The 72,089-nt window shown below is 38.6% G+C and overlaps 1 protein-coding gene across 1 annotated transcript; it reads right to left on the reverse strand.

Moving 5' to 3' along the window:
- Positions 1–3,213: 3,213 nt before the first annotated feature.
- BET1 (Bet1 golgi vesicular membrane trafficking protein) lies at positions 3,214–37,104 on the reverse strand. Its single transcript, XM_082662006.1, has 4 exons — positions 36,941–37,104; positions 32,483–32,607; positions 28,774–28,830; positions 3,214–4,394 (listed from the first exon to the last, which is right to left on the reverse strand). Exons 1-4 carry the CDS (start codon positions 36,957–36,959, stop codon positions 4,239–4,241), a joined length of 357 nt encoding a protein of 118 aa, XP_082518132.1. The 5' UTR covers positions 36,960–37,104; the 3' UTR covers positions 3,214–4,238.
- Between the last annotated feature and the right edge of the window lie 34,985 nt (positions 37,105–72,089).

Genomic DNA, 72,089 nt, shown 5'->3' on the forward strand with positions numbered 1-72,089 from the left:
TGTTTTCATAACTCTGTGTTCAGTGCTGTTACATTTGGTAGCTTGAAATCAAGTGTGGTGGAAATATTTATACCACAGAAATTAAAAATTACTATGAATCAATCCCCCCACCCCCAAGAGAGCTGGTTTACCAGTATATATCATTAAATATAAATATATAATGAAAAAAATGTGAAATTTGCTTGGAGTCAAAATCTAACATTCCAGTAGGGGAATGTTTTCGTTTTTTGTTTTCAGTGAAGGTTATAAAAGATTAATGTGATTCTTATCAAAATTCACTATGCTTTATTAAAATATTATCAAAGTATGTTGAAGTTCATCAGAAAGAATAAATTGAATAGATATGTGCTGGCTATTAATATGCTATGAAACTACAATAATTAAAATAGTGTGGTATTGGTGCAAGGATAAAGAAAGTGAATGGAACAAAATACATATACAAGAAAATGACCCTGTCATGTACTGTAACAACATATAAGGAGAAAAAAAAGGTGTTAATATTTACTGTGGGAATAACTGGTTGGCACTTAGTAAATTAAAAATAAAATCATTTGTGCCCCTCACCTCATACCATTAATCAATATTTCAAAATAGAAGGAAGTTAAAAATTTAACGATAGAAAAAGTAAAAAGGAAATGGAGTGTTTATAACTTTTTAGCAAGTAGAAAACTAAGCTCTCTCCCTCCAAAATTCTGCTTCCAGAAAGTTAAAAAATCTGTTGTTCTCACTCCAATAATTCAAGCCAGATACACTCAAAAGTCACAGGTTTAAAAAAAAATACCATCAGATGGCCAAGGATACAAAGAAACATAAATGAACTAAATTCCAGAAAATGATGACTCTTCCCAGAAAAGACCAACAGCTGCTTTTATCCTTGGCAGGATTTTGAGAGCGGGAGAAAGCAGCCAAAATTCTGTCTGGCTGGTGTGATTAAAATTCCCAAGTGCCCATCCACAGACCCACAAAAGCAACAGCCACCATTGAGTGCCAGGAACCCATTTGAAGTTCTTTATAAGGAATATCATTTTTTTAATCATAATAACCCTATGAGTGTATTACTGCTACCTATATACAATTTTTATTCCTGTTTTACAAATAAAGTAACTGAGGTGGAGAGGTCATCAGCCCAAAGTTATGATGTGAATGGTAGAGCCAGGATTTATGCTCAGGCAGTGTGACTGCACAGCTTTCAGTCTTAGCTACGATGCTATTCCACTTCCCAGTAAATATTGAGTCAAAGTTTATCCATCAATATGGCCTGATAAACATATTTGCTAACTGAATAAACCCAAATTATCAAGCACTTTTCCCACTTTTTCTACAAGGAAGCAAATTCAATACATACAATTAGAAATTTAAGAGCACTGAAAAATTAGGAAAACTAGTTTGGTAGAAACAGAAGCTTTTTATGGGTGCAGGTGCTAGGGTTTTCTGCTCCAGAATTCTGATGCTTCAAATGTTGCCCATTTGTTTTAGATTTGACAACGATTCTCTGGTCAAGAATTAATTTACATGCTGATTTAAATTCTATCACTATTATGTATAATTCTCCCTTTCCTCATTGTGGAAACCTATGCCTGGCATCCGTAAGGGATGGAGCAGGTAAGTTAAACTTTCTATTATTTGCAAATGTGTCAGCACACTTCCAAAGACCAACTCCTAGTGAAATGAAGTGACCAGGTATTTTTGCGGAAAAAACTTTGGACACTTGAGATTTTTCTAAAGCTGCTTTCCCATTTAAAATATAGGATTTATAGTGTGTTACCCACCACCCAACCACCTACAAATCTTACGCTGCTTGACTAAAAATTCAAAATAATGTGGATATTTTGTTCAGTTATTACAATCAACCTCCCCAACACCAATAGCAATAAAGTCCTTTTCAGATTTAGCAATGAGTTTGTAAAGGATTATGAAGAATTAGAACTTGTCCATATTTGATGTTTTCCCCAAATTTTATTTCTCGAAGTACTTTTTCCTAGGGGTCCCTAAGCAGAAGGAAGAAAGAGGTGCTGGCAGAAGGATCCCTGATAGGGCAGAGACAGACCTTTCCAGAGTTCCCTGCCTGCCAGGACTCTCAGCAAAGGCAGTAATGGGGAGGGGTGATATAAAATGCTGGTTAGGGACCTATTTTAGGCAGCTCTTAAAAAAGAATTGTAAAATATGAAATGCTGGAAAATGCAGTGATGAGAATCACTTTTACATAACCCCAAACCCCTTTTCCTGAAATCCTCCCGTCCTTGATAATAGCCAACATTGAAATAGTGTTTTAATACTTTACAAAGTACTTTCTTATAATAGCCAAACCTTAATCTTGAAATCCATCCTTCTCTTGCCATCATTGCTTTTCCTGAGGCTTTGATCTCACCTATTTCCATTGTTGATTCTCTTGTTTCCATCTTCTGGTCATTTTTTTTAGCCTTCTCTTCTTCCCTTTTCTGCAATTTTAATTATTGACAATGATTTTTGAGTTTTCTCTGAGCTCTGATGTTACATAGTTGGCAGAGGACACAGTTAAATAATTCTTGAAAAACAATCTCTAATTGTCTGATACAAATTTCCACTTGGAGGTCATATCCTTACCTCAAACTTACTGTCTTGCCCTTAAATTTACTCCCTTTTCTGACATGTCTGTTCATGATATGGAGAACTAACATTTATTGAGTCATTATCATGTGTCAAGCACTTTCCAATATATTCTCTTCCTCTCACAATAATCTTATGAAATAGATGATTAAATGAAGAAGCAGGCCCGCAAACACTGAGCAAGTGAAGGAATGGAGATTTGAACCCAGGTCATCTAACCCAAACCAGTGTCCCTCACCTCACACCTCAGGCCTGTCTCTTACATGCTGTCACTTAACCCTCTCAGCTCTAGAGTTTTAACCTGTCAGGTGGAGGCCCAAATGACAACAAGCGGAGCAAGAAAAGATAGGCCTAAATTTGATAGGTTAAGTAGGGATGAGCAAAAAAGGATCGCAAACTCAGGAAAATCAAAAATAGATTTTTAAATAAAAATTTAAAGAATTAAAGAGAATTTTGAAACCAGTCATGATTTATCGCATTTGTTTGCAGCAAGTTCTGAAATAATACAAATATGTTAAGCTTTCCTGAGTTTGTTCTGAGTTTTCAGAACCACTTCTCAGTCTATGGAGGAAAAAAAAAGAGAGAGACTTGAACAAAGAAGCAACAAAGTCAATTAATGTATTTCATTAAAAATTTTATTTTTGGAGCCCATAAATGGGCAAATTCCAAAATAGTAGCAATACGGAGTATTTCACATTTTAATATCTCTTTCTATTCAACAGTCCACTTTTGTATTTTGTTTTCTATAGACAAATACACTGGATTAAAGTAACAGTGCCCTTAACTGCAAGGTCAATGCCTGAGTATTTCCAATATTTATTCTGAGCACATAATAAAGCAGAGGCAATTACTTTTCTTGAACATTTTATTTCCATTCAGAGCTTAGCAATTACTTTAGCTTCACATTATTCTGTCATAAGTGATAACCAAATGGCCTAAGTAGCTAAAATCATAAAACTATTATAAGCCAAGTCAATGGTATATATATATAAAGTTAATAGAAAATGACAACTATACGGGTACACATTTGTTTTGAACCTTACTAGAAATATGCCAAAATAACAAGTTTTATTAAAGAATGAGGTCCTTGGGCAGAAACAGAAGAAGAGTCATATCATCAAAAATTATTAGGAAACCTGTAGGTAAAAAGAAATCAGCCTACAATTTTAACCAAATAAAGGAGAAAAGGAGAGTACGTCATCAGGGGTGATGACAGTTCAGGAAAATACATTTACCATCCATCACAAACTTTCTCACCACCTCAAAAGCTCAGCACAAGGCTCTCCAGGCATTGTTATTTTCCACTAAGTTTCTTTATGTGGAACATAAACCTACATTTATGGTAACAACAGGATATTATACTGCTATTTAACCTGACAGCAAAAACAGGAAAAAAACTTATTAGGGCCAGGCTGACCTCGGACCATCTCAATACCCCTGAAAATAGGGGCAAAAAATGAATCATTAAGAAACAGTATTCAAAGAGCACTGTATTATCTAATGTGATTTATAAAACAAGTAAAATTCAGTAATGTTCGATGGAAAATGCCATAGTGTTATTTGAAATTTAGGAATGTTCTGATGCTGATTTTTTACTGAAGTGGTACTCCAAGCCGTTAAGTTGGAACAAATTCCAAACTCAGTGACTTGCATCACCTCAGTTTAATAATCCAATAAATGACAAAAAAGACAAACAATGAAAACAGCATCATATAGCACAGCAGCTTTGTTTGGCTCCCTCTGGATAAAATCTTCAGTTTTCCCATGGTTTTACCTAGAAATCCAGTTGTAGAATCAAACTGTGAATCCTATGAGGAGAAAAGGAAAACAAAATATACTAGTTGAATTCTAATATTCTACACATGCATATTTAAGTAATTTAATATACTGTTATTAGAATACATTTTTAATGACATTTTCTATGTTTAATCAATTCAGGACTCTGTTTATAACTTAATCAGCTTGATTACTCCACGCAAAATAATTTTCTCAATAAATAAAAAGCTCTTTCATTATCCAATAAACATTCTTTCAGCTCGGGAGCAATTCAAAACCCCAAAGTATTTAGGTTTATTCCAATTATGTGGATTAAAAAATATTAATAAAGTAAGTAGTTTATCTACTATCACACAGGTTTTTTCCCACTTTTTGTTGGGGCATTGCTCTCCAAGGTCAAATGGTGGGCTGCTTCCCAGTACAGAATTCAACCAAAATTTAATATGGTTAGCAGTTAAATGTACCTTTACTTTTAAGATCCTTTTATTTACATAGTTGACTTAGAAGGTCAGCAGAGTCTATTAAAAGTTAAGAGAGTATCATGTAGAGGTGGTAAAATGTGGTACAGACTACAAATATGGATGGGGAAAGACGACCACCATGGGTGTGGAGGAAACGGAACCCTCTTGCACTGTTGACGGGAATGTACATTGATACAGCCACTATGGACAACAGTATGGCGGTTCCTTAAAAAACTAAAAGTTGAACTACCATAAGAACCAGCAATCACACTACTGGGCATATACCCTGAGAAACCCATAATTCAAAAAGAGTCATGGGGGACTTCCGGGAAGATGGCGGAAGAGTAAGACGCGGAGATCACCTTCCTCCCCACAGATACACCAGAAATACATCTACGCGTGGAACAACTCCTACGGAGCACCTACTGAACGCTGGCAGAAGACCTCAGACCGCCCAAAAGGCAAGGAACCCCCCACGTACCTGGTTAGGGCAAAAGAAAAAACTAAACAGAGACAAAAGGATAGGGACGGGTCCTGCACCAGCGGGAGAGAGCTGTGAAGGAGGAAAAGTGTCCACACACTAGGAAGCCCCTTCGCGGGTGGGGACTTCGGGAGGCGGAGTGGGGGAGCTTGGGAGCCGCGGAGGAGAGCACAGCAACAGGGGTGCGGAGGGCAAAGCAGAGAGATTCCAGTGCAGAGGATCGGCCGACCGGCACTCACCAGCCGAGAGGCTTGTCTGCTCGCCCGCTGGGGCGGGCGGGGCTGGGAGCTGAGGCTCCGGCTTCTGTTGGAGCGCCGGGAGAGGACTGAGGTTGGCGGCGTGAACACAGCCTGCAGGGGGTTAGTGCACCGCGGCTAGCCGGGAGGGAGTCCGGGGAAAAGTCTGGACCTGCCGAAGAGGCAAGAGACTTTTTCTTCGCTCTTTGTTTCCTGGTGCACGAGGAGAGGGGATTAAGAACGCTGCTTAAGAGAGCTCCAGAGACGGGCGCGAGCCGCGGCTAAAAGTGCGGAAAACAGAGACAGACATGAGATGCTAAGGCCGCTGCTGCCGCCACCAAGAAGCCTGTGTGCAAACACAGGTCACTATCCACACCCCCTTCCGGGGAGCCTGTGCAGCCCGCCACTGCCAGGGTCCCGGGATCCAGGGACAACTCCCCCAGGAGAACGCATGGTGCGCCTCAGGCTAGCAACCTCACGCTGGCCTCTGCCGCCACAGGCCTGCCCCATACTCCGTGACCCTCCCTACCCCCCGGCCTGGGTGAGCCAGAGCCTCCGAATCAGCGGCTCCTTTAACCCCGTCCTGTCTGAGCAAAGAACAGACGCCCTCCGGTGACCTACACGCACAGGCGGGGCCAAATCCAAAGCTGAGCCCCTGGGAACTGTGAGAACAAAGAAGAGAAAGGGAAATCTCTCCCAGCAGCCTCAGAAGCAGCGGATTAAAGCTCCACAATCAACTTGATGTACCCTGCATCTGTGGAATACATGAATAGACAACGAATCTTCCCAAATTAAGAAGCCCTGTGGATGAAAGGCTCTTCGTGCTGCAGCCAGGAGTCAGTGCTGTGCCTCTGAGGTGGGAGAGCCAACTTCAGGACACTGGTCCACAAGAGGCCTCCCAGCTGCACATAATATCAAACAGCGAAAATCTCCCAGAGATCTCCATCTCAACGCCAGCACCCAGCTTCACTCAACAACCAGCAAGCTACAGTGCTGGACACCCAATGCCGGACATCCTATGCCAAACAACTAGCAAGACGGGAACACAGCCCCACCCATGAGCAGAGAGGCTGACCAAAATCATAAGTCTACAGACACCCCAAAACACACCACCAGACGTGGACCTGCCCACCAGAAAAACAAGATCCAGCCTCATCCACGAGAACACAGGCACTAGTACCCTCCACCAGGAAGCCTACACAACCCACTGAACCAACCTTAGCCACTGGGGACAGACACCAAAAACAACAGGAACTACGAACCTGCAGCCTGCAAAAAGGAGACCCCAAACACAGTAAGATAAGCAAAATGAAAAGACAGAAAAACACACAGCAGATGAAGGAGCAAGATAAAAACCCACCAGACCTAACAAATGAAGAGGAAATAGGCAGTCTACCTGAAAAAGAATTCAGAATAATGATAGTAAAGATGATCCAAAATCTTGGAAATAAAATAGACAAAATGCAAGAATCCATTAACAAGGACCTAGAAGAACTAAACATTAAACAAACAATGATGAACATCACAATAAATGAAATGAAAAATACTCTAGATGGGATCAATAGCAGAATAACTGAGGCAGAAGAACGGATAAGTGACCTGGAAGATAAAATAGTGGAAATAACTACTGCAGACCAGAATAAAGAAAAAAGAATGAAAAGAACTGAGGACAGTCTCAGAGACCTCTGGGACAACATTAAACGCACCAACATTCGAATTATAGGGGTTCCAGAAGAAGAAGAGAAAAAGAAAGGGACTGAGAAAATACTTGAAGAGATTATAGTTGAAAACTTCCCTAATATGGGAAAGGAAATAGTTAATCAAGTCCAGGAAGCACACAGAGTCCCATACAGGATAAATCCAAGGAGAAATACGCCAAGACACATATTAATCAAACTGTCAAAAATTAAATACAAAGAAAACATATTAAAAGCAGCAAGGGAAAAACAACAAATAACACACAAGGGAATCCCCATAAGGTTAACAGCTGATCTTTCAGCAGAAACCCTGCAAGCCAGAAGGGAGTGGCAGGACATACTGAAAGTGTTGAAGGAGAAAAACCTGCAAGCAAGATTACTCTACCCAGCAAGGATCTCATTCAGATTTGATGGAGAAATTAAAACCTTTACAGACAAGCAAAAGCTGAGAGAGTTCAGCACCACCAAACCAGCTCTACAACAACTGCTAAAGGAACTTCTCTAGGCAAAAAACACAAAAGAAGGAAAAGACCTACAATAACGAATCCAAAACAATTAAGAAAATGGGAATGGGAACACACATATCGATATTACCGTAAATGTAAATGGACTAAATGCTCCCACCAAAAGACACAGATTGGCTGAATGGATACAAAAACAAGACGCATATATTTGCTGTCTACAAGAGACCCACTTCAGACCTAGAGACACATACAGACAAAGTAAGGGGATGGAAAAAGATATTCCATGCAAATGGAAACCAAAAGAAAGCTGGAGTAGCAATTCTCATATCACACAAAATAGACTTTAAAACAAAGACTATTAGAAGAGACAAAAAAGGACACTACATAATGATCAAGGGATCGATCCAAGAAGAAGATATAACAATTGTAAATATTTATGCACCCAACATAGGAGCACCTCAATACATAAGGCAAATACTAACAGCCATAAAAGGGGAAATTGACAGTAACACATTCATAGTAGGGGACTTTAACACCCCACTTTCACCAATGGACAGATCATCCAAAATGAAAATAAATAAGGAAATACAAGCTTTAAATGATACATTAAACGAGATGGACTTAATTGATATTTATAGGACATTCCATCCAAAAACAACAGAATACACATTTTTCTCTAGTGCTCATGGAACATTCTCCAGGATAGATCATATCTTGGGTCACAAATCAAGCCTTGGTAAATTGTATCAAGTATCTTTTCCGACCACAAAGCCATGAGTCTCGATATCAATTACAGGAAAAGATCTGTAAAAAATACAAACACATGGAGGCTAAACAATACACAATTTAATAACGAAGTGATCACTGAAGAAATCAAAGAGGAAATCAAAAAATACCTAGAAACAAATGACAATGGAGACACGTTGACTCAATATCTATGGGATGCAGCAAAAGCAGTTCTAAGAGGGAAGTTTATAGCAATACAATCCTACCTTAAGAAACAGGAAACATCTCAAATAAACAAACTAACCTTGCACCTAAAGCAATTAGAGAAAGAAGAACAAAAAAACCCCAAAGTTAGCAGAAGGAAAGAAATCATAAAAATCAGATCAGAAATAAATGAAAAGGAAATGAAGGAAAAGATAGCAAAGATCAATCAAACTAAAAGGTGGTTCTTTGAAAGGATAAATAAAATTGATAAACCATTAGCCAGACTCATCAAGAAAAAAAGGGAGAAGACTCAAATCAATAGAATTAGAAATGAAAAAGAAGAAGTAACAACTGACACTGCAGAAATACAAAAGATCATGAGAGATTACTACAAGCAACTCTATGCCAATAAAATGGACAACCTGGAAGAAATGGACAAATTCTTAGAAAGGCACAACCTGCCAAGACTGAATCAGGAAGAAATAGAAAATATGAACAGACCAATGACAAGCACTGAAATTGAAACTGTGATTAAAAATCTTCCAACAAGCAAAAGCCCAGGACCAGATGGCTTCACAGGCGAATTCTAGCAAACATTTAGAGAAGAGCTATCACCTATCCTTCTCAGACTCTTCCAAAATATAGCAGAGGGAGGAACACCCCCCAACTCATTCTACGAGGCCACTATCACCCTGATACCAAAACCAGACAAGGATGTCACAAAGAAAGAAAACTACAGGCCAATATCACTGATGAACATAGATGCAAAGATCCTCAACAAAATACTAGCAAACAGAATCCAACAGCACATTAAACGGATCATACACCATGATCAAGTGGGGTTTATTCCAGGTATGCAAGGATTCTTCAATATACGCAAATCAATCAACGTGATACACCATATTAACAAATTGAAGGAGAAAACCATATGATCATCTCAATAGATGCAGAGAAAGCTTTTGACAAAATTCAACACCCATTTATGATAAAAACCCTGCAGAAAGTAGGCATAGAGGGAACTTTCCTCAACATAATAAAGGCCATATATAACAAACCCACAGCCAACATCGTCCTCAATGGTGAAAAACTGAAAGCATTTCCACTAAGATCAGGAACAAGACAAGGTTGCCCACTCTCACCACTCTTATTCAACATAGTTTTGGAAGTTTTAGCCACAGCAATCAGAGAAGAAAAGGAAATAAAAGGAATCCAAATCGGAAAAGAAGAAGTAAAGCTGTCACTGTTTGCAGATGACATGATACTATACATAGAGAATCCTAAAGATGCTACCAGAAAACTACCAGAGATAATCAACGAATTGGTAAAGTTGCAGGATACAAAATTAATGCACAGAAATCTCTGGCATTCCTATACACTAATGATGAAAAATCTGAAAGTGAAATCAAGAAAACACTCCCATTTACCATTGCAACAAAAAGAATAAAATATCTAGGAATAAACCTACCTAAGGAGACAAAAGATCTGTATGCAGAAAATTATAAGACACTGATGAAAGAAATTAAAGATGATACAAATAGATGGAGAGATATACCATGTTCTTGGATTGGAAGAATCAACATTGTGAAAATGACTCTACTACCCAAAGCAATCTACAGATTCAATGCAATCCCTATCAAACTACCACTGGCATTTTTCACAGAACTAGAACAAAAAATTTCACAATTTGTATGGAAACACAAAAGACCCCGAATAGCCAAAGCAATCTTGAGAACGAAAAATGGAGCTGGAGGAATCAGGCTTCCTGACATCAGGCTATACTACAAAGCTACAGTAATCAAGACAGTAATGGTACTGGCACCAAAACAGAAATATAGATCAATGGAACAGGATAGAAAGCCCCGAGATAAACCCACGCACCTATGGTCACCTTATCTTTGACAAAGGAGGCAGGAATGTACAGTGGAGAAAGGACAGCCTCTTCAATAAGTGGTGCTGGGAAAACTGGACAGCTACATGTAAAACTATGAGATTAGATCACTCCCTAACACCATACACAAAAATAAGCTCAAAATGGATTAAAGACCTAAATGTAAGACCAGAAACTATCAAACTCTTAGAGGAAAACATAGGCAGGACACTCTATGACATAAATCACAGCAAGGTCCTTTTTGACCCACCTCCTAGAGAAATGGAAATAAAAACAAAAATAAACAAATGGGACCTAATGAAACTTCAAAGCTTTTGCGCAGCAAAGGAAACCATAAAGAAGACCATAAGACAACCCTCAGAATGGGAGAAAATATTTGCAAATGAAGCAACTGACAAAGGATTAATCTCCAAAATTTATAAGCAGCTCATGCAGCTTAATAACAAAAAAGCAAACAACCCAATCCAAAAATGGGCAGAAGACCTAAATAGACATTTCTCCAAAGAAGATATAGAGTGCCAACAAACACATGAAAGAATGCTCAACATCACTAATCATTAGAGAAATGCAAATCAAAACTACAATGAGATATCATCTCACACCAGTCAGAATGGCCATCATCAAAAAATCTACAAACAATAAATGCTGGTGAGGGTGTGGAGAAAAGGGAACCCTCTTGCACTGTTGGTGGGAATGTAAATTGATACAGCCACTGTGGAGAACAGTATAGAGGTTCCTTAAAAAGCTACAAATAGAACTACCATATGACCCAGCAATCCCACTACTGGGCATATACCCTGAGAAAACCATAATTCAAAAAGAGTCATGTACCAAAATGTTCACTGCAGCTCTATTTACAATAGCCCAGAGATGGAAACAACCTAAGTGTCCATCATCGGATGAATGTATAAAGAAGATGTGGCACATATATACAATGGAATATTACTCAGCCATAAAGAGAAACGAAATTGAGCTATTTGTAATGAGGTGGATAGACCTAGAGTCTGTCATACAGAGTGAAGTAAGTCAGAAAGAGAGAGACAAATGCCGTATGCTAACACATATATATGGAATTTAAGAAAAAAAATGTCATGAAAAACCTAGGGGCGAAACAGGAATAAAGACACAGACTTACTAGAGAATGGACTTGAGGCTATGGGGAGGGGGAAGGGTAAACCGTGACTAAGCGAGAAAGAGGCATGGACATATATACACTACCAAACGTAAGGTAGATAGCTAGTGGGAAGCAGCCGCATGGCACAGGGAGATCAGCTCGGTGCTTTGTGACCGCCTGGAGGGGTGGGATAGGGAGGGTGGGAGGGAGGGAGACGCAAGCGGGAAGAGATATGGGAACATATGTATATATATAACTGATTTTGTTGTGAAGCTGAAACTAACATACCATTGTAAAGCAATTATACTCCAATAAAGATGTTAAAAAAATTAAAATAAAAAAATTTAAAAAAAAAAGAGTCATGTACCACAATGTTCATTGCAGCTCTATTTACAATAGCCAGGACATGGAAACAACCTAAGTGCCCATCAACAGATGAATGGATAAAGAAGATGTGGCACATATATACCATGGATTATTACTAAGCCATAAAAAGAAATGAAATTGAGCTATTTGTAATGAGATGGATGGACCTAGAGTCTGTCATACAGAGTGAAGTAAGTCAGAAAGAGAAAGGCAAATACCGTATACTAACACACATATACGGGATTTAAGAAAAAAAAATGTCATGAAGAACCGAGGGGTAAGACAGGAATAAAGACACAGACCTACTAGGGAATGGACTTGAGGATATGGGGAGGGGGAAGGGTGAGCTGTGACAAAGTGAGAGAGTGGCATGGACATATATACACTACCAAACATAAAATAGATAGCTAGTGGGAAGCAGCCACATAGCACAGGGAGATCAGCTCAGTGCTCTGTGACCACCTAGAGGGGTGGGATAGGGAGGGTGGGAGGGAGACGCAAGAGGGAAGAGATATGGGAACATACGTGTATGTATAACTGATTCACTTTGTTATAAAGCAGAAACTAACACATCATTGTAAAGCAATTATACTCCAATAAAGATGTAAACAAAAAAGATGTGGCACATATATACAATGGAATATTAGCCATAAAAAACGAAACTGAGTTATTTGTAGTGAGATGGATGGACCTAGGGTCTGTCATACAGAGTGAAGTAAGTCAGAAAAACAAATACCCTATGCTAACACATATATATGTAATCTAAAAAAAAAAGAAAAAAAGGTTCTGAGGAACCTAGGGGCAGGACAGGAATAAAGACGTAGACATAGAGAATGGACTTGAGGACACAGGGAGGGGGAAGGATAAGCTGGGACGAAGTGAGAGAGTGGCATGGACATATATACACTACCAAATGTAAAATAGATAGTGGGAAGCAGCCACATAGCACAGGGAGATCAGCTCTATGCTTTGTGACCACCTAGAGATGTTGGATAGGGAGGGTGGAAGGGAGATGCAAAAGGGAGGAGATATGGGGATATATGTATACGTATAGCTGATTCACTTTTTTATACAGCAAAAACTAACACACCACTGTAAAGCAATTATACTCCAATAAAGATGTTAAAAAAAAAAAACAGCTAGAAAAGTCCTTAAGATGAGAGCTAGGATTGACGAGAAGATGGCGGAAGAGTAAGACGCGGAGATCACCTTCCTCCCCACAGATACACCAGAAATACATCTACACGTGGAACAACTCCTACACCAGAAATACATCTACACGTGGAACAACTCCTACAGAACACCTACTGAACGCTGGCAGAAGACCTCAGACCTCCCAAAAGGAAAAAAAACCCCACGTACCTTGGTAGGGAAAAAGAAAAAAGAATAAACAGAGACAAAAGGATAGGGACGGGACCTGCACCAGTGGGAGGGAGATGTGAAGGAGGAAAGGTTTCCACACACTAGGAAGCCCCTTCGCGGGCGGAGACTGTGGGGGGCAGAGGGGGAAAGCTTTGGAGCCATGGAGGAGAGCACAGCAACAGGGGTGCGGGGGGCAAAACAGAGAAATTCCCGCACAGAGGATTGGTGCCGACCAGCAATCACCAGCCCGATAGGCTTGTCTGCTCCCCCGCCGGAGTGGGCGTGGGTGGGAGCTGAGGCTCGGGCTTCGGTCGGAGTGCACAGAGAGGACTGTGGTTAGCGGCGTGAACACAGCCTGCAGGGGGTTAGTGCACCACGGCTGGCCAGGAGGGAGTCTGGGGAAAAGTCTGGACCTGCCGAAGAGGCAAGAGACTTTTTCTTCCCTCTTTGTTTCCTGGTGCGCGAGGGGAGGGGATTAAGAACGCTGCTTAAAGGAGCTCCAGAGACGGGTGCGAGACGCGGCTAAAAGCGCGAACCCCAGAGTCAGGCATGAGATGCTAAGGCTGCTGCTGCCACCACCAAGAAGCCTGTGTGCGAGCACAGGTCACTCTCCACACCTCCCTTCCGGGGAGCCTGTGCAGCCCGCCACTGACAGGGTCCTGTGATCCAGGGAAAACTACCCCGGGGAGAACACACGACGCGCCTCAGGCTGGTGCAACGACACGCTGGCCTCTGGCCTCTGCAGCCGCAGGCTCGCCCCGCACTCCGTGCCCCTCCCTACCGCTGGCCTGAGTGAGCCAGAGCCCCAGCATCAGCGGCTCCTTTAACCCCATCCTGTCTGAGCGAAGAACAGACGCCCTCCAGCGACCTACATGCAGAGGCGGAGCCAAATCCAAAGCTGAGCCCCTGGGAGCTGTGAGAACAAAGAAGAGAAAGGGAAATCTCTCCCAGCAACCTCAGAAGCAGCGGATTAAAGCTCCACAATCAACTTGATGTACCCTGCATCTGTGGAATACATGAATAGACAACGAATCATCCCAAATTAACCGTGTGGATGAAAGGCTCTTGGTGCTGCAGCCAGGAGTTAGTGCTGTGCCTCTGAGGTGGGAGAGCCAACTTCAGGACACTGGTCCACAAGAGACCTCCCAGCTCCACATAATATCAAACGGCGAAAATCTCCCAGAAATCTCCATCTCAACGCCAGCACCCAGCTTCACACATCGACCAGCAAGCTACAGTGCTGGACATCCTATGCCAAACAACTAGTAAGACAGGAACACAACCCCACCCATTAGCAGAGAGGCTGCCCAAAATCATAATAAGTCCACAGAAACCCCCAAACACACCACTAGATGTGGACCTGCCCAACAGAAAGACAAGATCCAGCCTCATCCACCAGAACACAGGCACTAGTCCCCTCCACCAGGAAGCCTACACAACCCACTGAACCAACCTTAGCCACTGGGGACAGACACCAAAAACAACAGGAACTACGAACCTGCAGCCTGCAAAAAGGAGACCCCAAACACAGTAAGATAAGCAAAATGAGAAGACAGAAAAACACACAGCAGATGAAGGAGTAAGATAAAAACCCACCAGACCTAACAAATGAAGAGGAAATAGGCAGTCTACCTGAAAAAGAATTCAGAAAAATGATAGTAAGGATGATCCAAAATCTTGGAAATAGAATAGACAAAATGCAAGAAACATTTAACAAGGATCTAGAAGAACTAAACATTAAACAAGCAATGATAAACAACACAATAAATGAAATAAAAAATACTCTAGATGGGATCAATAACAGAATAACTGAGGCGGAAGAACGGATAAGTGACCTGGAAGATAAAAGTGTGGAAATAACTACTGCAGAGCAGAATACAGAAAAAAGATGAAAAGAACTGAGGACAGTCTCAGAGACCTCTGGGACAACATTAAACGTGCCAACATTCGAATTATAGGGGTCCCGGAAGAAGAGGAGAAAAACAAAGGGACTGAGAAGATATTTGAAAAGATTGTAGTTGAAAACGTCCGTAATATGGGAAACGAAATAGTTAATCAAGTCCAGGAAGCACAGAGAGTCCCATACAGGATAAATCCAAGGAGAAACATGCCAAGACACATATTAATCAAACTGTCAAAAATTAAATACCAAAAAAACATATTAAAAGCAGCAAGGGAAAAACAACAAATAACATACAAGGGAATCCCCATAAGGTTAACAGCTGACATTTCAGCAGAAATTCTGCAAGCCAGAAGGGACTGGCAGGACATATTTAAAGTGATGAAGGAGAAAAACCTGCAACCAAGATTACTCTACCCAGCAACGATCTCATTCAGTTTTGATGGAGAAATTAAAACCTTTACAGACAAGCAAAAGCTAAGAGACTTCAGCACCACTAAACCAGCTTTACAAGAACTGCTAAAGGAACTTCTCTAGGCAAGAAACACAGGAGAAAGAAAAGACCGACAATAACGAACCCAAAACAATTGAGAAAATGGGAATAGGAACATACATATCGATAATTACCTTAAATGTAAATGGACTAAATGCTCCCAACAAAACACACAGATTAGCTGAACGGATACAAACACAAGACCCATATATGTGCTGTCTACAAGAGACCCACTTCAGACCTAGGGACACATACAGACAGAAAGTAAGGGGATGGAAAAAGATACTCCATGCAAAAGGAAAGCAAAAGAAAGCAGGAGTAGCAATACTCATATCAGACAAAATAGACTTTAAAATAGACTATTACAAGAGACAAAAAAGGACATTACATCATGATCAAGGGATCAATCCAAGAAGATACAACAATTGTAAATATTTATGCACCCAACATAGCAGCACCTCAATACATAAGGCAAATACTAACAGCCATAAAAGGGGAAATCGACAGTAACACATTCATAGTAGAGGACTGTAACACCCCACTTTCACAAATGGACATATCATCCAAAATGAAAGTAAATAAGGAAACACAAGCTTTAAATGATACATTAAACAAGATGGACTTAATTGATAGTTATAGGACATTCCATCCAGAAAAAACAGAATACACATTTTTCTCCAGTGCTCATGGAACATTCTCCCTTAGAATGGGAGGAAATATTTGCAAATTAATCAACTGACAAAGGATTTATTTCCAAAAGTTACAAGCAGCTCATGCAGCTCAATAACAAAAAAACAACCCAATCCAAAAATGGGCAGAAGCCCTAAATAGACATTTCTCCAAAGAAGATATACAGACTGCCAACAAACACATGAAAGAATACTCAACATCATTAATCATTAGAGAAATGCAAATCAAAACTACAATCAGATATCATCTCACACCAGTCAGAATGGCCATCATCAAAAAATCTAAAACAATAAATGCTGGAGAGGGTGTGGAGAAAAGGGAACACTCTTGCACTGCTGGTGGCGATGTGAATTGGTTCAGCCACTATGGAGAACAGTATGGAGGTTCCTTAAAAAACTACAAATAGAACTACCATATGACCCAGCAATCCCACTACTGGGCATATACCCTGAGAAAACCATAATTCAAAAAGAGTCATGTACCAAAATGTTCATTGCAGCTCTATTTACAATAGCCTGGAGATGAAAACAACCTAAGAGCCCATCATCGAATGAATGGATAAAGAAGATGTGGCACATATATACAATGGAATATTACTCAGCCATAAAAAGAAACGAAACTGAGCTATTTGTAATGAGGTGGATAGACCTAGAGTCTGTCCTACAGAGTGAAGTAAGTCAGAAAGAGAAAGACAAATACCGTATGCTAACACATATATATGGAACTTAAGGAAAAAAAAATGTCATGAACAACCTAGGGGTAAGACAGGAATAAAGACACAGACCTACTGCAGAACGGACTTGAGGATATGGGGAGGGGGAAGGGTGAGCTGTGACAAAGCGAGAGAGAGGCATGGGCATACATACACTAACAAACGTAAGGTAGATAGCTAGTGGGAAGCAGCCGCATAGCACGGGGATATCAGCTCGGTGCTTTGTGACCGCTTGGAGGGGTGGGATAGGGAGGGTGGGAAGGAGGGAGATGCAAGAGGGAAGAGATATGGGAACATATGTATATGTACAAGTGATTCATTTTGTTATAAAGCAGAAATTAACACACCATTGTAAAGCAATTATACCCCAATAAACAGGTTAAAAAAAAGAAAAATGTAAATGGACTAAATGCTCCCACCAAAAGACACAGATTGGCTGAATGGATACGAAAACAAGACCCATATATTTGCTGTCTACGAGACCCACTTTAGACCTAGAGACACATACAGACAGAAAGTAAGGGGATGGAAAAAGATATTCCATGCAAATGGAAACCAAAAGAAAGCTGGAGTAGCAATTCTCATATCACACAAAATAGACTTTAAAATAGAGACTATTAGAAGAGACAAAGAAGGACACTACATAACGATCAAGGGATCGATCCAAAAAGAAGATACAACAATTGTAAATATTTATGCACCCAACATAGCAGCACCTCAATATATAAGGCAAATACTAACAGCCATAAAAGGGGAAATCGACAGTAACACATTCATAGTAGGGGACTTTAACACCCCACTTTCACCAAAGGACAGATCATCCAAAATGAAAATAAAAAAGGAAACACAAGCTTTAAATGATACATTAAACAAGATGGACTTAATTGATAGTTATAGGACATTCCATCCAAAAACAACAGAATACACGTTTTTCTCTAGTGCTCATGGAGCATTCCCCAGGATAGATCATATCTTGGGTCACAAATCAAGCCTTGGTAAATTTAAGAAAACTGAAATTGTATCAAGTATCTTTTCCGACCACAAAGCCATGAGACCATATCAATTACAGGAAAAGATCTGTAAAAAATACAAACACATGGAGGCTAAACAATACACAACTTAATAACGAAGTGATCAGTGAAGAAATCAAAGAGGAAATAAAAAAATACCTAGAAACAAATGACAATGGAGACACGATGACCCAAAATCTATGGGATGCAGCAAAAGAGTTCTAAGAGGGAAGTTTATAGCTATACAATCTTACCTTAGGAAGCAGGAAACATCTCGAATGAACAACCTAACCTTGCACCTAAAGCAATCAGAGAAAGAAGAACCAAAAAAAAAACAAAATTAGCAGAAGGAAAGAAATCATAAAAATCAGATCAGAAATAAATGAAAAAGAAATGAAGGAAATGATAGCAAAGATCAATAAAACTAAAAGGTGGTTCTTCAAGAAGATAAACAAAATTGATAAACCATTAGCCAGACTCATCAAGAAAAAGACGGAGAAGACTCAAATCAATAGAATTAGAAATGAAAAAGGAGAAGTAGCAACTGACACTGCAGAAATACAAAAGATCACGAGAGATTACTACAAGCAACTCTATGCCGATAAAATGGACAACGTGGAAGAAATGGATAAATTCTTAGAAAGGCACAACCTGCCAAGACTGAATCAGGAAGAAATAGAAAATACGAACAGACCAATGACAAGCACTGAAATTGAAACTGTGATTAAAAATCTTCCAACAAACAAAAGCCCAGGCCAGATGGCTTCACAGGCGAATTCTAGCAAACATTTAGTGAAGAGCTAACACCTATCCTTCTCAAACTGTTCCAAAATATAGCAGAGGGAGGAACACCCCAAATTCCTTCTACGAGGCCACCATCACCTTGATACCAAAACCAGACAAGGATGTCACAAAGAAAGAAAACTACAGGCCGATATCACTGATGTACATAGATGCAAAAATCCTCAACAAAATACTAGCAAACAGAATCCAACAGCACATTAAGAGGATCATACACCATGATCAAGTGGGGTTTATTCCGGGAATGCAAGGATTCTTCAATATACGCAAATCTATCAGTGAGATAAACCATATTAACAAACTGAAGGAGAAAAACCATATGATCATCTCAATAGATGCAGAGAAAGCTTTTAACAAAGTTCAACACCCATTTATGATAAAAACTCTACAGAAAGTAGGCATAGAGGGAACTTTCCTCAACATAATAAAGGCCATATATGACAAGCCCACAGCCAACATCATCCTCAATGGTGAAAAACTGAAAACATTTCCACTAAGATCAGGAACAAGACAAGGTTGCCCACTCTCACCACTCTTATTCAACATAGTTTTGGAAGTTTTAGCCACAGCAATCAGAGGAGAAAAGGAAATAAAAGGAATCCAAATCGGAAAAGAAGAAGTAAAGCTGTCACTGTTTGCAGATGACATGATCCTATACATAGAGAATCCTAAAGATGCTACCAGAAAACTACCAGAGATAATCAACGAATTGGTAAAGTTGCAGGATACAAAATTAATGCACAGAAATCTCTTGCATTCCTATACACTAATGATGAAAAATCTGAAAGTGAAATCAAGAAAAAACTCCCATTTACCATTGCAACAAAAAGAATAAAATATCTAGGAATAAAACTACCTAAGGAGACAAAAGACCTATATGCAGAAAATTATAAGACACTGATGAAAGAAATTAAAGATGATACAAATAGATGGAGAGATATACCATGTTCTTGGATTGGAAGAATCAACATTGTGAAACTGACTCTACTACCCAAAGCAATCTATAGATTCAATGCAATCCCTATCAAACTACCACCGGCATTTTTCACAGAACTAGAACAAAAAATTTCACAATTTGTATGGAAACACAAAAGACCCCGAATAGCCAAAGCAATCTTGAGAACGAAAAAAGAAACTGGAGGAATCAGGCTCCCTGACTTCAGACTATACTACGAAGCTACAGTTATCAAGACGGTATGGTACTGGCACAAAAACAGAAAGATAGATCAATGCAACAGGATAGAAAGCCCAGAGATAAACCCATGCACATATGGACAACTTATCTTTGATAATGGTGGCAGGAATGTACACTGGAGAAAGCACAGCCTCTTCAATAAGTGGTGCTGGGAAAACTGGACAGGTACATGTAAAAGTATGAGATTAGATCACTCCCTAACACCATACACAAAAATAAGCTCAAAATGGATTAAAGACCTAAATATAAGGCCAAAAACTATCAAACTCTTAGAGGAAAACATAGGCAGAACACTCTATGATATAAATCACAGCAAGATCCTTTCGGACCCACCTCCTAGAGTAATGGAAATAAAAACTAAAATAAACAAATGGGACCTAATGAAACTTCAAAGCTTTTGCACAGCAAAGGAAACCATAAACAAGACCAAAAGACAATCCTCAGAATGGGAGAAAATATTTGCAAATGAAGCAACCGACAAAGGATTAATCTCTAAAATTTACAAGCAGCTCATGCAGCTCAATAACAAGAAAACAAACAACCCAATCCAAAAATGGGCAGAAGACCTAAATAGACATTTCTCCAAAGAAGATATACAGACTGCCAACAAACACATGAAAGAATGCTCAACATCATTAATCATTAGAGAATGCAAATCAAAACTACAATGAGAGATCATCTGACACCAGTCAGAATGGCCATCATCAAAAAATCTAGAAACAATAAATGCTGGAGAGGGTGTGGAGAAAAGGGAACACTCTTGCACTGCTGGTGGCAATGTGAATTGGTTCAGCCACTATGGAGAACAGTATGGAGGTTCCTTAAAAAGCTACAAATAGAACTACCATATGACCCAGCAATCCCACTACTGGGCATATACCCTGCGAAAACCGAAATTCAAAAAGAGTCATGTACCAAAATGTTCACTGCAGCTCTATTTACAATAGCCCGGAGATGGAAACAACCTAAATGCCCATCATCGGATGAATGGATAAAGAAGATGTGGCACATATATACAATGGAATATTACTCAGCCATAAAAAGAAACGAATTTGAGCTATTTGTAATGACGTGGATAGACCTAGAGTCTGTCATACAGAGTGAAGTAAGTCAGAAAGAAAAAGACAAATACCGTATGCTAACACATATATATGGAATTTAAGAAAAAAAAAAATGTCAAGAAGAACCTAGGGGTAAGGCAGGAATAAAGACGCAGACCTCCTAGAGAACGGACTTGAGGTTATGGGGAGGGGGAAGGGTGAGCTGTGACAGGGCGAGAGAGAGTCATGGACATATACACACTAACAAACGTGGTAAGGTAGATAGCTAGTTGGAAGCAGCCGCATGGCACAGGGAGGGTGGCTTGGTGCTTTGTGACAGCCTGGAGGGGTGGGATAGGGAGGGTGGGAGGGAGGGAGACGCAAGAGGGAAGAGATATGGGAACATATGTATATGTATAACTGATTCACTTTGTTATAAAGCAGAAACTAACACACCCTTGTAAAGCAATTATACCCCAATAAAGATGTTTAAAAAAAAAAAAAAAAAGAATCCTGAAGATGCTACCAGAAAACTACCAGAGATAATCAACGAATTTGATAAAGTTGCAGGATACAAAATTAATGCACAGAAATCTCTTGCATTCCTATACACTAATGATGAAAAATCTGACACTGAAATCAAGAAAACCCTCACATTTACTATTGCAACAAAAAGAATAAAATATCTAGGAATAAACCTACCTAAGGAGACAAAAGACCTGTATGCAGAAAATTATAAGACACTGATGAAAGAAATTAATGATACAAACAGATGGAGAGATATACCATGTTCTTGGATTGGAAGAATCAACATTGTGAAAATGACTCTACGACCCAAAGCAATCTATAGATTCAATGCAATCCCTATCAAACTACCACTGGCACTTTTCACAGAACTAGAACGAAAAATTTCGCAATTTGTATGGAAACACAAAACACCCCGAATAGCCAAAGCAATCTTGAGAACAAAAAACGGAGCTGGAGGAATCAGGCACCCTGACTTCAGACTATACTACAAAGCTACAGTAATCAAGGCAGTATGATACTGGCACAGAAACAGAAAGACAGATCAATGGAACAGGATAGAAAGCCCAGAGATAAAACCACGCACATATGGTCACCTTATCTTTGATAAAGGAGGCAGGAATGTACAATGGAGAAAGGACAGCCTCTTCAATAAGTGGTGCTGGGAAATCTGGACAGGTACATATAAAAGTATCAGATCACTCCCTAACACCATACACAAAAATATGCTCAAAAGGGATTAAAGGCCTAAATGTAAGGCCAGAAACTATCAAATTCTTAGAGGAAAACATAAGCAGAACACTCTAAGACATAAATCACAGCAAGATCCTTTTTGACCCACCTCCTAGAGCAATGGAAATAAAAACAAAAATAAACAAATGGGACCTAACGAAACTTCAAAGCTTTTGCACAGCAAAGGAAACCATAAACAAGACCAAAAGACAACCCTCAGAATGGGAGAAAATATTTGCAAGTTAAGCAACTGACAAAGGAGTAATTTCCAAAAGTTACAAGCAGCTCATGCAGCTCAATAACAAAAAAACAAACAACCCAATCCAAAAATGGGCAGAAGCCCTAAACAGACATTTCTCCAAAGAAGATATACAGACTGCCAACAAAGACATGAAAGAATGCTCAACATCATTAATCATTAGAGAAATGCAAATCAAAACTACAATCAGATATCATCTCACACCAGTCAGAATGGCCATCATCAAAAAATCTAGAAACAATAAATGCTGGAGAGGGTGTGGAGAAAAGGGAACACTCTTGCACTGCTGGTGGCAATGTGAATTGGTTCAGCTACTATGGAGAACAGTATGGAGGTTCCTTAAAAAAGTACAAATAGAACTACCATATGACCCAGCAATCCCACTACTGGGCATATAACCTGAGAAAACCAAAATTCAAAAAGAGTCATGTACCAAAATGTTCATAACAGCTCTATTTACAATAGCCCGGAGATGGAAACAACCTAAGGGCCCATCATCGAATGAATGGATAAAGAAGATGTGGCACATACAATGGAATATTACTCAGCCATAAAAAGAAACGAAATTGAGCTATTTGTAATGAGGTGGATAGACTTACAGTCTGTCATACAGAGTGAATTAAGTCAGAAAGAGAAAGACAAATACCGTATGCTAACACATATATATGGAACTTAAGAAAAAAAAAATGTCATGAAGAACCTAGGAGTAAGACAGGAATAAAGACACAGACCTACGGGAGAACGGACTTGAGGATATGGGGAGGGGGAAGGGTGAGCTGTGACAAAGCGAGAGAGAGGCATGGGCATACATACACTAACAAACGTAAGGTAGATAGCTAGTGGGAAGCAGCCGCATAGCACGGGGATATCAGCTCGGTGCTTTGTGACCGCTTGGAGGGGTGGGATAGGGAGGGTGGGAGGGAGGGAGACGCAAGAGGGAAGAGATATGGGAACATATGTATATGTACAAGTGATTCATTTTGTTATAAAGCAGAAATTAACACACCATTGTAAAGCAATTATACCCCAATAAACAGGTTAAAAAAAAGAAAAAAAATGTAAATGGACTAAATGCTCCCACCAAAAGACACAGATTGGCTGAATGGATACGAAAACAAGACCCATATATTTGCTGTCTACGAGACCCACTTTAGACCTAGAGACACATACAGACAGAAAGTAAGGGGATGGAAAAAGATATTCCATGCAAATGGAAACCAAAAGAAAGCTGGAGTAGCAATTCTCATATCACACAAAATAGACTTTAAAATAGAGACTATTAGAAGAGACAAAGAAGGACACTACATAACGATCAAGGGATCGATCCAAAAAGAAGATACAACAATTGTAAATATTTATGCACCCAACATAGCAGCACCTCAATATATAAGGCAAATACTAACAGCCATAAAAGGGGAAATCGACAGTAACACATTCATAGTAGGGGACTTTAACACCCCACTTTCACCAAAGGACAGATCATCCAAAATGAAAATAAAAAAGGAAACACAAGCTTTAAATGATACATTAAACAAGATGGACTTAATTGATAGTTATAGGACATTCCATCCAAAAACAACAGAATACACGTTTTTCTCTAGTGCTCATGGAGCATTCCCCAGGATAGATCATATCTTGGGTCACAAATCAAGCCTTGGTAAATTTAAGAAAACTGAAATTGTATCAAGTATCTTTTCCGACCACAAAGCCATGAGACCATATCAATTACAGGAAAAGATCTGTAAAAAATACAAACACATGGAGGCTAAACAATACACAACTTAATAACGAAGTGATCAGTGAAGAAATCAAAGAGGAAATAAAAAAATACCTAGAAACAAATGACAATGGAGACACGATGACCCAAAATCTATGGGATGCAGCAAAAGAGTTCTAAGAGGGAAGTTTATAGCTATACAATCCTACCTTAGGAAACAGGAAACATCTCGAATGAACAACCTAACCTTGCACCTAAAGCAATCAGAGAAAGAAGAACAAAAAAACCCCCAAAATTAGCAGAAGGAAAGAAATCATAAAAATCAGATCAGAAATAAATGAAAAAGAAATGAAGGAAACGATAGCAAAGATCAATAAAACTAAAAGGTGGTTCTTCAAGGAGATGAACAAAATTGATAAACCATTAGCCAGACTCATCAAGAAAAAGACGGAGAAGACTCAAATCAATAGAATTAGAAATGAAAAAGGAGAAGTAGCAACTGACACTGCAGAAATACAAAAGATCATGAGAGATTACTACAAGCAACTCTATGCCGATAAAATGGACAACCTGGAAGAAATGGGCAAATTCTTAGAAAGGCACAACCTGCCAAGACTGAATCAGGAAGAAATAGAAAATATGAACAGACCAATGACAAGCACTGAAATTGAAACTGTGATTAAAAATCTTCCAACAAACAAAAGCCCAGGCCAGATGGCTTCACAGGCGAATTCTAGCAAACATTTAGTGAAGAGCTAACACCTATCCTTCTCAAACTGTTCCAAAATATAGCAGAGGGAGGAACACTCCCAAATTCCTTCTACGAGGCCACCATCACCTTGATACCAAAACCAGACAAGGATGTCACAAAGAAAGAAAACTACAGGCCGATATCAGTGATGTACATAGCTGCAAAAATCCTCAACAAAATACTAGCAAACAGAATCCAACAGCACATTAAGAGGATCATACACCATGATCAAGTGGGGTTTATTCCGGGAATGCAAGGATTCTTCAATATACGCAAATCTATCAGTGAAATACACCATATTAACAAACTGAAGGAGAAAAACGATATGATCGTCTCAATAGATGCAGAGAAAGCTTTTGACAAAATTCAACACCCATTTATGATAAAAAGCTTGCAGAAAGTAGGCATAGAGGGAACTTTCCTCAACATAATAAAGGCATTATATGACAAGCCCACAGCCAACATCATCCTCAATGGTGAAAAACTGAAAGCATTTCCACTAAGATCAGGAACAAGACAAGGTTGCCCACTCTCACCACTCTTATTCAACATAGTTTTGGAAGTTTTAGCCACAGCAATCAGAGGAGAAAAGGAAATAAAAGGAATCCAAATCGGAAAAGAAGTAGTAAAGCTGTCACTGTTTGCAGATGACATGATACTATACATAGAGAATCCTAAAGATGTTACCAGAAAACTACCAGAGATAATCAACGAATTGGTAAAGTTGCAGGATACAAAATTAATGCACAGAAATCTCTTGCATTCCTATACACTAATGATGAAAAATCTGAAAGTGAAATCAAGAAAAAACTCCCATTTACCATTGCAACAGAAAGAATAAAATATCTAGGAATAAAACTACCTAAGGAGACAAAAGACCTATATGCAGAAAATTATAAGACACTGATGAAAGAAATTAAAGATGATACAAATAGATGGAGAGATATACCATGTTCTTGGATTGGAAGAATCAACATTGTGAAACTGACTCTACTACCCAAAGCAATCTATAGATTCAATGCAATCCCTATCAAACTACCACCGGCATTTTTCACAGAACTAGAACAAAAAATTTCACAATTTGTATGGAAACACAAAAGACCCCGAATAGCCAAAGCAATCTTGAGAACGAAAAAAGAAACTGGAGGAATCAGGCTCCCTGACTTCAGACTATACTACGAAGCTACAGTTATCAAGACGGTATGGTACTGGCACAGAAACAGAAAGATAGGTCAATGGAACAGGATAGAAAGCCCAGAGATAAAACCACGCACATATGGTCACCTTATCTTTGATAAAGGAGGCAGGAATGTACAGTGGAGAAAGGACAGCCTCTTCAATAAATGGTGCTGGGAAAACGGGATAGGTACATGGAAAAGTATCAGATTAGATCACTCCCTAACACCATACACAAAAATAAGCTCAAAATGGATTAAAGACCTAAATGTAAGGCCAAAAACTATGAAACTCTTAGAGGAAAACATAAGCAGAACACTCTATGACATAAATCACAGCAAGATCCTTTTTGACCCACCTCCTAGAGAAATGGAAATAAAAACAAAAATAAACAAATGGGACCTAATGAAACTTCAAAGCTTTTGCACAGCAACGGAAACCATAAACAAGACCAAAAGACAACCCTCAGAATGGGAGAAAATATTTGCAAATTAAGCAACTGACAAAGGATTAATTTCCAAAAGTTACAAGCAGCTCATGCAGTTCAATAACAAGAAAACAAACAACCCAATCCAAAAATGGACAGAAGCCCTAAATAGACATTTCTCCAAAGAAGATATACAGACTGCCAACAAAGACATGAAAGAATGCTCAACATCATTAATCATTAGAGAAATGCAAATCAAAACTACAATCAGATATCATCTCACACCAGTCAGAATGGCCATCATCAAAAAATCTAGAAACAATAAATGCTGGAGAGGGTGTGGAGAAAAGGGAACACTCTTGCACTGCCGGTGGCAATGTGAATTGGTTCAGCCACTATGGAGAACAGTATGGAGGTTCCTTAAAAAACTACAAATAGAACTACCATATGACCCAGCAATCCCACTACTGGGCATATACCCTGAGAAAACCAAAATTCAAAAAGAGTCATGTATCAAAATGTTCATTGCAGCTCTATTTACCCCGGAGATGGAAACAACCTAAGGGCCCATCATCGAATGAATGGATAAAGAAGATGTGGCACATATATACAATGGAATACTACTCAGCCATAAAAAGAAACGAAATTGAGCTATTTGCAATGAGATGGATGGACCTAGAGTCTGTCATACAGAGTGAAGTAAGTCAGAAAGAGAAAGGCAAATACCATATGCTAACGCATATATATGGGATTTAAGAAAAAAAAATGTTATGAAGAACCGAGGGTAAGATAGGAATAAAGACACAGACCTACTAGGGAATGGACTTGAGGATATGGAGAGGGGGAAGGGTGAGCTGTGACAAAGCGAGAGAGAGGCATGGGCATACATACACTAACAAACGTAAGGTAGATAGCTAGTGGGAAGCAGCCGCATAGCACAGGGAAATCAGCTGGGTACTCTGTGACCGCCTGGAGGGGTGGGATAGGGAGGGTGGGAGGGAGGGAGACGCAAGAGGGAAGAGATTTGGGAACATATGTATATATATAACTGATTCATTTTGTTGTGAAGCAGAAACTAAGACACCATTGTAAAGCAATTATACTCCAATAAAGATGTTAAAAAAAAAAAGAATAAAAAAAGATGAGAGAACTAGGTATGGATTAAAAACACTGCATTTCCATAGAAATCTCAATATCCTGAGATGTAAGGCCCTGGCACAATGATAGCCTTTGCACAATTCAGGCTCTATGCAGTTCAAGAACCTTACATCTATAGTCTTCAGTGGGGTTATGCATCAGAATCACCTGGGATCCTTTTTTCAAAATACATATACCTAGGCCCCTTCCCCTAAAATTCTGAATCAGTATATTTAGAGTGAGGACCAGGCATAAATATTTTCAAAGTTCCGCAAGTGATTCTAACGTACAACTTTCACAAGGCGATTGCTTTCAGTGCAATATTCATTTTTGAACAGTACAATTTTAAAAGCATTTGAAGAAACTAGGGAAGGCCCAGAGTAATTTGACATACAAAATAAACACTGGAGAATGAAAAAAGCCTCTAACAAAAACAGGCATATATTACTGAGTTTTTTTAGACTAGAGATAAAAGGCTTGGGGATGTTACTATGGTCAAATCTTATTGACTTGTTCACAGTGATCTTTAGAAGATCAAGCAAAAGAAATAGGTTTACCTTAAGTAAAAGACATTTGGTTGGTTGGACATAAAGTGCTTTTGATTACTTGGCAGTCTATATCCAGAGATCTTTAAGAAGACTCAGAATAGTCATTTGTCCTGAGTTTTTAACAGTGTCTCTAAGCACAGGATTAAAGACAAATTGGCTTCCACCTCCTCCTCCTACTTGTATGTGTTAGGCAAGATGAAAATTGTAAAACTATGGCAAAAACGAATCTTAGAGGTATTCCAAACCAGATTTGAGAATATCAGATCAAGTTTCTTAAAGTTAAAATCATATTCACTTACCATTTCAGCTAATAATTTATTTTGATGTTTAACTTCATGGCCTATTTCAATGGAAAGCTATAAAGTAGAAAGAGTAAACATTATTACTTACATAAATGTTTTTAAGTGTTATAAAGTAAAAACAATAATGACATTCTAAACATAAACAGTTTCTCAAATAAAACTGTATTCTAAAAATATAAAATATACTCTCTTCTTTTGTTACTTTTCTCACTGAAATTAATGAAAAATAAATTTAGAATTTCTATTCCTTCCCAACTATGGACACTGTATCCCTGTTCTTCATTTTGATTTCATCTTAATATTCAATTCCATCTTTTAATTTTGGTACATATTTCTCTCCGGTTCTCTTATCCTTGCATTCTTTTTTCTCTATACTGTTTACACAATAGCATTTGTTTGTATATTTCTTCATTTACCTTTTAAAAATGTATACAAGTTCCCATATTATCAATTCAAATCCAGATATAAGCAATATTTTCCTAATGAATGTAGCATTACTTTGAATAAACATCTAAACTAATTATTTCTTTAGATTCTAAAGGTGTTTTTCTTTAAAATATGATAATAAATTGGGAAAAAACCCTCAAAAGTTAGTGTTACCCACATCCTGAAGCTATGCACAAAAGAGGCTGAGTCTAAATGAAATACCATAAGTGAGTACAGCTGCTATTCAAACCAAAACCTATCTAATACTTTATACAACAAATTCATCAAAGGCTTCATTTCTAAGATATGTGAATAAACACACTACTACTAAATCTTGGAAACTACTAAAAATCTTGGCAAACCACTGTAAAATATTGTTCTCAACTTATTTTGTGTGGAAAGCATCTGGGGTAATAGTGATGCAAAACCATGCTAGAATTCTATAGATCAGAATGTGAGCTTTTTCCCCAAATTTAACAATACAGAGATAATAAAGCACCTATGACACTAGACAGCCCAAATCACCTGTTTCTACAACTGTCATTCATGCCAGGGGAAGAAATTTACAGGAGAAAAAAGATTTCTTCTAACAAGAAGCCTAAATTATCAATATTGGAATTAAAAAAAAAATTGAATTCTTAATTTCCTCTGAATGTTGTATTTTTTATTTTTTTTATTTGTTTACATCTTTATTGGAGTATAATTGCTTTACAATGGTGTCTTTGTTTCTGCTTTATAACAAAATGAATCAGTTATACATATACATATGTTCCCAAATCTCTTCCCTCTTGCGTCTCCCTCCCTCCCACCCTCCCTATCCCACCCCTCCAGGCGGTCACAGAGCACCGAGCTGATCTCCCTGTGCAATGCGGCTGCTTCCCACTAGCTATCTACCTTACGTTTGGTAGTGTATATATGTCCATGCCTCTCTCTCGCTTTGTCACAGCTTACCCTTCCCCCTCCCCATATCCTCAAGTCCATTCTCTAGTAGGTCTGTGTCTTTATTCCTGTGTTACCCCTAGGTTCTTCACGACATTTTCTTTTTTCTTAAATTCCATATATATATGTTAGCATACGGTATTTGTCTTTCTCTTTCTGACTTACTTCACTCTGTATGACAGACTCTAGGTCTATCCACCTCATTACAAATAGCTCAATTTCGTTTCTTTTTATGGCTGAGTAATATTCTATTGTATATATGTGCCACATCTTCTTTATCCATTCATCCGATGATGGACACTTAGGTTGTTTCCATCTCCGGGCTATTGTAAATAGAGCTGCAATGAACATTTTGGTACATGACTCTTTTTGAATTATGGTTTTCTCAGGATATATGCCCAGTAGTGGGACTGCTGGGTCATATGGTAGTTCTATTTGTAGTTTGTTAAGGAACCTCCAGACTGTTCTCCATAGTGGCTGTACCAATTCACATTGCCACCAGCAGTGCAAGAGTGTTCCCTTTTCTCCACACCCTCTCCAGCGTTTATTGTTTCTAGATTTTTTTGATGATGGCCTGAATGTTGTATTTTTTAAATTATTAACATTATACAATATTGCTTAGTTTATAGATCAACTCCTTTTGATTTAATATGACCTTGAAAACAATACTCATTTCAGAATGTAACAGTCTCCAGGCTGAATATAATTCTATTTTCCAAAGACTAATCAGACAGCAGTTACGTTTTGGCAGCATAAGCTTCCAGTGAATGCTCTATAAGTGTACTGTATGTTTATTTTAATGCGGAATCAATCACATACACTGTTAAAACCATCTTCTGGTAATCCTTTATTTAATATATATTAAGTCAATACCACTATAAGGAATTATGGTAAGTGCTATGTAGAATATAAAACTAAGTACAATAGAAAACCCTATTTCTGGTAAATTTCTTTTACATACAAATAATTCCAATGCAGATCATTATGCAATAAGTGCTACAGAAATGGTACAAATGGTCTTATGTTCATAAGGAAAAGGTTACTTTTATGTGGTGATCAGGAATGGCCTGGAGGAGAGAAGATGCAATGAGGTGGAGCCTTTCAGAAGGGCAAGACTTCAGCCAATGTCAGGAGGGAGAGGCAGTCTAAGGCAAAGTGATAGCATGCCCAAAGATACAGGAGTGGGAGAATGACAGCATGCGCAGGACACAAGGAGTACTTGAATTTGTCTGGCAGAAAGCATGTATACATTCTGGAGGTACAGGTGGTAAGGTCTGAAAAGCTGTGGACAATATTTGCAGAACCTATTTGATGGAACTATAGAGTGTGAACTTCATTTCTTACATCATGGGAGGCCACTGAAGACTTCTGGGAGCGAGGATGCAAATTAAAAAATACTCTAAAAAGATGACTGGTGACAGGGTGTAGCTCAGACCAAAACATGGGAAAAATTAGGAACAGATAGGTTAAAAGACTTTCCCAACAGTTCACCTAAGAAAACCGGGGGATAGTATTAGAAAGAGAAAGGTGGAAATAGGAACAGTAGGAAAAAAAGCACAGGACTTGGTGACTGACGTGAGGTACAAAGGCAGAAACATGAAAGACAGATTTGTAGCTTTTGAGACTAGAAGAAGAAAAGTCAGAAGATGAGCTGCTTGGGGGTGGAAGGTGGATTGCTCTGAGACATTAGTACAGACAACATACAGTATTTTAGATTTAACTACAAAAAAAAAATTCTGAAGTTAAAAACAAAACAAATATACCATATGTTTTGATTGGCCACATTTTCTAAACTTGTACTTAAATCATGTCTAAATTTTGAGTCATGTTGCTAAAACTTAATTGCTATTTCATTAGCCTTTGGAAAGTAGAATTGTAAAAGCCTGGAGACTGTTATATTTTGAAATGAGTATTGTTTTCAAGGTCATATTAAATCAAAAGTAGTTGATCTATGAACTAAGCAATTTTGTATAATGTGAATAATTTAGAAAATACAACATTTAGAGGAAATTAAGAATTAAATGATTTTTTTTTAAATTCCAATATTGATAATTTAGGCTTGTTAGAAGAAAGTTTTTTTCTCCTGGAAATTTCTTTCCCTGGCGTGAATGACAGTTGTAGAAAGTAGTTAGGTGATTTGGGCTATCTAGTTTCATAGGTGCTTTATTATCTCTGAATTGTTAAATTTGGGGGAAAAAAGCTCATATCACCAAACTACACTATTTTGTAACTGAATTCCTTAGTATGATACCAATAAAAGTATATATTTTATAAGTATAAAATATACATGTATATATAAATACACAAATTAAAAAGTATATAATATGTGCTTTATACTTACAGATTTTATAGCAGTTACTTTGTTTCTCAGACTTTCCGTGAGTCTCTCATTTTCTTCTTCACAGGCACTATACCCACTATTAGGATAGCCATAGTTCCCATAGTTGCCAGGAGGTACTCCTTCACCTGCAAGGATTAGAGTCACAAGCAGAGTTGCAGCAAAAACTTTTGAAACCTTGACAAGAAAGAACCGAAAAAGACCCCTGGAGGGCGTTGCAGACCACGTATGTCTATTATTCACACTCCAAATGAACTTTAAAAATTAATAACCAAATAGAGATTAGAACAATTCTAATACCTTCTCTTAAGCAAAGAATACTGAATTCAGTTCAAAACACATTTGTTGACTGCATATTGATTGCCCACAAGACACTAAAATAGGCACTGATATATAAGGAGATTCTGGACACATTTCCTGCTCCCTAGAACTACACAGTTTAAAAAAAAAATCTAAAAGTATCATAACATCAACTACCTATGGAAGAAGCTTGGCTATGAAGAGAAAGGCAGAAAGAGGATAATACAGCAGGATGAAGTTCATGGCAGAGGGAGGGTCCTTTACTAGCATCTCTTTCTTTTAAATAGAAAAGAGCTGGAATAACTTGGAGAATATTAGCTGAGATTTAAGAGAGGGACTCATTCATTCTTCAACAAATACTTGAGAAACTCCATGTATCAGATTCATTGTTCTTTCTAGGTGCCACTTTTTGGAGCTCATCTTCTAGGGAATAGCATTGGGATACAGGACTATAGTCCCAGCCACTGCCTAATATAGTATTTGATATTCATCAGGCAATCAAACAGGTAGAGTGAGCCTTGAACAGTGAATACATATACTAACATGTTGGAGGATTGAGAGAGGAAAGCATAGCTGACAGTGTTATCTAACCGCATTTTTTTTTTTAAACTATTGACAATTTTCTCAGTAAAAAAGAGAAAAGCCTGTCTTTGAAGAATGGTGATCATTTGGGGGAATAAACAGTAAAGAGAATAATGGAGGAAAGTGACTAGGGTTATACAGGATTACTACAGGGATAAAGCAATCCTGCCTGAGGCAATATATTGTAGTGTGATTTTTCTCCAGAAGAACTCATCAGCCTAAGTTAGCCCATGAAACGCTGGATGGTTGGACTGATCAAGAGTTGGAGGTTTACAGTGTTGGGGCTGCTGAAGAACAGAGCCCCAAGAGGATGAGATTCCTTGCAAAAAGACTGGGTGAATATATGGATTATGGGGATTCAATTGGACAAGGACTGAAGTAGTGTTAACAGAAGCCTGAGAATATGGAGGAAAGGGATGATACAGAAACTAAAGGTCTCCATAAACTCAAAGAGTGGATGGAGTGGCAGTGACAGTAATATATGGAAGGGCCGGAAGTAGCAGGCAGCACTGGTTGTTGAAGAAAGGTCAAAGTGTGAATAGAAAGCTCTTTCAAGGCACAGCCAAATCTCACTTTCTCTAAAGAGCAAAACTCTCTCCTTTGAATTCTTACAGCTCTGACTATATGTAACACTAATATCACACTCTAGACTGCACTCCAAGGGCAGAAAGTAAATTTGTTCTGCTCGTGGCTATAGATCCCCCCACAAATATACACACACAGTAAGGCACACCCAGTAAATACTTGTAAATTAACTAATTAATGAACAGAATCTGAATTCACTGTTATTCAACTTTGAATGTGCCTGGCTTTGTCAGCAGTGGGGTCACAGGCTTCTTTGAGGACAGAGGCAGTGAGGCAGTGTCTCAACCTTCTTCTATATCCCCTGTAACTAATAAGTACTTTACACGCAGCAGACACACAATCTCCACCACCACAAAAACCACAACAAAATGCTAAACGAGTATGTTCCTGAGGAGAAGGAGTCGCTTTCCCCAAATTTTCCCTCAACTGCTGACACACTATCCACAAAGCTAAGTGTGCCATTATAAAAGTTAAGGACTCAGGTCACTAGACATAATATTTTCCTCCACTCAGTGATTAAAATCATCATTTAAACAATGCATTCTCACCCTATTCATCAATGATACTCTGTACAAACTCTAATAAGGACCAAAATCCTTACAGAAAAGAAAAATGTCTTCATATTTTATGTGACTAAGGTCCTAGAAATATAACGTTTGTCCAATAAGTCATTACTGACTGGATGAATTTAACCACTTGACAACCAAGGAATTCATTTCTAAATTAATGGCTATTTGTCTCACTTCCTTTATTGTTATTTTTCCCTATCTTAATTTTATTTTTAGAGTTCTTCAATACTGTCCCATTTATTAAAAGTGAAATTCTCAGAAGTATTTCAAGGCACATTTCTTCTATTAAAGAGTTAATCTTCCCTCACACCATCATTCACTACCAATATTAATTAATAAATAAATAAAATAAAATGTTAGGAGTTGTTATTCTTTGTGTGACTTAACTGCTATAAAAAGTTGTAGGAAAGCTAATGGGTGCCAAAGATGATCCTCAGACTTTGTCCATTAGACAAATGCTACTTTTGGATAGTTTCTATCAATAACTGAACCAAATCACCGAGAGGGACATGTGAAGTGTGGAAGCTTCTCCACATGAATATCTACTGATTCACGATCCCAGGTTTAAAGTTCCAGGTCAATACAGACTGATCCTTTAAAAAAAAAAAAAAAAAAGCTCTTGTCACATCATGTCACATCACACCAATGTAAATTACAGCAATTGATACATCACCTTTCCTCCTCTCAACTACAGGGGAGCTTAAAAACAAAAAACAAACAAACAAAAAACCACTCTATTCTAGAGATTGTAATTTCATTAGTCTGGGCTGGGGTCCGGGTATCAAAGCCCTAAAAGCTCTCCAGGTGATTCTAATGTACAGTCAGGGCTCAGAACCATCATTTCTCTAGTCCCTTTCCTGCAATTTATCATGGCACACTGCTGCACAAAAACATTCAAAGGGGCCAAAAGACCTACCAATGAGATCCAAATTCCTTGGCCTAGCACTCAAAGGTCTACACAATGTGGTTGGTTCTGGTTCTATGTCTCCTACTTCAACCAAATTGGCTTAATCATAATCCTTTAAAACACATCATTCATAATTCTAGATTCCAGCCCTACAACTATTTCTGGGGGGAAAGGGTCATCCTTCCAACTGGAAATTACCTCTCCTACACTTCATTATTTAAGCTTTAGTTCAAGTTCCTATGTCTCCACAAAGTACCAAGTGCTCTATCTGTGAAATCCCCGAGACATTCACTACCTGTAGAACTTATTTGGTATTTGGTTGTATAGCTACCGCCTTGTACTATAATTTATCTTTGTACATATTTCTACTCCTCAACTAGATTGGAAGCTTTGGGGAACACAAGCAGAGCTATAAACGACTGTATACCTAGAGCTTACTCAAGTACACAATACATGTTTGCTGTCATTAGTAATGATAAAAAGGAAAAACATTTAGGTATATAAAACTAACCTTGTTCAAAATGAGTTATATTTTTTCTCTACAATTTATTTGGCCAACTTTCCTTCTATGATCCAAGTATTCACAAAAACTACATTTTTCAAAAGCTGTTTCTCATACTACAATTTACTAATGAATGTACATGCCTAGAGTTACTAGCAACTTTCACTAACTTTAAATACCTGACACTTGAAAACTTTTTTTTCTTTTTCCATCTTATAAGAACTGAAAAAGGTAACATTATCTTTTTTCAATATTTCATATATTTTCTCAGGTATATTGTACACTGATTTGGCAGGTGTTTTCTTTTTCCCAATTATCTCTTAATAGTTTCAGAACCAGAAAATGCTGTTTTAATGGCTCTGTGTTATAATAGCCCATTATAAGTCCTTGTGCCTAATTTGTTCCTGCTGCTTGGTGAACCTGCTTCCTAAGCTAAAAGGTCAAGAACAAATGCTAAGTCACCAAGAATTACTACATTCTACCGTCTTACCAGTGGAACAAGGCTCAGATAAGAACTGTTCTGGGTAAAACGGCCTTTAACAGTAATGATACGTACGTTTACCTTTGTAACTCACTGTAACCAGGCTAATATGATTATTATTAGTGTGCTCTGCATGCAACACTCACTCTTCAAACTTCGCTTCTGAAGAAACTAACATCAGGTCCAATAAAAAGAAACCGAAGACAGCAATTTCCATAATCACGCTCAGACCACCAATAACACTAAAAGACTCATCACTGAGTTGGCACCCGTACATTCCTCACCTCCAGTCCTCCACTACTCTCTGTAAACCTACCATCCACACCTGGGACTGAACTAAACTTAAGGAACGCCCCAGGATCTCGGACAAATGGTGTGTTTCCACTTGGTATCGCCTTCAAAGACCCCTCTATACACCCTGCTCTCTGGTTCAGATTCCACAGACATGAAACAGATCCGATTTCCTTCCGCGTCCCCGCGCCCAGCACGGCCAGTTCTAGGGCCCCCGAACTTAGAATCTCAGCCCTCTTCTTACCCAGGCCTGCACGCCTCATCCTGCCAGAGGAGCGGGGGAAAAGGCGGGCGGAGGGGTGGGAAGACGCCAGGCGTCACCCGGACTGCGTCCTCAGTACCGGGGCCCGGCGAAAGAGCAACTTCTTCCCCTAAAGCGCCACGACATCAGAGTAGTCTAAACGTGGCGCTGGCTGATGGCGTCACCCAAGGCGCTTCTCGGCGCCCAGCGAGGCGGCCGCATGACCGAACTACATTCTGGGAAATGTAGTTCGCCGCCGAGGCCGGGAGTGTGGTAGGGGCGTGGGGGTGAACCAGGCTGGAGGAGCGGGCGGGGCTTCCGGAAAAGGGACGCGCGCTGCCCCGGTTCTGACTGCGAGCCTGGGACTATGGATCTCAGCTGCGGCCTGGCTCTTTCTCTCAGCTGTCGGCCCCCGAGTTTAACGCTATACATCTGTCCCTCCCAGACCATGAGAGGATGGTTGACTTCTCTTTCCAGGTGCCGCCTTTCACTTCCTCTCACCTCGATTTAGTTCAGGTAAAGTCAAATAAAACTTTATCCAAGTTTCTGATCTCACACATAAGTAATGAGACCCAGAGACGGGAAGGAAGAGTGTAGCCCATCGGTGCCGGGTCACCAGTGGTGTAGGGAAAACCAGGCCCCTTGCACTACGGCTGCTGCTCGGATTAAAACAGCCGATAAAAGTAACAGGGTCTCCTCGGAAGCACTGAAGACTTCGTTCCCTGTTTCCGAGTTTGTTGCATTTCTAGAAAGAACCGCGGCCATTAGCTGTTAAGGGCTCGAGGGACCCGTCAACTTCCTCCCACTTAGACCTTTTCAACTTACACAAAGGATACTGAAATACAGTTTACACAGGGTAATGTGCCAATTTAAACGGGGTGCTGGCGGGGGTGGAGTGGTACTGGAATCGGGATTAGTCCTAGAATTTCATTTTATCTCACAGGATTATCGTGAGGATTAAATGAGATAACTTTTTATAAAAAGAAGTCTGATACACAGTAGATGCTCAAAAACCACTGGATGCTTGCTTGCTGTTTTGTCGTCGCTGCTGTATAACAGTGGGATAATCGCCATACTATAGACTTCTGAGAATGCAATATCTGATCATTTAGTGTTCCCTCATAGTGTCTCAGTATGAACATTGACTATAGTAGTGTCAGAGTAAGTCTCTGCTCTAAGGTCGTTTTTGTAAAATACACACACCCAAAAAAACAATTTTTAATAAAAGTTATTAACCTGGGAAATAAGCTTAATCCAATAGCGTTTTGAGAGGAAAACAGTATTCATAAAAATAAACAACCATTCTCTAAAAACATGAGAATTAAATGAAGATTTTATCAGAAACAATTATTGCAAATAAACACTGACATTTCAATAAGAGAGATGATGGCATTTTATCTTACAATCTGTGACAGTTCTTTTGTAAGAAGTACACGTGTTCTATAAGCAAAACATGTCAGAAAAATCATCTTGCTTAAAGAAGGCTTTCTCATATTAATGTAATTTTTTAAAGCTAACGTTGAGTTTACCAAAACATCATTTAAATTACATATGTACTTATCCTTTTATAAACTACTTCCCCTACATGGTAGGGAGATATAATAATAAAATATAAAAGGGATAAAAAATAAAGTAATAAAGGGTACCAAGAATATAACTCAAAACAGGCAAAGCTGGTTTGTATTGAGCTTGTGACCCAAAAATCCAAATAGTTGCTTATCGCTTCTGTTGCCAGTCTCAAGTTAGGATAATCCTAGCTGAGAAGATTTTGCATGCAAAAGATGAAGTGGAAAAGATGCATTTAATACACAGAAAAATAGTTATTCAGTGGGACCACAGTTGACATAGAGACTAGAGAGAGTTCTCTTCACTTTTATCATTTTCTATTTTTCTTTTCCTTTTTAATAAAATCCCTAACTCTTCTTACTGAATGAAGACCAATAAAATTCTGAGAGATGAAGAGTATTTAGAACTTGTTTTCAATTCTCATAGGATAATTTCATAGAAAACATCTAATCTTTGGGGTCTCTAGGAAATGAATGATGAAAAATGACAATTAGTCTTTACTACTATTTCTTGTAGTAATTACAGAAACAAGAATACGAGCAGGAAATGTCTGAATCGTGGTGCAAAATTTGAAACTTTTCGTTTTCAAAACTGCCTAAATCAACATTAACAAAATTTCCAATCATGGAACAAATTCAGTGTATCAAGCATAATATTTGAAGGACATTTTATGTCCTTCTAAGTAAAGAAAAATAAAATTTTAAATTATTGACATGAATTTTACCCTTTAGATTGTTCAGTTTTAAATGCAAGCATGAGAGCATTTAACTCATATGTGAAATCACCAAAATCACACTGTTCGAATTTCATAGCTCATATGTGAGCATGTATAATATTTTGCAGAAACACTGCACAAAACTAATTCAACTGTTTTTATTCCAATCTTGATGTGCACCAGGTCTTGATAGTCTACCAAAACTTGGTCTTCATCTTATTGGTGAGTTAGGAGGGACTGAAAAGTAAAGTAATTACGGTTGCCCTATCTTTTCCTTTCCTTCGATGTCATCATTTTAAATATAACTGCCTAATACAAGGAAATAAGATGAGTAAGGAAGAATATAAGTTTCCTTGGATGTTTTCTTCTTTCTGCAGAAGAACTTCTGGTTCATGTGGTCTTTCAGGGCTGTCAGTGCCCGCACTTATTCAGTCACAGACTTAAAACACTTACCTTGTACTCACTTTGAGTTTTGCAGAACTTCCATGCATTATGTGTCCACTGGAATTCTGTGCTTGTGGAACATCACAAGTGTTACATGTGAATGGGGTGGCAATGAACAATAAACATGCATATTGCCATCTCCTCTGCTCATATGCATGCTCCACGGTTCCATTAGTTCAAAACAGTGAGTGCAGAGCATTAAACCAGGCAGGATGTTCTTCTAGCCAAGAGACCTATGCAACTGCAAAGATTGCAAACTGGTGAACTTGGCCCTGGGACACAGAGAGAAATCTTCCAAGGTAATGGGGACATAGTTGGTAGAGAAAAAGGAAGAAAGTGAGTGAATACAGAGGATATATATATCGACAGGGAGAGACTGATCAAGGTGAAATAACTGAGAGGTGAAATCCTCAGGGAAATAAGAAAATAGAGCATGCAGGTGCTGCCCCAAGCAGAAGGAAAGAAGAAGGAAGGGAAGAGGTTGTTAGTTGCACCATTTTCCCAAACCACCCGCCGAGTTGGTCTCAGTAAGTGGTTAATGAACCATAGATGAGTGAAATTCTTGTGACTTGGCATGTATAAGCAGTAGAAAAATTTTTCTCAAGGCAGGCATGATCCCAGAAAACCTGAATGATAGGGTGTGATTGCAGGGATAAGGCTTTTTCTTGTGTTTAACTCCAAGACGTTTCACTCTTCCAGCAATTCAGATGTATTACTTAGACCTCATTCTGGGAAATGACTCCTTCCTTAATGTCAGTGAATCAGTAGCTTTGATTTTTTTTTTTCTGAATATCTGGACCTATAGCAGAGCTAAATTTCAAACTGCACTTTGCATAGGCTGCCCTTTTAATATTCCAATTTTAGACAGATTTTTGACATTTATAAAACATTGTTTTAGGTTAAAGATGATACGTTTAATTTCCATTGCTTAGAAAATATTGGTGTTGTATGTTTTAAAAGGCTCTGCATTATGACTCAATGTTAGAAACCAGAATATCTAACTTACAAACTGTTTTAAAAGGTATTTTTAAATGAACAGTAAAGTTAACAATGAGTAAAGTTGGCATGATGTTATATTTCTTGCAGGACTTTTTGTTGTTTTGCATTTTGGGACAAGTAGGAAGACAGAATTTCAAGGTGGACATCGTGGATTGCAATTGCACAAAGTAGAGCCTGGCTTCTTTGTGGAGAGTCCAGATGCAGCTGATTTTGTCCCTCTGGGGCTACGTGGTATCTTCTCTCAGCACCTCTCACCTACTTTACTCTTCTCTTTGAACGCTGGATTCCTATAACTGTTCCAGAATGAAAGCCTCGGCCCCATGTCTTGACCTTCCAGTTTGATCCGTGTAGCAAACCGTTTCCCAGTACGAGTTTTCTGGAAGAGAATTCTGATTTGTCAAACATGGGTAAGGGGTCCATCCCTGATTGGTCCAAGCAGCTGATGTTGAGTGATAGGGATTCCAGAACTTTGGGCAGAGCAGAGTCTCTAAATGGATGCAGGGGTAGGGGAAAAGGCTATTTCTTAGTACATTAAAGCATGTATGTGGTTTGAGTCCTTGCATAAAAGCTCTTGACCTCTGCTCTGAGCCATAAACAGATTTCATGCAATAGCTTAGGGCTCTGTGCTCACTCCCATCACTGAGGCCTTTATCACTATCATAAACCGGCCGTGAAAGTTATGGTTAGTTGGTTAGGGCAATGATTTGTATTCCTAACCCAGGTGTGTTTGGCCACGTGCCTTTACTCTTGTTTATTTTATTTTATTGAATTCTCTTTTTTGGGGTTAGAAAACCATTTTCTCTTGGGAGGCAAGGATAAAGACCTGATCTTGTTTGAAGCAGGTCTTTATGGGAGACGCTAGGAATTTGATTTCTTCTCTTGCCCCAGTATTTCCCCCTTGTTAAAAATTCTCTATAAATAGGGCCTCAAGGTCAAAAACATAATTTGAGCAATAACTGTTAGCAAGGAGTTGTGTGGAAATAAGAACTCTTACAGAGAAAATTAGGAAAATTGATTTCATAGGAACAGGGGAGAGAGAATTTGCCTTCACAGCCTCAGCACTCAGACTATAGTAGAGGGTTGATACAGCACTTCTGGGCATTTAGCATGCATGCCTATTCTAGGCTAGCATGAATTTTTATAGCTCAATTAGAAAGCTTTGAAAAGATTTAAAAAAGTGTTTTTAAATGATAATGTGTTACATAAATATTCATGGTTATGCAGTCCTCTGAAATCTGGACCACTTAGAACTTTTTTCCATTAAATAATGACCTTCTTTTTTTTTTTGCATACAGGTGCCATTCATTAGAGGGACAGTGACCAATGACATCCATTACGCACGGCCATGAATATTTATCTAGTGCCTTATCCCTGTACCAGAGAGAATAGGAAAAGAGTTATGAAGAGGCTTTTCTTCCACACCAGATGACCAGTGTCCTTCCTCAGCTCAACTGAAAAAATTAAGTGGACTGGTCTTCAGGTGAGGCTTCATACCCCACTAATATTCTTCTGGGTGAGGGTTAACTTAACTGGGTGAGGGTTAACTTAACTGATGAAAGAAAGTACGTGACGGATTCTAATGCTAGTGGAATAATGGAGTAGTTTGCCAGGGTCTATTGATACAACTCTTTATCTAGAAGGCCTTAAGACAAGCTTAGTTCACAATTTTGCTTAGTATCTGTGTGACTTAAGAGTTACTCACAGGCAGCCCTCTGAAGAATTGTCAGTCTCTATACCAGCACTGTCCTTTCCCCTCTACTCCAAAACCAGCCAAGCTTACGCAGATGACACCACAATTGTAACTCAGTGAATGGATGTGAGAGAATTGGGACAGACAGTGAGTAGCCAGACATGTGTCATTTACCCACAGACATTACTGACATCCTACTCTGTCACTCTAGGCCTGGCCCCTTTATTTCCAGTAACTTATTTCTACCATTCTTTTGAGCATTTCTGTTTGGATATCCTGCCATTATCTCAAACTCAGTCATTATCTTCCCCAAAGCAGTTTGCCTGTCTGATTTTCTACCCTTGTTACTGATATGATTAAGCCTCAAAACCTCTGAGTCAATATGACCTTTCCCCACTTTGCCAACACCATCAACCCAATGGCCAAGTCCTCTTGAAGTGTCTTTTTGATTTGCCCCTTTCTTTGCATTTCAAAACTAACGATATTATTAAAAGTTTCAAACACGCCAAATCTTGCTGGGGCTTCTTAATTTCCTCGCTTTCAGGTTCACTCCCCTCAAACACACCAGATTAAAATTTCCAGAACTCTAATCTTGCCTTATCACTATTTAATTAAATTAATTAATTTATTTTCTGGTCGCACCACGCAGCTTGTGGGATCTTAGTTCCCCGACCAGGGATTGAACCTGGGCCCCCTGCAGTGGAAGCACGGAGTCATAACCACTGGACCACCTGGGGATTCCCATCTTATCACTATCTAATGGCATTTGATGAATTCTGCAGGATTTATTGCGGGGGGGGGGTGAAGAGTTATATTTTCGTTTCCCTGAAGTCATCTGGAGATGCCCCGAAGATGGTGTTTGTGTATGGTCTTCAGTAGTCACAGTTTTGAGGAAAACTTTAGTGGACATCTGAATCTTTCTTGCACTCTAAATTATTAGTGTTTTGTCATTCACATTTATATCTATACTTTAACGGTAATTAGTTTCGTGTATGGTATGAGATAGTAATCAAGTTGCATTTTTTTTTCCTGTATGGATACCCAAATTTTCCATTATCATTATTATTAAAAATACTGTTCTTTTCCCATCTCCCCCAGTTCTTTCTCATGAACCAAGTACCTCTACATCTGTTGCCTTTTTATAAGCTCTGTTTATTCCATTGGTCTATTCTTTTATCCTTGCTTCAGCAACTCACTCTCTTAAATAGCTTTATAATGACTTAGTAAAACAAGTCCTCCTACAATGCTCTTCTTTGTTGAGAATGTCTTAACTAAGACCCTTTTGTGTTTCTATGTAAGTTTTAGAAAAAGCTTGTCAAGTTTTACTTTTAAAAAAATCCTATTGCTATTTTGACTGGGCTTGCACTGCAGTAGGGGAACAATGATGTCTTTACAACATGGAGTTTTCCAATTCTTAAGCACAATGTATTTCTCTAATTCTATTGGGTTTCCTCAATTTCTCACAATAATGTTCTATAGTTTTCTGTGTAGAGGTCTTGCAAAATTTTTGCTAGATATATCCCTATGTATTGATATTTTTGATGTTATTATGAATAGTATATTTCTTAAGAATTTCTTCTAACTGTTGCTAGTATATAAAAATGAAATAAAAGTAAATTCTGATAGATTATCCACTGATTCAAGCAAGTTGTCTATAAAAAGTGGATAATTTTATTTCTTCATTTACAATCCCTAATCCTTTTTCTTTTTCTATTTTTTTCTTTATTGCACTGGTTAGGATCTCCAGCACAGTGTTGAACTTATGTCTAAAGTCAAGGTGATAACTTTCAGTATTATAACATTACATATAAATGTTTTCATAGATACTTTTTATAAATACTTTGTCAGATTCAAGAAGTTTATGTTCCTAGTTTGCCGAGACATTTTTTTTAAGAATCATTAATGGTTATAGGATTTTATCATATTCTTTTTCTGAATCTTTTGAGATGATCAGCTTTTAAATTCTTCTTTTAATGTGGTGAATTAAATTAATTTTAAAATGTTAAACCAACTCTGCATTCCCAGAATGAACTCAATTTGATCATGATATAGTATTCTTTTTTCATATACTATTTACTTCAATTTGACAATAGTTGTTAAAAATTTATATATCTTTATTCATGAGAGAAACTTGCCTGTAATTTTCCTTTCTTGTAATGACTTGTCAGGTTTTAGAGTCAAGGTTATGCTAGCTTAATTCCTTACATAATTGGAAGAATTCATTGGTGAAGTCATTGGGATCTGATGATTTTTCACCTATTTTCTTGAAAATACTCTTTAGGGGTTACTAATGTATGGGTTCAATACCTGAATCACCTGTGGGTCTGTTTATATTGTCTTTTTTCTCTTTGTTTTTAGTCATAGGTCTTGTTTCTTAGCATCTCTATTAACTCTTAATTGAATTGTAGAAAATATGTAATGTCACTTGATAAAATTTTAAATGTTTTTTACTGGGAAAAAAGCACACAAATTCAGCATTTTCCATCTCAGTATATGGTATGATGCATTTTCTGGTTTGTTCAATGCTTTTAAAGAACAAAATGAATTCTGCTTTGAAAAATGGGGCCTAAAGCATCAAAGATTTAGGTAAACAGATGAGAGTCTCAGTAAAAATTATAATGGAATGAGTTAGTATAAAGATAGAGCATGTCTATATATTATACATTTGAAAAGTAAAAGACCCATAAAATTGAAATCTGTACAGGTAAAATAAAACTGTTCTCAAACTGATGCACCACAAGTTTGTGAACTGGTTCTGTTACAAAAAGAATGGAGTGAAATTAGCAAGCTTTGCTTAAACTTTTAAAATCTAAATATAATAGAAATCCAGACCTTAAAAATGTATTTATTTTCTCTACCTTATGGTGAGTCTAACAGTTCTTTTAGGGACTAATTATAAAATGTTTCAAATAAATACAAAATAAAAAAACCTCTTTCATGAATATCCTTAAGGCAAAAGCATAGAGCAAAAGTAGTTATTTTTTTTCCTATATGCCCCACAGGATTTAGTTCACTTTTGTAGAACATAGTTTTTATGTTTATCTAAACGCCCAGCTATTTTAAGCTGTATTTGACATGCATGGATACTCTTAATTTCTGTGTGTGTCAGAGAAGGGGGCAGGATTCTATTTCAGACCAGAGAATTTGTATTGATGCCACTAATGAACTTAAATTTTAAATTGGACCCTTAGTTTTTGCACACACACTCACACAATTTAATTTTAATATGCTGTCCACAAGCTGAAATACAATAGGATGGCAATACCATGATAGAAAGGGTGCATGCTCTTTTTGCTGCACCCTCCATTTCCAGAATCTCACATTATATTTCTTAAACCCATTTTGCTCAAGAAATAAAGTTTATTTACCAAGATATAATTAGAAACAAATTTTTTTTCAAAAACACCTTCTACAAGCAGACTTATTCTCTTCTTATTTGTTGGAAGTAGGAAAAGTTTTAGCTTCTATGGCTTTTTCCCTCTAGATTTTTTTCTAAAAAATTTAAATGGAAGGTATTTGTAGAACGTAACAAAAATAAGTTTTTTGAAACTAAAAATGTGATTTAAAAACAAGGAAGTTAGCATATTTAGTGTTAAGGACAGAGAGCAAGTATGGAGCATGGAAAATTGAGAAGTAGAATGTATTTTTGCCCCCAGTTCTATAGCAACATTAAAATAAAGGAATGGGACTATATTTTCATATCAAATACCTAAACCAATTGCTTGTTTTACAATTTGTTTTTAAATGGCAATAATAAATTCTTCGTTTGTAAAAATTCCAGTTTATAACCGGAGCCAAGTCAAACGTGAACCACCAACTATTCCAGAATTGTAGGATCTCCATGGCCCACAGGAGATAAAAAGGAAGAAAGAAAACCTTTTTTCTAACAATCCACAGAGGCTGCTTAACTCATGGCAGGACAAGCAAATCATGTCCTCTGAATGAATGAATGAATAAATAAATAAATAAAAGCAACCTTACATCTCCAAAGCAGTTAGCCAGCATTCTTTCAGTGAAACCAAAAGATAAGGGAGGAGAAGGGGAAGTAGTGAATCATTCCGGGTTCCCTGTAACCAGTTTATCACTCTGGTCATAAACAGGTGCAGAGAGCTATCAAGTGGAATTACCAGATATTATTTTTCTAGGAGATTTAATTTCATTCTGGTAGGCTGTTATATCTGGTTAAGCTATTTTATTTTTGATCTGCCCTTACTTTTGGAGCATAGCTCCTTCAGGCTCTCATTCCTCCTGGACCTGAGCGATTCCTCCCTGGTAAACTCAAAATTCAGTCTTCCTGGAACCATCCAATCACTGCGTCCTTTGCTTAAAGGTTTAGCCTTTTAGCAGCTGCTTTCCGCATGGTTTCTCAAAGCCTCTCACAAGACTTGCACTGGTTCGGGGTCAGCAAATGCATTGAGGGTAGGTTATCTATAGAAGGGCGGGCTTCCTTTTCTGCAGTCCCCTCTTTTTCTGGGATCTTGATCCTTCAAGTCCTGGTTGTCTTGGAGGCTCTGAACTTCATTTCTATCTCCCCAGCCCAACGAGAAGAGTGTTGCGAGCTCTGGGTTACCACTTTCTGCTCAGTCTCCATGCTCCTATGCAATGAATCAGAAAGTAATTTGCAAAGAAAAAGAATGTTTGATTTAATTTCATAAAACTTAAAAACTTCTGCTTGTCAAAACGGTCCAAGTTGTATCAGAAATTGTATCTGTTTCCTAAATTTTGTTCATCCTTCCTAGAGTATACAGCTGTAGATGGGAAGTAACAACCCAGCCAGGGACTAAATTTCCCCATCCCATTTGCCACTAAGTGTAGCCAGTGAAATATAAGTGAAAGTAATGTGTGCTAACTTATGGGCCAAGATTTACAAAAGGCCAGTGTACCTCCTCCATATTCTCTCCCCACCTCAGCTGGATGTAGATGATGATAAGGCAGGAGCTGACAGTAAAGTCACAAGATCGAAGCACCTGGATCCCAAAACCACTTCACTGAATGAGCCATTATAAATGTAGAGGCCTAGTTGTTAAATAATTTAGTCTACACTAGCTAATACATAAGGTTAAAATTATAAACTGAAAATACATGTTGTCAAAATGTATAAATTATTGTAATCTGAAATGAGTTTTAAAATTCAATTAATAAAAGAGAAATATGTCAATAAATATGAGAATAAAGGCAATTCTCAAAAGAAGGTATTACCTTCTGATTATTACCAATCAGTCCAAGGCTGATTGATGAGAGAAATATGCTGTTGATGTTGAAATATGATGTTGATTAAGTTATTTTATACTTTGAAGCAGAAATAACACCCTGACACTTTTCCCAAGGAGAAAATGGGTGTAAAAGGATGTAGCCACCATAATGTTCATTTTATCATTATTAAAAAATGCCAACAGAAAATAACATCAGTGAGATTAACCATATGTAAATTGTGCTAGTATCATAAAATCATGTTCGTAACATACTTTGAGTATCCTTTCTATGAAGAATTATTCATATGTAAATATATACATTTAACTTGTGTGTGTGTGTATGTGCACGTGTGAACGTGTGTGGAGATAGAAAGAGGGACAGAAGAATCTGGAGAGATGTTTACCAACATGTGAACAGTGGTTATCAGTTGTGATGGTGCTCCTGCTTTCATGCTTATACCTCTTTGAACCTACATCAACACATCATTATCACCCAAAGTCTGTAACATACATTTAGAGTTCACTCTTGGTGTTGTACATTCTGTGGGTTTGGACAAATGTTTAATGTTATGTATCTACCACTGTACCATCACAGTTTTACTGCCCTAAAAATCTTATGCTTTTTAAAGTCAGAGAATCCTTTGATTAAAGCCACTATCTCCTTCCCTCAAAAAAATGGACAGGGAAAGTGGACCTATGTGGATAACTTTGCAGGTAATGTCAGGAGTTTCAGGCTGCCTAAGAGCCCCTGCTCTAGCACAGAGAACTGCATTTAGACTCAGAACAGTAATCCCTTCTAGGGTCTTCCCAAGGGCAAAATAGACTAATTATCTTATGTACCAATGATCTTCCTGGGTGTCTCTCAGAACATTTTAGATGCCAGAAAGGAAATATTTCTACATTGCAATTTCCGTGTAACGTTTGCTCATAATGATAAATTATCCTTTAAAAATTATTATCATATCAAATAGATAAAAACTAGTTTGCCTGGGTAAGAAAGATAACATGGAAACTTTTCTTTCTCCTAATTTCTTCACCTATCACGTAGCTTTCAAGAACAGTGACCTTTCTTCTGTTGATATTTCTGGCAGAAATCTTGGAAAACTGAGTCTAACTTTAAGCATTCCCAGCAATAGATAAATCATTATTACGAAGTGAAATAGTCACTTTGAAATTGAGAGTTGGATATGTCTGCTCATTACATAGATAAAAGTTTTGGGATATGTTTGCTTTAATAAGATTTCAGCATATTTTGGTGGCTTATTTTTTGTTTTCATTCAGCTCCTCTGCCAAAATTATAATTTTAATTAATTTGTTTGCAAATTTATGTCTTCTGGAGACCCTGTCTCTTAAACACCATCCTCCTCTTTCACCATATTCTCCTTCACTTTCTTACTCAGGTCACAGTGTAGTTCGCTCACCTTTTTAAATGTCATGCTCCTGTCATTCCCTGGGTCTCCACCCACATATGTTGTTTTTAGAGCAACATGTGTTTCAAATGTTCTTTCTCTTCTTTTAACTCTGCTAAATTCATGTCACCTGTAGTAAGTGGAATGTTAGTCATTAAAAATGGCAGTATCCTGACCTCCAGAACCTGTGTGTACATGCTAAGGTGTAATTAAGTTGCAGATAGAATTACAGTTGCTAATCAGCCGACCTTAATGAGCCTGGATTATCCAGGTGGGCCCAGTGTACTCAGAAGGGTCCTTAAAAGTGGACAAGAGAGGAGAAAGAGGAGAGTCAGAGGATAATGTGGCTCTTAAAGAAAGGTGCCTGAAGAGATACAGTGTTGCTGGTGTTAACTACAGAGGGAGGGAACCATGAGCCAAGGATAAGAGCAGCCTCTAGGGGCTGGAAAGGGTGAGGAAACAGATTCTCTCTTAGAGCCTCCAGGAAAGAATAGGGTCCTGCTGATGCTTTGATTTTTATCTAGTGAGATCTGTGTCGAAATTCTATCCTACCGAACTGTAGGATAAAACATTATGTAAGATAAAACACTATGTTTGTGTAATTTGTTACAGCAGCAATAGAAAACTAATACATCATCCTTCAGATTGCTGAAAAATCACTTTTTGATTTCCCCCAGATACTCAGGTTCCCCTCTTAGGCACTTTATTAGCACAGCACTTATTCTTTTTAGCACTTTAAAGCATGTAAAATAGCCATAACAAAATGTTTTGTTTTCTTGTTTGTTTATTGTTGTTTTCCCCTGCTGGGGTGTGAACTCCAGGATGTGGTCCTTGTCTTTCTCTTGCCTGCCACAGAGTAGGTGTCATAAGTGTGTGTTAAAGGATGGACTCTCCCTTTTCTTCCCTACATGTGCGTACATCCAAAGGAAATCAGGTAAGTTCCCTCGAACAAAATCATGGGATACAGAGAGTCACCTTCCGTTTAGTAACGTGGTAACATTCACATGGTGTTTCATTTGCCTAGGTCATCAGTTCGAAAAGTGTAGTCCCCTGACTAGCAGCATCGGCATTGCCTGGGAACTACTGAATTAGGGTCAATCCCAGCAATGGGTGTCCAGGTGATTCTGATACACTAACTAACGTTTGAGAACTACTGCTTTAGGCCCGAGTGCTGTAGGAACTGCTCACAGGATTTCTGACTTAAGAGGTCTGAAGTGGGGCCCAAGAATTTTCCTACCAAATTCTGATGCTGCCAGTGCTGTGACCTCACTGTGAGTGTAACTGACCTAGCCAGTGAGTAGGCCAGGGAACTTCTGTCGGTGCAATTTGACCAGCAGAGATCTCACAACTTAAAGAGGCTTTATCACTTACTGCAAAGTGTGGTCTGTGTGCCGTCCTTAACCAGAGACTGTCACTGTCTTTAGAGCAAAATAATATGGCCCCTTATAAAGTCCAGCTTAGACCCAAATTACAGTGATTGGCAATTAGATTGAACGATCCAATTGAAATATGTAACAGTATCTAGTTTTCAGTTGTACATAGTTAAAGTTGCATGATTTCTCTAAAATAGCATTAGTCCTTGCAAAAATAAATGAATAGTGACTGTAAACCAGTTTACTTTTCTCTAAAACTTACTGCATAATTACTTTCCTAAGAATGAATGTAAAATTCCCTGATGTTGTTATATTTCTGACATAGTGACAGCAATCACTTATAAAATATTTAATAATGTGCTTTAACAACTAGGAAAAACAACTTATAATGTAAGTTACACTTTAAGGAATGATTTGGTTTAATGAAAGATTAATAGAGTTTATAGATTGTTTTGAAGTCAGCCTTCACTTGAATGTTTCTATACTAAGAATGACTATGGCGCCAGTCTTGTGGAGGGAGGGTCCTTGTGGAAGATTATTGTCTTAAATCAACATGCCAGTGCTGTGAGGCTGATGAGACAACACTCCAACACCCACAGTGATGCATCATGACCTCTTAGACTGGTTTCAAGGTGCCAATAGGATCCCTCTGTCCTTTATTCACCTGCCTTCTACAGGGAGCAAGTCCTTACATTTCACAATTGAGGGATCCAATGCTCAAAATGTCAGTGACCTGGGACAGGTATCATATTGCTTTCCACCCTCTGTTAATAGATTCCATTTGATACAGAATGGAGGGAGAGCCTAAGAGAAGAGCACACCTCCAGGGAAAGCTGGGAGACAGAAAGTAAACAGAGGAGGATAAAAACATAACTAGGCATGAAAATGCTGGGAAATGGAAGGGCTTAGCTGACAAACGAGCATTTTGAAACAACTTGTGATTGGCTTATGGTGACACCAAGGATGTCACCTTAGGGTGGGAAGTTAAGAATAGGTTTATTAAAAAGCATGCGAGTTAAAATGAAGCAATTATTAACTCAAGAGAAAATATAAACATGATACATCTGTCTCTAATGAACAATATTTACAAAGTTATGCCAATATATAACATGGTTTTCTATAACTGAGACCATGATATAATTGTATTGGCTAGGAAGAGAAGGGAGAGTAGGCATGTGTAATTGGGCTATATCCACCGCATATAATTTAGAAATATGAAAACAAATTCAGCAGCATAACCAAGAGCAACCACACAGGTGAAAGTGTTCAAAATGATTGCTCTGCAGAGTGGAAATAGGGAGAGCAAGGGGCAGGGTGCAGATGCTTTTATAAATATGTTTTAATTCATGTATTCATAAAATGAGAAGGAACTCCTTAAAATAAAGACTATCATGTTTTATTTCTTTGTTTTGAATATTTCAAAGGTGACTTGCAAACTTATTCCACTTTCACTTTTAGAAGGAGTATTTCATCATTAATTAAAAAAAATTATCAACAACAAAACTCAATCAGATATCTTTAACCTTGGGTGTTGAGCTCTAGTGCTGCTGCCTCACAGAGCTGTGTGAACTTGGGCAGGTCATCTTGTCTCACTTCTCTGAACAGTTAGTATCCTTATCTGTAAGAGTTACTGTGAGGATTAAATACGATTATGCCTGTAAAGCCCTTGGAAGTTGCCTGGCATGTGCTTACTTCAGCCACTCCACTCTTCATCCATCCCTTCCAGTTTTCTGAAACTCATGTCATACACACAGAAACAGCTTTTAAGTCCGTGTCCATAAGTACAAAAAGCTCTTATGTGACTTTGTAGTATCATTAGGCATATTTTCATTGAGTTTATATTTACAGCATCTGTTTTATTATCTGTTTTATTGCAGTCTCCCTCAATGCCTTCTAGTTCTATGGCCCTAGCTTCTTCGTCTCTTTTGATAGTTTCTCCTTCTGGAAGCACTTTCCTAGGGACTCTTATCGTTCTACAACTTCACGCCAGATGGCCATATCTATTTTCATGGTGTTAACAGCCACACACTGACAACTTCCAAGTTTGTATTTCCAGCACAGACCACTCATCTGACTTCCAGACGTGTATATCCAATTACCTATCTGATATCTCCTTTGGGATGAATTCAGGTGTATCTCAAACTCAACCTCTCTAAAACCAAACTCCTAATCTACTTCCCCTAAGTGTTCTCTCCCACTGCTTCCTAATTTCATGAACAGTACTTTAACCATCCAGTTAACACATCCAGAAACCTAGCCGTTCCTTGACACATCACACTTTGGAAATTATATCCTGCCCAAACCCAAAATCCAGTCCGTCAACATAGACTATTGATCTTACACCCTAAATCTCTCTCAAATCCCTCTCCTCTCGTTCTCCACCACCACTACCAATCCCACTCTAATCCATGCCACTCCACACCTGTACCATACCAACTTTCTAACTGACTTACACATATCCCCTCTTGCACCATAGAATCCGTTTTCCACAGAACATCCCAAATTGTTGGCCTTTTGTCACTGTCCCTTCCTCTGGCATCAGGAGCTTTCAAAGCATATTTTGTTGAATAAATGAGGATTTATTTATCTGGGACCTACTTAAGTACTTATTAATCATATGCATATATTAAATACAATATATACAAGTATATAAACTGTGAAGCAGGACTTACAATGTTTGGTAATGTTAACGTTAATACTTTAGAAGTAAATTCCACTAAGTGTGAAAAGCTCTTCCACCTTTTGAGGGAAAACAAATTAGATTCCAATGTATGGGAAAACAGAGAGAAAGATAAGTTTCAATAGGAGAGGGTCAGCCTTTGACTCTTGCATTGCTATTTGTAACAGTGTTTCTGTGGGGTTTTTTTGTGGGGGGAGATGTGGTTTTGGTGGGTTTTTTGGCTTAGGTTTCTCCCTCTATCCCTTTGGGTTTCTGAAGTAGCTATTTAAGGCATTTGATGTTAAGGCAAAAATAATTGATTTTCTGTGGTAAAAGAGGGAACACGTTCATTAGTTTAACTCTGGAGAGGATTAGAGTTCAACCACACATGATGAGCTGGCAAATGACCAAGACACATAGCATAACGAACAATGGGAAAGTCTAAGAAAAGAGAAAGAGGAGCCATAAATGGCAGGGGTCAGGGTCTAGGCACCCGGCCATGTGAGAGGAGGGGAGGAAGAATCTGAGTCCAGTTGGATCACAGGAGACTGCAACATACTACGTGGTTGAAGGGCAGAGCCTGGAGGACCCACTTGAAAGCAGAGTTTATGGGAACTGTGAAACAATTATTCCATTATGCTCCACTCTGAAAAAACCTAGAAGATTCCACTTTTCAAGAGAAGCAGGATGTGGGAAATGTGTGTGGGAGTTGGAAGGAAGTCCACAAACATGAATAAATGCCAAGAACATTAAATCTGTATGGATTATTTCCACATGAAAATTGTGAAGTTTACAAAAAGTAAGGCGAGCTCTTTTGGAGCTAAACCGTCCTGTTTTTAGAAGGAACCTCTCCTAAAATCACTTGTAGTAAATACTTAAAGAAGCATTCCTTCAAAGTCCTAGTCTGCTAGACTATATGAGTTTTGCTGAGGGACCTCCCTGGAGGGAGTGAATGCCAGAGCTGTATGCTATGGAAGAGCTGCTGGGTTAAGGCTATTGTTCAACATGGCATCTATCTGTGTACAGGGGGTTTGGCTGTAATGAATGGATAGAGCGTGGGATGATTATTGCTCATTTTGCTGGTACTGTTCAAAAGACATGGCTGAGAGATTAGTGTTTTGGTTATTCTGTGGATCCAGAGGATCTGAGAAAATATGTGAGTCAAGAAAAAAACAATGTTGGCCCAAATCTGACTTTTAATGATGTCGCTTTTTTTATGTCAATATATTATACTGACTAGGATTTGGTAGAAGATGGAAAAGCTTTGACTTCCTTAGTCTGGCTACACAGGGACCTTCTAGGCAGAGACATGGAATAAACTTGAAAAAGGTGAGAAAGGGAAAAATCTGAAATGAGAGTTTGGTCATTCCATAAAATGAGGCTCCTCATTTTCCTTTACTTTTAATACCTATCTTGAGAATATTTTTCAGTTTTTATACTATGACAGAATAGAATGACTCCCTCCCCCCCCACCCCCTACTCCAGAGGATACAATGATTTCTATGTCTTTTCTGGTTGTATTAAATTTCTGACAACACAATCCAACCAATCCACCATCTGCAGGGCACTGTATTGTGTGACTGATGTTATATTAGGACATTGAGAAACGTGTGCTATAGTGTGCTATAGTGGAAGGCCATGCTGTGATGCAGGGTATGTGGGGAAGGGGGCCAAAAGGCAAGAGACAGTGACCCATCCCTGGGACCCAGATGCCATTCTATGCCTTTTGGAACCCCTCTTTTTTTTAGCAAAAGTATTTTAATTAGCAAAAGAACTATCATAACAGTTTTGCTTACTAAACATGAAGTTTCAGCCCTTGTGTAGTGTATAGTTATGAAATCAGACGTTGGCCAATTTCTCAGAGGTTGGTGGAGATCTAAATTCATAAGGGCTCTCAACAGTGACCTTGAGTTTGTTTGCCTCTAATGACATTTTGCATTTTATCTTTCATGACACTTTGCAGAGGAATCCATAGTTTGTATTAACCAGGGTTCTCTTGGTCACAATTCAAATGAACTTAAAACAAAAAATTATTAGCTCACTTAAGCAGAAAGTCCAGGAATGATGCCTTCAGGACCAACTATATCGAGAGTTTCAAATCTTTAACAGTCTGTCTTCCCCTCCATGTCATGTTTCTGTTTGTCTCTTCTCTCTGCATGATGGTCTCTTTACTTTTTGTTACAGTTTCCTCCATGTGGCCAGAGAAGATGGCCACTTGAAACCACAACTTCACACCATCCTGGTTTGACAACCAGTAGAAAGAAAGCAGCATTCTTCTCTACAGCTGTATATGAATCCCAGGCAGGGCTCTCCTTGGCCCTGCTTGCAAAATATGCTTCTCTTTCTATTCAGTGTGTCCAGGAGGAGTACTGGGACTGACCATTACTAAAGCATAACTGATATCTCATCAGGCACATATAGAATGGAGGAAGTATTTTCCAAGGAATCAGAGGATGGGAGGAGGTTAAGTCTGCTAAACAGTAGAAATTACAGATGCTGCAGTTTGAGGCATAAGTTGTCTCTCATTAGAACTCTTCTGAGGCTAAATATCTAGGTAGCTTATAAGCTCTCTGACATTCTACCATGATTTAATTTGTATGATGGCTAATTTTAAATGTCAACTTGACTGGGCCATGGGGTGCACAGATATTTTCTTAAACACATTCACTGAGTGAAGCAGATTGCCCTCCCCAGAGTTGGTGGGCCTCATCCAATCTGTTGAAGACCTGAATAGAACAAAAAACAGAGTAAGGGAAAATTCACTCTCTCTGCTTGACTGTCTTTGAGCTGGGACATCCACTTCTTCTGCCTTCAGTGCTCCTGAGTTCATTGGAGCTCCTAGGTCTCCAGATTGCCAAATGCAGATCCTGGGACTTCTTAGACTCCATAATCCCATGAGCATCCCTCCACCCTGTATAAATATGCGTTATATATATGTGTGTTATATATATATGTTAACTATATATATATTATATATATACAATTAGGGATATTTGGGTGGCAGAGGGGAGAAGGGGTATCTGGACTGCAAAGTCAAGTTTTATGTCTTATGGCTTAGCTTCACTTTGGGGGATATTTTTTCCCATCTTCAGATTCTAGAAGGTTCACTGTTGTCTTTGGTGGGGTGACTATTAAAAACTAAGTGAGAGATTTTTGTTTTGAGTTTATGCTTCAGAATGCAATTTTAGATATTATACCAGGCAAAAGAATAAACTCTACCAAATAGCATAATGTGTTGAAAAATTTTCATACCTCCTATATGATGTGATATGATTAAAATTCACATTGCTTTTCCTACGAACTCAGGAGAAACACAGAGGAGAAATCCAACGCATTAATATTCCATGAATACTGGGGATAGGTAAATCTAGCAATTTCCTTTCAACTATGTGCTAGGATTAGAATAATATCATATAGAAAAGACAATTATGCTTTAAACTTATAACCCATGAAAATGAGTAAATTATAAACTTGGCAAATACATTTTCCAATTTTTAAAAGATGTTTAAAAATGAATTCAGAAGGGCATCAGTGGAAAAATAGAGGAAACAACTCTTGCCTTGTGACAAAATAGGAGATAAATAATTTTAAAATGTTGCAGCGCCATATTACCAATACCTCTTTCATGACTTTTATTAACATGCCCCTCTTGAATGTGTCTGTATAAAGTTTCTTGTAAGTTTGATCTGAGGATCAGATTTGGTGTCACTTCTAGAATTACACAGGAATGGGTAGAGTTGGCTGATTTGATTTTTCCAGACAGCCTGACTTGTTTTTTTGGGTTTTCTGTTCTCCCTAATAAGAAAAGAAAAAACATACTTTTTGGTTACAAAAGTTAACCATATACCAGAAACATAGGGTGTTATATTTCCTGTTGCAATTTTTAGAACATGGATATACAATTTAATACTTAAGATTCTTAGTTCATCAGGCTAATTACAATTTATATCCATGTACATTGTACTGCAGTTCTAATTAATTGATAGAATACTAGGTAGAACAGTTCTTACCATACTAATTTTGGTCATCAACTGAAATTAAAGATAAAAACAAGCAAACATTGAACTTCCTGAGCAATTACGGAAATGGTATCTGAGTAATAAATCTCAGGTCAAGTGATTAAGCCAATCCAATCCATAAATTGGGGGATTATCTAAATAATTCAAACTGACCTGCCTTTAATTATATAAATGGAATATAGGGACTGATTTTCTCAAATCAAAGTTGCACTCTAATCTTTATTGCCTAAAGTCATACAATTGAATTTGCTTCGCCTTGTACTCTATAGACCTGACTAACCAAGTAGGACTCTGGAGGGCACCTATTTTCATTCAGTGTTTCAGACTCCATAACAATGGTCTTGTCAGTGTAACAAGCTGAAAGAAAAGCATCTTTAAATGCATGCCAGTCCCCTGGATTGCTAAATTGACTGAATTTGATATACTGAAAAATGTCCTCCCTTTTTCCATGTGGGGAAAAGACGGCAGATGACAAACAAAAAGGGCAGGGAACATAAAAAGGGAAGGTTCCTCTTGAACTATCTGGGATGAAAGCTTCCTTGACTGAAGGATTCTGTGGCTAGAAAAGTGAGAGTGAGGCATCCCACATGTCAAGACCCACGTGCACACTCACAAGGAGTTGTTGGTCTTCACTCAGGTGGTACAGGTCTTGAGCAAATTGCATGAACTCTGTTAGGCCAGGAACTCTAGGCTTCTCAAATTATAGTACATCCCTCTTCCCACTCTTACCCCTCAGCAAATTTTATATACATCTAAGATCAAATGATATCCTTAGATCAACAAGATACAATCAGCTAAATTTTTCTTAACATATAAGAGCTTCGGTTTTTGCTTTGGTTTGTTTAGTTTGGTCTTCAATTTTATAAGAACTTCAAGAGAACAGTTAAATAGATAAGTAATATAAAACATAATGTATTGAATGAATTTTTAAAGTTAAACCTGAGATGATGAAGATAGTTTGTATCTGTAGGTGCGTCATCTCTGGCAAACCTTCATACCCTCTGAAGTGCACATTAACTCTCTGGCCATAAGGAATGTATTGACGGATAAACTGACAAGCACTGGAATAAACTGAAAGATCCCTCTAGTTCTACTCTCAAAGAGAATTATAGGGTTTTGTCTCTAAATCTCACAGCAGAGTGGTACATTTTACATTTGAAAGAGCCACTGGAAACCTATACTTCCATGTTCTTACTTTAAAAAAAAGTCCTGTTAATGCCTATCTATCTGGCCAATTTCGGGTGCTCCTGTTTGCGTTCTCTCACGTCTACACTAAGATATGAGAAAAACTAAATAGCTTTGAACAATAACTTGGTACTATTCTTTAGTCGTTTTGTTTTAAAATAATTTTAGATTTACCGAGGAGTTGCAAAAATAGAATGGAGTTCCCATATACTCTGTCATCCAGTTTTCCCTAATGTCAACATTTTACGTAATTATGATACATTTATCAGAACTAAGAAACTAACATTGGTACAATACTACTAAATTATAGACTTCATTCAGATTTCCCTAGTTATTTCACCAATGGCCTTTTTCTATTCCAGGATCCAATTACATTTAGAGGCTATGAATTTTTGCTTTCCCTTTTTTATAAATAACACAATGGACACAACATTACTATTAAAATTTTTGATCTTTCACGATTATCAAAGGCTATTAATAGCTTCCTATTCTTTTAAAAAATAGTGTTAAATTCTTGCATTAAATAGGCTGAACTGCTTGAAGTCAATAAGAAATTTATTGAGAGAAATTTTAAAACTTGAGTATTGCAAGAAGGTGGGTTTAAAAACAAACTATAGCCATTTCAAGACAGTATACAATCTCTTTCCATCTAGCAAAATCCTTTTCACCTAAGAAATGATTTTCTAATCGGCTAGATCTGATTCACTACAGAAAGGCTCTGAATTTTTGTTAGGAATTTTTCAGCCCACTTACAGCTCACACTAGCCCTCTCTTATGAAACAAATAGATTTTGAGGTGCTTGGAGGCAAGGACCTGTTCTTATCCATTTTTGTATCCTTAACATTGTCTTAAACTTGATAAATATTTGTAGAATTAATGAACATATGAAATTTCCTAGGGTCTTCAGGCTGGAGAGAATTTGAAAACTTGACACTTTCAGGTTAATTAGACTCCAGAGCCTTCACCTCTGACTGCCTTTGGGATGTTTTGGTGTAGATAGTGTCAAAGAGGTTGATAGGTGATGTATTATAGACAGCTTCATGGAAATGTCATGAACCCCTGTAGAATACTTACTGCCAGAAAACTTGCCAAGTTTAAAATGCCTGTTTCTTTTTTCTGAAAGAACAAGAGCCCTTATCTTCTTATGAATGTGCAATCAAAATATTATAGAGAAGCCAAGATATTACATGAAGCTTTGGGCATATCCTGCTTAGTTGTAAGCAATTTCCTGGTAATGAAGGAATCATTCAAAAAAGCAATCATTCTGGGGCTCTAAATGCTGATGCGTACAGTGCAGTAGGACCTAATATGCCCAGCGATCACTCTATGATCTCAAAGTACCTGGGTTTTTTTGTCATCTTTCCCTCTCAGTTCTGGAAAATGTATTGATAGACTAAATATGTTTGTATATTCTCTTGATATTACATACAAATAGCTGTTTATATATTTTGTATATAAAATATTAACCTGCAGTACCAAAAGAATTTAAGTAGGAATGCCTTCATATAACTGTAAACAAAGAATGCCTGCCAAGCCGGAAAAAATTAATGATTTTTGTTTTGTTTTGTTTTGTTTCTCTTTAAGCCTAAGACACTTGAAAGTCAGAATAGGTTGTTGTCAAGGCTAATTCCAAAATTTAAATCTTGTGGGCATCAGTTTCTTATAAGTCTATCTTGTCCAGGCAGAGTGTCAGCTGTGTTATAGTGTGATCTGGGCCTCATATGTCATATATTGCCCCAAACACTGAGAAGACAGCCATGGGAGAGGGACCATGGGTCCATACTGCTGCTTGAAAGATTGTGGTGTTGGCCGTGACCCTGAAACTCTGGGCTATGCAAGCAGCCAGTCCCATCATTTCTACTCTGTTAGAGGCTGTTCCCAGGGAAGAGTCTACCTGGGATGACTCAGTAGGAGGTGAACATACCAGTTTGCCCATACAGGATCTTAATAAGCATTGTTGGTTTGATTGGTTTTATGTGGTAGAATTCAAAGGAGAACTGGGCATGGTTTAGATCAGGAGCAGACAAACTTTTTCCATGAAGCACTAGATAGTAAATACATTCAGCACTGCAGACATCTCTCAGTACTACTCAACTCTGCCCTTGTAGCTTGAAAGCAGACAGATAATACATAAACAAATGTGTCATTGTGTTCCAATAAAACTATATTTATAAAAATAGGTGAAAGGGGGGTGCATTTGGCCTTGGGCTATACTTTGCCAACTTGGTTTAAAATAAAAATACGTTCTGGGTCTTTCCTAGGGCAAACCCACATTTGGAACAAACTTAAATGGATTCAGACTCCTTAGAAGAACACCTATGCTAATCACACCTTGCTGTTTTGCTCTGCATTAACTGCCTCCAGGATCTTATGTCTCAGAAGGAGATTCAGGTTGGATATTTGCAGATGGTCTCCTAACATACAGCTAGCATACTGCATATGAAGGAAGAGTTTATTTTGACTCCTGACATATGTAACTCTGTGCCAATTATTTTAATTATAGGCAGATGATTGATGGTAATGGCTCACTCAAAAATGTTTTTATTTTATTTATGCAGAAACAATGCAAAAAATCAAACCTCAACTTAGCAAGAAATATTTGAGGAATGGGTTTCTACCTTGCCAAATTTTTGGTGAACGTTGGGTTAGTCAGGCTCCCATTTACGTCTCCCATTTATGTTTATGTATAAACCTTACTGGTAAAAATGTTTCTCTCCTGACTTAATGAAATGGCTTCAGCTGGCCTTAAGAAGCAGCATACCGTGGCCCTGTTGTACAATCTTTGCTTATTTGCATTTCATTCTGTCCTTGCTTCAACAGCTATTACATACCTTCGTGGGAGGAGAGGAGGAAAAGACTAAGAAGCATATGTAAATCAACCACCCTTAAAGGCAGTAATTAAAAATGGTCATTACATATATTTAATATAGTCACAAAATCTGTTCTTTCATTTCCAGTGTTAGGAAATGCTTGGGCTGGGTGGAATTGAGACTTCCTTACAAACATTCCAGTGCCTTCCAGGCCGCTGCTATTAGTAGGCAATTACTTGATGGTTTCTATTAATCAATTGGTCAGGTTTAACTTGAAGTCACTTGCTGTTGTGTTCTGTCTCATAACAGTCGGCGTTTGGAATCAATTGCTGAAATGTCTTTTTCCCCCCCTCTGGCAGCAATGGAAATTAATTTGGTTTTCTTTCTGCTGTGCTTATCCTTGTGGAACATTATTTCTTCTTAGGTCTTGACATGTTGGTTGCTTGATGCATGACTCGTGCTCAGTCTTCCTCCAGGAGGGCACCTGATCCCGATGAAGAAACGGCCCAGCAAGGTGGCCCAGCAGGTGGCCTAGCAGGTACTGAACCCAAATCCTGGTCTGCTGGCCCTTTGCCCTCCTTGTACTACTTCACCGTAGTTTGGGATGAGAGTCTCAAAGGGGCTGTTGTGCAAATCGTAATTTATATTAAGAGACTCTACATTCTGGTAGGAGGAAGAGAGACTCTGAGATTAGATAGACCTGATTTTGAATTTTGACTCCTCTTATTTGTAGGACTTGGGGCAAGTCATTGATCTTTCTTTACCTCAGTGACTTTTTCTGTAAGACAAGAAACTCTCATCTACCTCATAAATTATTGTCGGTATTAAGAGAACATCCACATGCCAGCATATTTACGTCACCCAGCATGCCGGACACATAGTAGGTTAGTAGGTGCTTCATGATTTTTTACTTCGAAGGAAATGTCTTTCCTGCAACCTCAACCCAAAACGAATGGCTGTGACTTTCTGGAGGGATGTCCCCTTCAAGGTCCACTGACTCAAGTAACCTGGGCTGAGTGAAAGGATAGCCTTCTCAGGGCCCTGTGTGCCTGTCACTAGCAGTGACCTAGGGCTTGTGACATCAAGTGTTCACATTTGGAAGCTTCCTGAGGCTGGGCGAGTTTCTGAGGCTTTTGTCTAATGGGCTTTGTGAAATGCTAATAAACACAAAAACTTCTCTATAAACATGTTCCGTGTGGACCCCTGAGGCTACAGTGCCGATGAGCTTATTTTTTTAATGAAAAATAAGATGAACTGCAGGCACCCAATTAGAGAGGCTCAGTCAGATCCCTAGACGCTTTCAAGCCTGGACACAAGAGGCTGGAGCAAGATAAACCATAAGGAGAGAGACACTGAACTTGCCTTTATTCTTAGCAGTGGCTTTGTTTGTCCTCCCTCCAGGCTCAGAGCTGTGCTGCTGGGACTGAACTCATTTCCCAACAAGCTGTTTTTGTTTCTCATTTGCAATGCTCTGTGAATGGACTCTCTGAAAGGCAGGGCTCTTAGTCCCCATGAGTGCAAAGGGTTTGACAACACAATGAGTAGCAGTGGACGTTTTCCAACTCTCACCTAGATGTCTCTTCCTATTGCAAAAGACATCCCCAAACCTAGAATGGTTCTAATCCAGGAATCTCACCCTTGTCATGTTAACAAAGAGGATGAGACTGGGGAAGTGATGCTTTTTGGGCGCCTTTCTTGCCCAGTTTACAGCTCAGAGACTACCACCATGTGTGCATATTTTCAGATCAGTTTGTGAGTGATGGAGTGGCAAGCAGATGGGGCAAAACATCAGAATAAAAGTTCTAAGAATAATGATTCTCCTACCTGCAAAGTCACCTTGAAGTGCAGATATACTCATGCATTTCTGAACCAAGGCTGTACCGTTTAGTGCAGAGCCAAAGATTAAGATTAGGGCTCTACCTCTTTAATGACCTAACCAGATCTGTGACGCAGCAGCAGAGTCCTGATTACATGTGTGCCTTCCTTGTCTTCCTGTAATTGTGCTTCCCCTGCTGGCGTCTCCATCGTTGGTATATCCCACTTTATGCACATTTATGGTATGTTTTTCTTTTGGTCTTTACTTAAGCTTAGAGATAAAGATGTATTTGCTTACCTCTTCTAACTTGGGTCTCAAAGCAGAAGTCTCTGTTCTATCAATTCATCTTCCTTTCCTAATAACCTATTCAGTACAGATACTTACTGTGCACTAATACCAGCCAAACCCTGTACCAAACACTAGGATTCAATGGTGAACAAATCAGACAGACTTTTTACAGCCATAACAAAATAGTCAGATGAATAAGCAGTCATAAACTGTGATCAGCCCCACAGATGAAAAGTACAGGCTATAACAAGAACTGTAGCTGGGTAGCTAATAAAGGCTAATGAGTCAGAGAAGCTCTCCTCAGGAAGTATCCTTTGGACCAAGAACTGAATGATGAGTAAGTGCAGCAAGATGATGATCATTCTGGGTTCCAGGAACAGCATGTGCAAAGGCCCTGAATCAAAAGGAATTTGGCATATTAGAGGAACTGAAAGCAAGAGAATGTGGCCAGTAGACAGAGAACTGGGAAAAAATAGGAGGCAACATTGGAGGGGTTTGTAGGGGGAGAGCACTGGCCACATCAAGTAGCACCAAAGACATTGTGTTTTTATCTTCAAATCAGTGAGATACCATTGAAAGGCTAATAAGAAGAGAGATGTAAACAGATTTGTTAGTAAAAGATTGTGACTGCAGTATATATACTCGATCAAAGAGGGGAGTGTAGTGGTTTTAAAGTATGTCTACAAATTCTTTGATACTCCTTGCTTCAGGAAATGGAGCCTAATTCTCCCTCCCTTGAGTGTGGATGGATTTAGTGACTCACTCCTAATGAATAGGACATGATGGAAGTGACAGTGCTTAACTTCTAAGGCCAGGTCAAGAAAGACAGTGTGGCCCCCACCACCCTCTTTAATCATTTGCTCTGGTGGAAGCCAGCTGCCATGTCATAAGGAACTAAGACCTTTAGCCAAGAAACTGGGAACTCCTGCCAACAGCCGTGTGAGAAGCCAAAGTCTGCAGCAAATCCTTCAGCCTCACTCAAGCCTTCAGATGATTATAGCCCCTGCCAACATCCTGATAACTCAAAGCCAGACCAAGCCAGCTTAGTGACTCCCAGACTCCTGACCCTCAGAAACTGTGTGAGATAATATTTGTCATTTTAAGCAGCTAAAAGTTGGGGTAATTTGTTATGTAGCAATAGATACTACTAAGGTAAAAACAGAAATAGTAGTAGAAAGTTCCTTCGGTAGTCCAGGCAAATGATGATTATGTCTTGACTTAAAGTCATTGCTACTCAAGGCCAACTTCACTTCCTTTTTGTAGGAATACACTGTGGAGACTAGAGAAGAATATATAGGAGCTGAAGCTTATGGCTCTTGAAATATCTCAGTGCAAGTCAGTACCACCATGATGGAGGTGCTACCTGTTATCATAGTTCTGAGCAATTTTCTCACCTAAATGCTTCAAGAGTACAAGCCAGGGTCATTTGTTGAAATGTTTGCATTTCTTTACAAATATATTCTACCAGTGATGTTTCTAAAAAGTGGTTGCTCTCTAATTCATATGTAAATGATTCTCTTGCATATGTTCCTTTATTTCAAGATGCCTAAGATTGTTTGGGGAAGTAGGCAAGATATAGAAGGGAGTAGGATTCCTCTATAAATCGCCAAGGTGAAGGGGCCAATTCCTCTATTTCTGGGTGGATAGGAAGCTATATGAATTAGGCAGTAGGAGAATTCTTCCCAGAAACTTAATCTAGTTGGGGTGTAGTGATCAGAAATGTTTTATGGAAGTCCTTAATTTCCAGTTGGCACATGGGGCATTACTGACTCAAAAAAATTATGGTTATATATCCTAAAAGTGGTCTATTAAATCTAAGTTAATTTTTGGTAAAATAAACTTGCCAAGGTCAACATTGTTTATATAAGACAATGACTCTGAATTTCTAAAAACTCAATTAGATGGAAGCTTTCGAGAATAATGATCACCTAGGCTTATTTAGGTGTGTTAGTCTTTATTTTATAATCATGCACTGTGATGATTGAAGTCAGTTGCCTGTTCTCAAGTAAGATTTTAATTAAATTGATAAATCCTCAGGAAGAAATCTATGAAGTGCTTATAGTTACCCCTGAGGTTTTCCTCTGTCAAAAGCCTAGCAATAAATGGTAATTTTAAAATAACTCAAGTTTTTGTGTGTGTTGCTCTAAGACCATATAAGCAAATTTATGGTCTCAGCCATGATGAGTAGTTGGTATCGGACCTACCTTCCCACTTTATATAACTATAAAACCTGTAGAAATCTTATAAAATCACTGCTTGCAGTGATAGGACTGGAGCCAAAGCAGAGCCCCAATCCTTGATTCACCTCACAAGGTGAGTCCCACATATATTAAGGCTTTTTTCCTAGAGACAATTTCCAGGTTGTGGTGCAGGGAAATGGAGCCCAAACAATGAGTGTTAGCTGAAAGGCCAAGTACTTTGAAAACATATTCTATAAAAGTATATGCCTTTCAACTCATTTAACTCAATACCAAAAAACAAAACAAAACAATCCTATTAAAAGTGAGCAGAGGATCTGCATATTTTTTTTCAAAGAAGATATACACATGGCCAACAGGTGCATGGCAGTGTGCTCAACCTCACTAGTCATCAGGGAAATGCAACTCAAAACCTCAATGAGACATCACCTCACACCTGTTAGAATGGCCATCATCAAAAAGACAAGAAATAACAAGTGTTGGTGAGGATACACGGAAAAGAGAACCCTACCATACTGTTGGTGGGAATGTAAACTGATAAAGCCACTGTGGAAAACAGTATGGAGTTTCCTCAAAAAATTTAAAATAGAACTACTATATGATCCAGCAATTCCACTTTGGGGTATTTATCCAAAGGAAATGAAAACACTAACTCAAAAAAAAATCTGCATCCCCATGTTCATTGCAGAAAAAAAAATACGCCCTTCATTTAAAGTAGTGTTCTGTTGGACTTAGAAATTGAGACCTGACAATTCACAGGCAAGAGGAAACATTTGCTTCTCCTATTGTGGTATAATACCTTACCAAGCATTTTGTAACCTAAATCTTTTCCTCTTTCACTTTCTACCTTGGACTTCAAGAAGTCTAGAGCTGATGAGTGGGTGGAAACATTGTAGTATATACCGTTCATATCTAATAAAATCAACCTTTTTCTAGTCTCTAAGAATAATTTATTGCATTGAACTTTGAATTAAGGAGTGACTTAATGTATAATATCTGAATGTAATAGTAGACAAGGCACATCCAAAGGTAACTGGATGAATCAACCTGTTGAATTGGATGCTGAGTATGTCTACCAAGGCGAAGATTTTATACTGACGTACTGAGGAGGAGTTATTCTTCCAGATACTTATCAGCTCAAAGTTTCTGTTTCAACTTGAGATCACTTTTAGGTTGGGATAGTAAGGATAAATCAGTAGCACTGGAGATAGGCTTCACCCTTGAGTGACGTTCACCCCTAATCTGCTGGAGGCATTAAAAGTGTGGTTCATCTTCTTGGAAGTTTTGAGGAAATAATCATTTCTTTTACCTTCAACCTCACACATCTATATTGTGAAAATGCAAAATATACATGAACTTAAAACACAAGACTTAAGAAAGGGAGCCTGTTTGGTGCATACCCCCAACATTCCATAGGCATCTGTGTTTGTTCTTTGCTGACACTGGGGAGGAAGTGTTTGGGAATGGAGAGCACATGCTGTCCTATTAGGCTGGGATTCAATCTTGCCTCAGCTTCTCACTAACAGTGTCATTTGGAGAAAGTTGTCTAAAGGCTCTGAGATTTAGTTTACTCATATTTAAAAAGAAGACACTATTATTTACCTCCAGTGTTGCCACAAATTGGAGGGGTACCGTTCCTACCTAGATGGTTCTCTTTCCTCTCTGTTCTTACCCCCTAAATTATGTGAAGTCATTTAGGTATGAGTTAAAAAGGACAAAGAATAGGAGACCAGAGTGTTTCATCACAGACTTGCACTCAGGTTTGCTTCTCAGGGGTTAATTCCTTCACCGCTTCTTTCATCGTGGTGCTGTCATAAAGGCTGGGAAGGAGTCAACCCTGAGAACAAGGCGTGTGTCCCGTGTCTGGCTGCTGCCTAGGGAACCAGGCCTGGAAAGAGTCTTCAGTTGCCTCTGTCTTCTCAATTTGGTAAAGCTGAGTAAGAGCAATGTGAAGTAGGAAGGCCATCCTGAAGTGCTCACCTGAGTGACTCTACAAGGAGTAGGACCCGAGGGTGCAGTGGGGGCCCGGCCAGGGCTGCCCAGGGGTTCTGGTGGAGTAAAGTGAAGAAGGTTAGGGGAGGGGGTGGAGGAATGCCAGAGAATCTCTGCAAATGTATGGAGAGAGTTTGGGGTCAGGGGCTAAGTTGCTGTTCTGTCGTCTGGGGCCGTCTGGTGTCTGAGGGTAGCTGTAGGGTGGGAGTGAAGCGGGACCACATGATGGTGTCAGGGAAACCATCTTTAAGCCAGCCATCTTCCTGGCTTAGAAGAAGGCTCTTCCTGGCTCATTCCGGAAACGAGCCATCTTCCTCCCAGGTGGTTCGTTCATGTGAAAGGTTTTCCCAAGAGGGGACTTTGTAGTGTGGGGACTATTTAAAGAGTAGTTTGTTCAGTGATACCTTCATTTATTCCATTTGTGTAAATATGGAATCTCTATTAATGATTATTTGCTGAATGCAAAGCAAAACCAAGGACACCAAAATGAGGCAAGACCCTAAGATTACCATTTATCCATTCTTCCTTCATTCAGCAATACCTAGCGCCCACCATGTACCAGGCACTGGGAATATCAAGTGAAAAGTTCAATGCTTACCCCTAGGAATATACATTCTACCTAAGATTGTATATATCAAGTCACTCACTTTAAAAAAGTTATGTGAAATTCATATTCTCAGTATTCATTTTTATTAATGTAAAAACATTGTCAACAACTTTTTTTTTTTTCCATCTCCTGATCTGTCAAGAGCTCAGGGACATCTCTGGCACCATTTTTAAACAATAAAAAAATTTTAAAATTTTATGTACACATATAATCTTTGGCTTGATTCTAAACCTATTGGATCAGAATTTCTGCTCCGAAGGCCCAGGAAGCTGCTGTTTAACAGATTCCCAATGTGATCTTATGTAACTAAAAATTGAGAACTATAGTCAACTCTCTTTCTGGACATTCTCCCTTATCGTAAGATAGTTGACACCAAGGACTTTAAAAGCAAAAGCAGATGAGAGCACATCTGCCATGAAATTTCCAAACACAATCTAAGTATGTGTTGGTGCGTAAATGTATTTGTTTTGACTGATTTTATCAGTGAGGCCAATCTACAAAACAGCCATTTCAATCAAAAAGTCATTTCCTTTTGTTTGTGTTTTAACATTCACCAGCCCGGGGCTTGTCACAGGCAAAGGTTACCTGATTACATTACTGTAGCCGGCAGTTGGGAGGCTTCTGTGGGAGCTACAGCGGAGACATCCATCAAAGGGCTTTTCAGTGCGTAGGTCAGTGCTTAATGAAAGTGTCAGTGGCTTTCACTGAAAGTTTATCTTGATTCCTGTTAACACTCTTGGTAATAAACTTCACACACTCTCTCGATAAATGTTCTTCCTAAATTTTTAAGTAGGCAAAGGTAATCAATTCTAAGAAGACCAAGTGCACTTTTTGACGGGTCGGGTGGGAGGGATCCAGAAGCCTTTTTAGCTGGCTTTTGAAAGAAAGCACAGGGAAACTGGAGTGTGCTGGTGTTCACAGCATGGTTCTCAGAGTCAGAGGGTGCAAACTCACTCTCACACTTACCAGGCTATTTCGGGCAACTTTGTTCAGCATGGCTAAGACATAGTTTTCTCATATGTAAAAGGGAGGGAATAATCACTAACACTTATTGACTGTCTGTTATGTACCAGGTCCACTCCTGAGCATTTGACACATATTCATTCATTTAGTCCTCACAATGATGCTGTAATGGAGATGATAATATAAACCCTATTTTACAGATGATCTATCTGGGGAACAGAAAACAACTTCGTAGAGTTTTTGAGAGCATTAACTATTGTACTATTTGGAATGCTTAGCATAGAGCTTGATACTTATAAATGCTAAGTAAAGATTTCCATTAATATGAATTGATTATAGTAGCCTTGTTTTTCCTTTTTAAACCCTCTCCAGTAGTTATTTCAAAACTCACATCCTCTTTGGTCTGGACCCTTGGACCAGCCTGTTAGTTAGGATGTATCGTCTGAATGCAACATGGTGCTCACTCTTCACACTTCAGAAGAATACACTGAGCTTCTTAAGTTTGTTCCAGGAGAGAAAACTCTTTATTTCCCCAGTATGTGATCCTGACTCATGATACTGGGCAAGACCAGAAAGCACACACCACCAAGGAGAGGTTTAATCCAAAACATTACTAATCAGTCGTTTGGATTACTTCCAAGGGGCACCAAGCAGGTGCTTTGGCTGCATTAATGCACTTTGGACAGCTGATCCAAATGTGAGTTCCTTGATTGGTTGCCCTCAGAAGGGTAGAGCAAGAGGCAGTGTGGTGCAGGAAAAGAGTCAAATCTCTGTCAGGTACTGGGGAGACGAGGCAGAGCTGGAGCTGAATCCTGATCGCTTTCCCTCCACTCAAGAGTCCTGTGATCTGGGGCAACCTAGCTCAAGTACTTAAACTAGAATTACCTCATAGGGCTATTTTGAGAAAGTAAACGAGAGAGTATAGAAAGCTCCTAGTGAAGGATATAAATACAACTGAAATATAAAGTTTATTTTTATTATCACTAATGTTTAGATACCCTAGATAGGAGGAATAGCCTAAACCTATGACCAGGCAGCCAGCATAGAGAGAGATTACAGAGGTATGAACTCTAGTCAGGCTGGTGTATGACTGAGTAGCATACAGAAAATTCTTTTATTGAACCAGTAAATGCTGAGGCTTTTGCATATGGGAAAGCAGGGACTGTATCTAAAGACAAGCCCTATTCCAGTTTTCTTTGAAAACATGGGGTCACTGATACAATTTGCTAGCTGCCTTGGTAGAGTGCTTTGAGGGTAGCTACACAGAAAAATAAGTTCCTTCAGAATGGGAATGGAATGAAAGCTGTGGTTGCCAAAGTTGTGGGAACTTGTTCTCAGCCTCCTGAAATCTCCTAGGGTTATTGACAAGACCTCCAATGGCATGTCTGCATGGTATTCCAGAGGAGCTAGGCCCTAGAACAAAGGCTCCCAGCCCCAGGAATGGTGTGGGACCCCAAGTCTGCCACAGAATGGCAGAATCACCAGAACTAAATGGGCCTCCTGGATTTCTCAGTGGTAACCAAAGCGGGCTGAAAACCTAAGATGACTTCCCAATACTTCCAGGTTTTCTAGAATTAACTCTCACCCGTGATTCAATCAAAGACCCTTTTAAAACTGTGGGGAGAGGAGGTCCTAAGATTGCCTCCGATTGGATTCACTGCCAACTTGGTAAGATGTGGAATGAACAAAAAATATACAATGTTTCCTACACACCCAATTATAGCGCAAGATTCATATTTGCTGCATATGTTAGACAGACAGTTTTTGAGATCCCTTGTTGAAATCACAGGGAGATTAAACATAAAGTAAAACTGCACTATCTAGAGTTCTTTTTCCCTTCACGAAAAGCTCCATTGAGTCCCATCTGAAAGCTGGGACCTAGGTGCTTCTGCTTGAAATCCAGGATGTAGAGCCAGTTTGTATCAATACCTCTAGCACAGTGGTTTACAAACTTGAACATGCATCAGAATCACCTGGGGAGCTTATTAAAACGAAGGTTGCTAGGCTTCTCTCCTAGAGTTTCTAATCCAGTCAGTCTAATGCTGTCAGACAGTTTTCATTTCTAGTAAGTTCCCATATGATACCCATCCTGTTGGTCCAGGGAGTCTACTCTGAAAACCACACCTACAGAAGGCAGCCTAACAGATTCTGGGTTTGGATTTTCTTTCAACCTAATTTTTAGAGGAAATGCCTTTCTTATGTAGCATGAATTTATATTCTTACTGTCCCCTATCCCCACCATCCATAATTCTGCACAATGCTTGTTACAAAAATGTAGGAAAATGAAGTAAAATATAGGAAGAGAGTAACACGAATAACCCAAGATCCTGCCACCCAAAGATAATACTGTAAACATTTGGTATTTCTTTTTTTTTTTTTCCCTAATCCTGTGGTTGCACTTGTATGAATGAGGACTCATTCTACCTCAGGTGACTGATAATCTGACTCAAATGGAGCTTAAACATAAAAGAGAGTTCATTGGTTCTCAGTGCTAAAAGATCCAAGAGTAGGGCCAGCTTCAGGCCAGGCTGGATCAGGATATCCTCACTGTCCCCAGGTACAGACCCTCTCCAGGCCTCAGCTTCATTCTCGGGCTGCAGGATGCCATCCATGGCTTAGCTATTCTGAACTGAAAATTTCTATTTTTTAATGCCCATTTTTCTTTTTTCATTTTCTCTTTCTTTCTTTCTTTTTTTATTTTTGGCTGTGTCAGGTCTTAGTTGCAGCATGCGGGCTTCTCTCTAGTTGTGGCGTGTGGAAGGCAGATTCTTTGTGTGTGTGTGTGTGTGTGTATTTAAATTAGTATACACATTTTTAATCTGAAAAGGCATATGTCTCTTTAAACAGTTAATAAACATATTTTGCTTCTTAGCTGCACTCAAGAAATAGTATTTGAGTACAGTAAATCCTTTCAAAGGAAGGTAGCACTTAAGTAAATTGTTATCAACCAAAAGAGTCAACCAGACTGAGCTGACTGATACCTTGTTTAGGGAACAGAAATCAGATGGCTAAAGGCCTTTATGGCTATTGTGCCTGCTTGTAAGTGGTACAAGGCAAGGATTCACTGTTTTGTTGGGTGGGTGTAGAGAGATTATTTTCCATCCCTGTATGGCTTGAAGCTCTCTGACGGTGGTGTCATTTTGAAACCCAGAAATAACTTTAAAAACCTGCCATCTGAACTTGTGGAAAGTAATAGGCTTCAGTACAGCAGGGACATGCTATGAATT

Source organism: Grampus griseus, assembly GCF_964374135.1.
Source record: "Grampus griseus genome assembly, chromosome: 9".
In the NCBI taxonomy this organism is placed as follows: Eukaryota; Metazoa; Chordata; class Mammalia; order Artiodactyla; family Delphinidae; genus Grampus; species Grampus griseus.

Excerpts from the sequence above, each read along its gene's own strand:
- BET1 (XM_082662006.1), bottom strand. Across the intron at positions 28,831-32,482 it reads AAGTAACTGCTATAAAATCT|CTTTCCATTGAAATAGGCCA; the intron begins GTAAGTATAAAG and ends TCTACTTTATAG. Across the intron at positions 4,395-28,773 it reads ATAAATTATTAGCTGAAATG|GATTCACAGTTTGATTCTAC; the intron begins GTAAGTGAATAT and ends TTCTCCTCATAG.